The sequence below is a fragment of the Benincasa hispida genome, chromosome 12 (genome assembly GCF_027475165.1).
Source record: "Benincasa hispida cultivar pf3 chromosome 12, pf3_genome.v1.1, whole genome shotgun sequence".
Classification (NCBI taxonomy): domain Eukaryota; kingdom Viridiplantae; phylum Streptophyta; class Magnoliopsida; order Cucurbitales; family Cucurbitaceae; genus Benincasa; species Benincasa hispida.
Genome location: NC_143489.1, coordinates 84535634 through 84596581, shown reverse-complemented (window position 1 = coordinate 84596581; position 60948 = coordinate 84535634). Strand labels below are relative to the sequence as shown.

Genomic DNA, 60948 nt, shown 5'->3' with positions numbered 1-60948 from the left:
ATGTGTGCAGGATGTTATTTGATATTTTTTAATAAATTTGGATCATTTGACATTTTTTATTCAATTTTTGGGTCATTTATACCTTTTTTTTAAAAAAGAAATATAGAAAAATTAATGGGGTTGCTTGGTAGTTGCTTGCTAATTTTTTCTCTCTCTCTTTGAAATTGCTTTTCCAAACAAAATTTGGATAAACATTTAATAATGATGGAAAATTGCTATTCGTTATCTCATTATTTTGAAGGTCAATGCAATATATTAATAGGTTAAATAATAAATTTAATTGTTAAACTCGTTCAGTGGCATTTGATATGCACTTCTTCTTTTGGTTGTACTAAAAAAATAAATAAATGTAATTTAAAAATAGGTCAAATAGCAAATGTAATTTGATAATAGTTAAATTATAAAATAAGTCTATGATCTTTCAACTTTTTGTCCAATATATTGTTGAATGAGTTTTTAAATTTTAAATTTTATATCTAATAAATTTATGATTTTGCATTTCATTTATGTCTAATATGTTTATGACTTATTCAACAAATTTTAGAATTATAGACACCAAATTTATTTCCAAGTATAATATATTCCATTAACTTGAAAAGAATATTGAATATGTTCAAAGAGACCTTTTGGACAAAATTAAACATTTAGAACACAAAGGAAGTTTCAAATAAAAAAGAATATTATGGTTCTTGGATTATGAAATAACATGCCTGACCTTTTTTGAAGTTGGAGTTTCAAGTATTCACATTTCAATTTATTGTACTGGAAAAATATTCTCAAATAGATGCTAAGATATAAGATATAATAACAGTAGAAATAATTATAAACAATTTTATTAGAAAGAAAGCATTTATAACACCACCCATTCTCAATCGATATTACAAGGCTCGTTAGACGAATTGATTTTAAAGGTAAGTTTATATTTTTAAAATTAGTTTTTGAGATTATGATTGGAGAATTTATAAGTGTTAGTGTTAGCATGTTAGATTATAAACAAAAATACATATATATATATATATATATGTATGTATATATGTATGTATATATATGTATGTATATATGTATGTATGTATGTATATATATTTAACAAAATAGTTTCTTAAACTTTTTTTTAAACTATGTGTAGGGTGAGATATTGTATTTCAAATCTTGAGATTGATAATACATGTTTATGTCGATTGAACTACACTCGTGATGGCAGCTAAAAAGTATATGATATATATAGAAGCAACATATGATGAACCACTTATCAAGAATAACAGGAGAACCATACCAAGGACTCAATTCATCATGAGATCCAATAGGGGAATGATAGACTCCATCAAAGCTAAGTCAGTCAAACTCAAACATTACCCTTTTTTTAGTTCCAACAGCGTATAAGTGGAGATTTGAACCTCTAACTTTTGATCGATATCATAATATATCTTAACAAATCAAGCTATGCTCAAGTTTACCCACATTAAATATATTCTTATTCATAATCCATCTGATTTTTGTTGTTAAAATTTGAAGCACGTTTTATTTATTTTTAAGAACTCACTTTTGTCTCTTTTTCACACTCATGAGTAACCCTCTCTCTAATACTTTTTTCCATCCTTTTCTAATCTTTGTGATTCGCTGTCGAACTTATTCCTTCAAATTCAACGTACATTCTCAACATTGTACCTCAAAGAGGACTCGAATCTTCATGCTCTTTTGCATGATATTTTAAGTCTATCACATATCTACCATTCCACCACCAAGACATCGTCGAAAGTAAATCATATTCTATTCATATGATTATTGATCTCATGTGATGTATGTAATATAATTTATCACTAAACTTTCAGAAGTACCAATTTAGTCCATATATTTTATAAATTTTAAAAATTTGGTCCTTATTATGAATAACATTATAAGATTTTACGAAGTTTTTTTTTACATATGTAGATCAATTACCAATAGTAAACAATCTTTTTTCTATACACTATAAAGACTAAAGATTATTCCAAGACTAAGTAGTTATGTAATAAAAGTTGACACTTAATTTCAATGAGATTTTTCATGATGAAGATTAAATGGTTACAAATTTCATAGTATAGATACTAAATTATTACTTATTAAAGTTTAAGGATTAAATTATTATAAATTTGAAAGAACAAAACCTAGATTATTACTTCCATAAAAATTTGGGGATTAAAAGTATTTTTTTAACTTTATTTATTGAGTTTAATAACAACTAAAGTGAGCTATATTTAGGTTAGCTTTACTATTCGTATTCAGTTATTCAAATTTATTTATTTTTACTGATATTTTTTTGATTAGTTACATAAATAGAATTTAAGCTCAAAATAATACAATATGTAGGATAAAATAATTGCATATATAGAACAAAAAATGGTAAACGAACCATTTTGCTCGTTTCTTCCCATTTTTCTCAAATCGAAAGCTCTCACTGATAGCCACTGATAGCTGCTATCACTAATAATAGTTACTATCATTGTTAGCTTTTAATTTGAGGAATATTAATACAATCTTGAAATATTAGCTTCTAATTTTCTATCAGTTATCAGCGGCTATCATTGATACACTTTCATCAATTGAAATCAACCTTGAAATATTAACAGTTAAGGCTATCCGTGACTATCAATAATAGAGTTTTATAAGTAGTTATCAACATTGAAAGAAAACAACAACTTTGAAAGATCGAGTTATACCATTGATGGAAAAGTATTAGTGGCTATCATTGATAAACTTTCATAAATGACTATTAACTTTGAAAGATTAACATAGTAGCTATCACTAATAATCTTTTATCGTGACTATCATTAATAGCAACTATCAGTCACTATTAGTGATAGACTTTTATAAATTACAATTAACTTTGAAATATTAACACTAAAGGCTAGCAATGATAGATTTCTATAACTAGTTATGAACTTTCAAAGAAACTCGATATATAGATTTCAACTTGTATTACCGATATCACTAATATCACTCATATTGTGATTATCAATGATAGCTTCTTTCACTGATAACATCACTGATAAGATGCTATTAATGATCTCACTGATATCATGCTATCAATGGTCTCACTGATATCATGCTATCAGTGTTAGCTCTCTATCATCGATAACATGCTATCAGTAGTAGCTTATATCATTAGAAACATACTATTAGTGGTAGCTTCTATCATCGATAACGTGCTATTATGGTTAGCTTCTATCACCGATAATATGCTATCAGTGGTAGTTTCTATCAATGATAGCTACGAATCACCTTATTTCCCTCGTCTTTTCCAAACATTTATACGGTCCCTTTCTTTTTGATACCTTTCAAGGGCACTTCTGTAAAAATAACGAACAACCAAACCAAACCGTGCTTCTTCGTTTGATTTTGTAAACAAATATTACGGTACACTACATAAATATTTCAATTTGTGCCATTCATTTTGGACCATTTATGCCATTTTTTCAAGTTTATTTAGACATCATACTCTTAAAGTCCTATAAAAAGAAAAAGACTATTGGCCATTCACATTTATCATTTTTTGAGAAATAAACTGTTTAATAACTATCATCGTTTTTTATTTCAAACTTTTAAAAATTGTTTATAAAAATGATGGAAATTTTTGGACTAAAAAGAATAATTTCTTTCAAATTCTTTTTCATCTACTATTTATATTTAATGTTTCGTTCTAATAATCAAACTTGATGATTGTCTTGTTGGTGTTAAGTTACTTATGAATAGGGTACTTTCAATCTTGGGTGTGAAACTCAACCTTATAATTGTTATGGAAAAAAAAGGAAGAAGAAAAAACTGGATAACGAAAAGGAAAAAAAAAAAAGAGATGAAACAAAAATTTGAGAAAGAAAAGAAAATAGTACAACATGACAAGACAAGAGAGGGCGAAATTGAAAATTATAAAAAATTCAAAAATTGATTAGTCAACATTTTCATATTTACAAATATTTTAAAGAGGTGATATATTTTTAGATATTTTAAATAGTGGATATATTTTTAGATTTTTTCCCTTAGTTTACTATATATTGCAAATATCCTAAATTTTAGGATTAAAGAAAAGTTGTTGGTTCTTTTATCCTGGGTTTTTTTTGAAAAATTTACCCTTAAATGTATTAGAAATGCTCAATTAGGTGACTTTACAACTAGATGTTCACGAGGCGGGGCGGGGCTGGGCTGGGATACCATTCCCCATTTCATTTTCCATCCCCGTAAAATTCCCCACAAAATCGGGGCGGGGATCTCCACGGGAATTCGCGGGAATTGGGTTCCCGCGGGGAATTTTTCCCCGTTATTTTTTTTGGTAAAAAGTCAATTAATGTAAATCAATAATGTGAGAAAGTTTTAATTAAATAATTAACTTTATCACTAAGTTGTTATTATGGTTAGTTTTGAATGACAATTTGCATTTAAATATAAATTACTCAAAGTTTGACCTAAAAAGGCCAATTAATTTTTTTAATAGAACGAAATAAATATAAATCAAATTATTCACATATATAATCTAAATTTAGACATTTAATTTAAACATTCAATTTAAACATATTCATTATCTTTCTCAATAAATAATCAATTTTGAAATTTAAATGTAATATTTATATAATAGTAATAATAACATAAAATTAGATAACTATACTAAATAAATATGTAAAAACTAATCGGGGCGGGGATGGAGAATTTTTTTCTTCCACTCGTGGAAAAATTAGACACCTCTATTTACAACAAATTTTGTCAATAGAAAAATTAATAAAACAATAAATTGATTAACATATTTATACATGTGAATAAGTCACTCAAATTGTACTATGAAACTTATTTCATCAACCTCTTTAGTTTCTGTTTTCTTTCCTATTCTTAAATAATTCCGTGGATAATGTCGTAAATTTATATTTATATTGGATTTCATCTTAGACATAAATGTAAATTCTATAAAATCTTTGATAGTTAAAATTAGGTAATCGCAATGGATAACATTTTTAGAATCAATAGTTAAGTGTATAGCAATATTTTTAAAAAATTATAAATATAGTAAAATCTTCTTGTGATGGACTCAATCATTGATAAATTATTATTATTGATATGATCTATCATTGATAGACTCTCACCCAACTTTGTTATATTTGTAATATTTGTAGATCTTTTTTGCATTAGGTTATATTTGATAATATTTTGATCTGTAGTAATTCTCGAAGTTGGGCCAGTCCACAGTCCAACCAAAGGCGGCCCATTTCTATTGGGCGGCCAATTCCGTCAGCTCATTCTGCGCTCGAGTTTCCATTTCTTCAACCTCGATCGAGCATAGGCGGCGAAAACCCCTGCACTCACCGTCGTCTTTCTCGGAGCAAAATGGCCTCAGGTCGCAATGGCACCAGGTTCTTCAGAGGTTGCAGAACCCTCTTTGATTCTCTCAAATCCACCACTCAAGCTTACTCTTCTACTCCTGCGGTCTCTGCCAAGGGGAAGCTAAAAGCCTCAAATACCGCCGTTTCGGGCCAAAAATCGGTAGCCGGACCAAAGAAAGTGGTGAATCGTTCGACGGGAATTTTTAAGTCCTTCCCAGTTTCTCCGGCTCTCGCTGGCTTCCTTGGCATGTCCGAGACTTCGCGTTCCGAAGCCGTCAAACAAATATGGGCCTACATCAAGCTGAATAACCTCCAGGTTACTTTGATTTCTCTATTGTTCTTACTTATATAGCCTTTGTTTTTTTTAGTATCGTTGTTCTAGTTCCTTGTTTCCTGCCATCTCTTCGTTTGCCTAGTTAATGTCTTCTTGATTGTAAGTTAGCTTAGTGCTTGAGATTTTGGGTGTTGTGTTCGTTTCGTAAAGTATTAAATGTTAGTCCTCTGTGAGCCGATTCTCTCTTTCAGTCTTCATTTGCTGAATCAAAGGTCTCTGAAATGGGAGTTCTGAATTTGAAAATTAGGTGAAATTATAGGTGAACCCTCACCATGTTATAGTCCATGAATCAAATTATCTTTAGACTAGAGGGATTAAATCCATACCTGTTCCCAAGTTTCAATTGCCTCGAGTAATCAGCCGACTATTCTGGCCATGAATGGATTTATTCAGCAATGTCGTTTAAAGGATTGAATGCTACTGTGTGACATTTTCTTTTCACGTGGATTTGGGTTTGATCTCTGCTCTGAAAAAGTTAGCTACTACATAGAGCTGGGAACACCTACCAAAATCCCCCTGATGTCCAATTTTTGGGTATATATACTTTCATTGAAGTTCATGAAAGGCTAAACCAGGATATGCCGTCTCTTACCAAATGAAATGGGAATGTTGGCCATGCGTTTCTGAAGGGTGTGTGGTGAATTTTCAGATGCACAGATCATCTAGCAAAAGAAGCTTCAGCTTCTCTCACCTTGCCCTATCATGTGATGTTTCTTTTGAAACACCCTAGAAGTGAACTACTTTAGCTTGTCATTGCTCATCAATTGAAATTGTGGTTGAATGGGAATGAAAATGATAGTAAATGTGTCACTATATTGTTGATGTTGAGTAGTTGGAACTGTAGTTGTCTCATGTTCTGCCACACCCAAACCAATCCAGTCAGAATTTATCTAATGGGGCATGTCATGCTACTATCCTATTAATGGTGTTAACTGTAAAGATCAAGTGTTAATCCTCATTGTATATGAGCTGAAACTAGAATTTAACATAGTATTACTTTTCTTTTGGGAGTTTGGAAGATTTTGCTGATTGATACATATATATATACATACACATTTTGGTGTGCAGAGCCCAGCTGACAAGAGGCAGATCAATTGTGATGAAAAGCTGAAGGCTATATTTGATGGAAGAGAGAAGGTGGGATTCTTAGAGATTGGAAAATTGCTAACCCCTCATTTTGTGAAATCTAGTTAACCTTAAACTTCCAGTGCATGCACTGGCTTAGTTGTTCTAACTGTTCTTTCTCAACCTGTCTTCCAAATCCTTGATGTTGTTTTCTTATGTTGTGTTTTTTTTGGTTAATCCTATGACTTCACCTTTACTCTTTTGTTTGTAAAGGGGGTATGCTATTCCAAACAAACTTTGGATAAGGAAATAGAAGTAGTGATGCTTGTGTGCTTAAAATTGCTATTCCTAGTCTCATTATTTCAAAGGTAAATGCATATTTATCAATAGGTTAAATGGTAAATGTAATTGCCAAATTGAGGCTGGAGGCTTGATTCACATTCCTGCAATTGTTTGTACCAAACAATGGTAAACCTAATATAATAATAGGTTAAATGTCAAATGTAATTTAATGATAGTTAAATTATAAATTTAGTCTCCGTGTTTCAATTTTTTTGTCCAATAGATTGATGAATGAGTTGTTAAGAGTTTGTTTGGTAGACAATTTGGAAATAATGAATTTAATAAAAATGAAGTTGTATTTCATGTTTTCAGATATGTATTTGGCAATAGATTTAGAACTTAAATTTCAATTTAAATAAAATTTCGGAATGTGTTTGATAAAATATCTATAAATCATAAGACTAATTATAGTTGCCTATTAAATATTAGGTGGCAATATTATTATTTTGTAATATCATATAATGTAAAATGTATAATATGTTAAATATTTTAATTTAACAAAAATAATTGAATTTATAGCTTGAAATATTTATTTGATAATGTTATTATCTTTTTTAGTATAATTTTGCATTTTAAAATTTTGAATCCAAATTTGAATACAAAACATAAAAATGTTGTTTTTAGAACTTGCACTATTTGGATCATAAAATCTGAAAAATAATTTTTCAAAACTGAATTCAGACAATTGTACTTAGTAATCTAAAAACATAAAACATAATATGAGTTGCCTACCAAATAGGACTTTAATTTTTTTTTTCCAATCATATGTTTAATAAGTTTATGATCATTTTATTTTATTTGTGTCTAATATGTTTTTGATCTATTCGATGTTTTTTAGTCCTAGAAACCAAATTTAATTAGTCTAATATTTTTGTTAACATGAAAAGAATATTGAATATGTAAGAGACCTTATGAACAAAATTAAACATTTAGAACACAACATGAAAGTTCATAAAACTATGAAATATTTTCTAGGGCAAATCATATCCTGAACTCTGAGATTGTACCAATTTAAATCCTAACTAGTTATTCTAAATTAAACTCTAAACTTTAGAGGTAGTATCAATTTAAACCCCAAATTAATAATTGTGTCAATTTAAACCTTAAAGTTTCACAAGCATATCAATTTAAACCCTAAACTTTCCTAAGTGTATCCAGATAAAACATAATGGAGGATTTAAATTGATACACTTATAAGATTTAAATTGATACATTTATGAAAGTTCAAGGTTTAAATTGATATAATTATTATTTTGGGGTTTAAATTAATACACTTAAATTGAAACAATTATTAGTTTAGGGTTTAAATTGATACAACCTCTAAGATTTAGGGGTATAAATTGACATTTACTTATTTTTTTAACGTTTGGATATCCATTGGATATAAACATGATTTTTTTTAGAATAGGTGATATTATTATACAACAACAAGGGGATCCCACAGCTCGGGATCAAGGCATCAAAGCAATAAAACACAAGCAAAAACAGAACAACAATTTCACAAACAAAAGCAATAAGATAAGACTAGAATATAACCAAAACATAAACGCATAAACCCCAAAACCACCAAGGGGAAAGCCAGAGAAAAGAAACCAAAACCTCACAGCTAGGGACAACAACAAAACAAAAAGCAACGACAAGTTAAAAAGATGAAAAACATCCGTAAAGACATTAGATAAGACCAAGAAGATCAACTCGCTAGGAAGCAATTCGAACACGAACCGTAGAGACCATAAGGTGAAATAGAGCAGACACCAACCTCTATGCAGCCGTCGATTACGTTCTTGCCAGATGTAGTAGATGGAAGCACACCAGAATACCTGGAACAACTTACTACGTACCGCCTTACCCGACCTCACTCGGTACAACCAACTTAACTCGACATCCCAACCCGTCACTCGATGCGACGAACCTAACTGACGCAACACACTAGACCACTCCTCTCTCCCAAACCCATACTAAAAAAATAAATGATCTTGTGACTCCACATCTCCCCCACACAGAAGACACCCCCTTTCTGACAACACACTCCAGCTCCTTAACCAATCCCGTGTACCCAACCTGTCCCTCACAACTAAACATGCACAGAAGGAATGACGTGGAATACCATCCCCCACCCAAAAAATACCAGCCCAAGACACCTTAGGACGTACACTTTCCCACGCACTATCGATAGAAAACCAACCACTAGCACCCGACACCCAAACCCAATAGTCATCCCCCCTCACCCTAGGCCCCACTACTTGGATAAGACCCCATATCTCAAGCAACTCCCAAGATGCTGTAGGCCATCTCCAATCTCCTTCACCATCAAAGAACTTCGACAATCGCACCTCTAAAACTACTCCCTGCATCATAAACTACCGTAGGCCCATATGAATCCAAAATCGCACCCCCGGCAGCCAAGGATCTCACCAAACAAAACAAGACCATCCATCGTCGATCATCAAACGAACCAGATGCTTGAAATTATCTCTACAATGCAAGATAGCCCTCAAGCACCAAGACCTGCCAATCTCATTCCGAACAACCCACAAAGACCGCCCACGCAAAAGATACGCCTCTACCACGCTACCCATAATGATCCTGATTTAATTAAGAGAAGCTAGAGCAGCTTCATAATAACAACCTAGTTCCAAGAAGCCACATGTTTCACACCCAATCTCCTTTCTCCCAATGGCAAGCACATCTCATCCCATGCCATCTGTGCACCACCCCGACTCACCGCATTGCCCTTCCATAAATAACTACGTAACAGATGATCAACCTCATGAGTTACACACGCAGGCAACACGAAGATGCTACACCGAAAAATCTGAAAGGACTGTAAAACAGACCTAACAAGTTGCAACCTCTCAGCAAAAAAGAGGGACCGACGCACCCAACTTCTAATACGAGCTGTAATCCTCTGAATCAAAGGCGCACAATCCACAGCCCTCAACCGACCAGCCAATAAAGATAACTCTAGATACCTAACAGGCAACGAACCAAGAGCGAATCTTATAAACGCAGCTAGTTCCTCCGCCTCACCTGACTCCACACCTGCAACAAACATGGAACTCTTCCCAACATTTGCAACTAACCTAGATAGACCCGTAAAATACGCCAGGACCTGCCTCACAGACTCCAAAGAATCTCTTTCAGCTGCATAAAAAATCATCAAATCGTCTGCAAAAACCAAATGAATCAGGCTTACACCCTCACACCGATCGTGGAATTTAAACCACATAGGAGGTTTATTCAACAATCGGGACAAGACCTCTATCACCATCACAAATAAAAAAGGAGACAACGGATCCCCTTGCCTCAACCCCTTCCTACCAGGAAAACCCCCTCAAGGGAACCATTAATCATCACAAAGAATGTAGGCGAAGTAACACAAGCCCTCATCCAACTAACAAACTGAAGGGGCGTACCTATCGCCAACAACACACCAAACAGAAAATCTCAATTGACTGAATCGTACGCCTTCTGAAGGTCCACCTTCAACACGCAACGTAGCTTCCCTCCTTATATCCCCCCACAAGCTCCGACACAATGAAATGTTATCGAAAATCGACCTACCAAGAACAAACGCAGATTGGTTACCACTAATGAAAGAAGGCAACCACAACCGTAATTTCTTAGCTAAAATCCTTGAGATATAATTATACACAACATTGTAAAGCCCTCATGCCTTTCAACTATTTCCCCAGCTCCCCTTGCACCAGTTCACTCAGCCTCAGCCCACTCCCAACAGGCTCGCTCACCCCAGCTCCAACCCAACACCCCTCACAACCCGGTTTTCTTCCGGGCCCTCAACACTCTCAAGGCTCCTAGACACACCCCTCACCACTTGATCCCCAACACCTCTCGAGCCCACACTCCCTTGCCCATCAACTAACCCTAAACCCATCCCACCCAGTCCAACTTCCGAATCTAGGTTAGACTATAGGGGCTTCTTCAACCCTTTAAACGCCGCTGGTTCACCCGCCGTCAACCTCCCCAACCCAACACTGGCAACACTCCTCGTACCAGACCCTTCACCCTCATTAGAACGACTGTCAGACTTCCCAAAATCCTTCACCTCCGAAGAACGAGAACCCAAACCCGATTCTATCTCTGATCTAAGCAGACAAAAGGGTTGCTGAGCAACTCGACCTCCATTCTTCTCTTTCAGTCTTAAAGGCGACCTCTTACGCACCATCGTCACTAGCTCTCCCCGTGGTTAAACCCACACCACAATACTCCAAACATCAGTCGGCTACAAATCTCGTCACCTCGATCACCGATTTTTCTCCTTTAGTCTACTACAAGCTTCGGCACGAAACCTCAGTCTACAACATGAACTGAAACCCATGAACTACACCTATCACGAATAGCACGAACAACAATGGCCTACCCATGAAACCCCCGGTGAAGATGACCTATCACGAACAACACGAAAATGGCCTATCATGAACAATCCAAACATAAACCCCCTAACACGAACAACAGACGCCTTAGCTTAGCAAAACCTGCACGAATGACGTCTACCCACGATAGAGACGAAACGGCGTGCGAAGCTTGCAAGCGACGGCCCACAGTGAAGACTGAACTTTTAAAGAATTTTATTAATGGCGTGTTTATTAAAGAATTTTAACCAAATCTAAAAGAAGAAAATTGTGGGTCGTCGCTTGCAAGCTTCACACGCTGTTTCGTCTCCACTGTGGGTAGGCGTCGTTCGTGCAGGTTTTACTAGGCTGAGGCGTTTGCTATTCGTGCTGGGGGGGCTTATGTTTGGACTGTTCGTGATAGGCCGTCTTCATGCTGTTCGTGATAGGTCGTCTTCACCGGGGGTTTCGTGGGTAGGCCGATGCTGTTCGTGATAGGTGCAGTTCATGGGTTTCGATTCGTGTTGTAGACTGAGGTTTCATGCTAGGGGGTTTCGTGTCGAGGCTTGTAGCAGATTGAAGGAGAAGAGCTGGTGACCAAGGTGACGAGATTTGTAGCAGACTGAGGTTTGGAGTATTGTGGTGTGGGTTTAACCACGGGGAGAGCTGGTGACGATGGTGCGTAAGAGGTCGCCTTTAAGACTAAAGGAGAAGAATGGAGGTCGAGTTGCTCGACAACCCTTTTGTCTGTTTAGAACGGAGATAGAATCGGGTTTGGGTGCTCGTTCTTCGGAGATGAAAGATTTTGGGAAGTCTGATAGTCGTTCTGAGGAGGGTGAAGGGTCTGGTACGAGGAGTGTTGCCAGTGTTGAGCTGGGGAGGTTGACGGCGGGTGATCCAGCGGCGCTCGAAGGGTTGAAAAAACCCATATCGTCTAACCTAGATTCGGAAGTTGGACTGGGTGGGATGGGTTTAGGGTTAGTTGATGGGCAAGGGAGTGTGGGCTCAAGAGAAGTTGAGGATTAGGTGGTGAGGGGTGTGTCTGGGAGCCTTGAGGGTGTTGGGGGCCTGGAAGAAAACTGGGTTGTGAGGGGTGTTGGGTTGGGCCTTGAGGGAGCTAGGGTGAGCGGGCCTGTTGGGAGTGGGTTGAGTCTGAGTGAAGGGAGTGGACTGGTGCAGGGGGAGCTGGGGAAAGAGTTGAAAGGCGTGGGGGCTTTGTTGGGTGGGCCGGAGATGGAAGGCTCGGGGAGGGGGGGGGGCACAGAAGTTAAGCCGTGAGGAAGTTTCACGGGCTGGGCCTATTAGAAGTGAGGGATGTTCGGTGGACGCATGGGTTTTTCGTGAGCGGGAGGAGTCGGTTTTCAAAATTGGTTTAGCTAAAGAGTTTGGTCCAAAGTCAGAACGGTTGGAGGAGCGGTGTGGTTCTGATGGTTCCAACTCTGGCGTGAAAGGGGAAAATTCATGGACGACCCTTTTTGGGACCAATTTGAGAGAAAATTTAGAGTTTATTCCCCCATTGATTGAAAATGATAAAGTTATTGTTGAACCTTGTGAGGAGATTATTGATGCCGATGTTTGTTTGTGGGAGAAATCTTTGGTCGGTTAGTTTGTGGATGCCAAACTTCCGTATTTTGTTATTTGTCGACTTATTCAGAGAATTTGGGGTCGTGTGGAGATGTCAACTATTACCTTGCTGGAGAACAGTTTGATTTCTTTAAATTTCAGAAGGCAGAGTCTTAGGATTGGGTGATGGAGAATGGTCCATGGCACTTGGGTGGCAAGCCCATCTTATTACAACAGTGGTCTCTAGGTATTGTTCCACATGAACACAAACCCTCGCATACGATAACCGCCGTCGCTCTCTTGTTGCAACATCAAAAGAGACAGGCTTACCCATGGCACTAGCTAACACTGCTAAACCCCTATCCGTCCACAACTCCAGGGGAACACGCTCCAGTTTGATCCAGATGGGAACAAAATAAAAAACAAAGGTTTCAGGAACAATACCTAGAGATCACTGTCGTAGGTGTGCGTGTTGTGGTTTTTTTGGGCATATTGGGGCTGTGTGTGAGAAAAAAAAGAGTGGCAAAGGGTCAGAAGTTGTGTATTGTGGCAGTTAATGAGGGTGTTTGGGAGAGAATGGGGGTCTTGAAAGTGTGAGGAAGGGGAAAGATTTGGGTGTTGGCGGGAGAGGAGTTAGCCGAGTGGTTGGGATTAGGGGTGTGGGGAGTTATGACGAGTTTACTATGGTTAATCGTAGTCGACGTGATAGAGGAGGTGTAGGGCACAGGGGTGGCAGTGGGTCACCGGGTTTGGCACCTTTGAGAAGTAGAGTAGTTTATGGGTCCCCTGGAATTATAGGCTTTGTAAAGCATGTTGATGAACGTAATCAGTTTGACGTTTTGTGTGATGAGGGGGGAGAATCGTTGGCTCTAGCATTAGTGCAGGCAAGTCCTGATCCGTTGTCTGTTATGGATGAAATGTTCGGGAGTTCGGGAAAAATCCCAGTGGGAGATGGTAGGTGTGATGTCTTGCAAGGTTCATGATTTGGTGTTCTTGGAATATTAGGGGGTTGAATGACCCTGTCAAGTGTAGGGTGATGACAGAATTTTTGGCTTCCTACTCTGTTACTTTCTACTGTTTGCTTGAGACGATGGTTCGTCGCGAGAGAACTTTGGTATGATGGTGGGTAGGTTCGGTGATGTCTGGAGGCGTGTGTGTAACTATAACGTGAGGGGAGTTGGGAGGATCTGAGTGATGTGGCGGAAAAATGTCTATGACTTTTTTTTATAGATGTTAATGGGGATTAGTTCATTTCTGGAACCTTGATGGATATCGTATCTAGGGCTAGGGTACATATTGGTGTTGTGTATGCCTCAAATCATGTGAGCGAGAGGAGGAACTTGTGGTCTCAGTTGATTGATGTGCGTGCCTCGTGGCAGCTTCTTGGAGTTGTTTTAGGGGATTTTAATGTTATTTGTAGTAGTTTAGAGGATTTTGGTGGTTGCCCTAGCTTGAGGGAGATGGAGGAGTTTGATGGGGGCGTTATTAGGGGCGAATCTGGTGGAGTTGGGTGTGACAGGTAACTGGTTTACTTGGACTAATAAACTTCAGGGAAAGGGTATCCTGCGTCGGTTGGATCGCTGCTTGTCTAATGAGGCGTAGAAGGTAGCGTTTCTGTATTCGGAGGTTAGGGTTGGTTAGTGGGGGATTTCTGATCACAGCCCTTTTCTGGTTTCTACAGGGGAGACGAGGAGTAAGCCCCTCCTACGTTTCACTATTTTTCTCATTGGGCGGAGGCTGATGGGTTTATTGATACCATCAGGATAGTATGGAGAAGGTCTGAAGATGTGTCTCCTATGGTTAGCTTTGTACGAAATTTAAAGACAGTGAAACGGATTTTACGTACTTGGTTTGGTAGGCATATCTCTGTGTTATCTAATGAGGCGCGGGTGGCTAGATAGATTATGGAGGTTGCTCAGGTTGGGGTAGAGAGAGTTCCTGATTTAGAGTCTAGTGTGTTCTAGTTATGGAGACTTCTCGAGCCACTGAGGTGTTCTGGTTAGTGGCTAGATTGGAGGAGGCGTCGCTTCGACAGAAGACCAAGGTGAGGTGGCTGGAGTTAGGTGATATGAACACAACGTTTTTTCATTGCTGTGTTCGCTCTCGTCGCAGTTGCAGTGGTTTATTTTCGGTTATGGATGCTAGGGGGACTTGTCAGTCGGTGCATAATAGGGTGGCGGAGGTGGCAGTAGAGTTTTTTCGAGGTAGTTTAGAGTCTCAGTCTGTGAGGTATAGGGATCTTACTGCCTGGATTGGAGATATTGTGCAGTTCAGTTGGTCTAAGGAGGGGGTGGAGGCGCTTGGTCGCCCTGTGAGTCGGGATGAGATTTAGAAGGTTTTATTCTTGATGAAATCTAGGAAGGCTCCTGGGCCTGATGGATTTTCGGTGGATTTTTTCAGAGCTGCTTGGAGTGTGGTTGGGAATGATTTCTGTGATGCTGTTCTAAAATTTTTTGAGTCCTGTTCCCTGCCTGGTGGGGTTAATTCTACTGCTATTACTCTTATTTCAAAGAGGCGGGGAACTGATTGTATAGAGGAGTTTTGTCCTATTTCTTGTTGCATTGTTGTGTATAAGTGTATCTCGAGGATTTTAGCTGAGAGATTACGGTTATGGTTGCCTTCTTTCATCAGTGGTAACCAGTTTGCGTTTGTTCCTGGTAGGTCGATTTTCAATAACATTTTATTGTGTCAGGAGCTTGTGGGGGGCTATAAGGAGTGTAAAGGGAAGTCGCGTTGCATGTTGAAGGTGGACCTTCAGAAGGCGTACGATCCGGTCAATTAGGATGTTCTGTTTGGTGTGTTGTTGGCAATAGGTACGCCATTTCAGTTTGTTAGTTGGGTGAGGGCTTGTGTTACTTCGCCTACGTTCTCTGTGATGATTAATGGTTCCCTTGAGGGGTTTTTTCCTAGTAGGAAGGGGTTGAGGCAAGGGGATCCATTGTCTCCTTTTTTGTTTGTGATGGTGATGGAGGTCTTGTCCCGATTGTTGAATAAACCTCTTGTGTGGTTTAGATTCCACGATCGGTGTGAGCGTGTGGGCCTGACTCATTTAGATTTTGCAAATGATTTGATGATTTTTTGTGCAGCTGAGAGAGATTCTTGTGAGTTTGTGAGGCAGGTCCTGATGGATTTTGCAGGTTTGTCTGGGTTAGTTGCAAATGTTGGGAAGAGTTCCATGTTTGTTGTGGGTGTGGAGTCAGGTGAGGCGGAGGAACTAGCTGCGTTTATGAGATTCGCTCTTAGTTCGCTGTCTGTTAGGTATCTGGGGTTAACTTTATTGGCTGGTCGGTTGAAGGCTGTGGATTGTGCGCCTTTGATTCAGAGGATTACAACTCGTATTAGAAGCTGGGCAGCGCGGTCCCTCTCTTTTACTGGGAGGTTGCAACTTGTTAGGTCTGTTTTACAGTCCTTTCAGGTTTTTTGGTGTAGCATCTTCGTGTTGCCTGCGTGTGTAACTAATGAGGTTGATCGTCTGTTACGTAGTTATTTATGGAAGGACAGTGCGGTGAGTCGGGGTGGTGCACGGGTGGCATGGGATGAAGTGTGCTTGCCGTTGGGAGAGGAGGGGTTGGATGTGAAACATAAGGCTTCTTGGAACCAGCCTGTTATTATGAAGCTGCTCTGACTTCTCTTAATTAAATCAGAATCATTATGGGTGGCATAGGTGGAGGCGTATGTTTTGCGTGGGCGATCTTTGTGGGCTGTTCGGAGTGAGGTTGACAGGTCTTGGTGCCTGAGGGCTATCTTGCGTTGTAGAGATAGTTTCAAACATCTGGTTTGTTTGATGATCGGTAATGGACGGTCTTGTTTTGTTTGGTGGGATCCTTAACTGCCGGGGGGTGCGATTTTGGATTCATATGGGTCTACGGTGGTTTATGATGCAAGGAGTAGTTTGAAGGCACAATTTTCGGAGTTCTTGGATGGTGAGGGAGGTTGGAGATGGCCTACAGCGTCTTGGGAGTTGCTTTAGATCTGGGGTTTTATTCAGGTAGTAGGGCCTAGGGTGAGAGGGGAGGATTATTGGGTTTGGGTGCTGGGTGCTAATGGTCGGTTTTCTATCGATAGTGCATAGGAAAGTATACGTCCTCGTCGTCCTAGGGTGTCTTGAGCTGGTACTTTGTGGGCAAGGGGTGGTATTCCGCGTCATTCCTTCTGTGCGTGGTTAGCTATGAGGGACGAGTTGGGTACACGAGATTGGTCAAAGAGCTGAGATGTGTTGTCAGGGGGGAGGGGTGTCTTCTGTGTGGGGGAGGTGTGGAGTCGCGAGATCATTTATTTTTTGAGTGTGGGTTTGGGAGAGGGGTGTGGTCTGGTGTGCTACGTCAGTTGAGTTCGTCGCATCAGGTGGCGGGTTGGGATGTCGAGTTAAGTTGGTTGTACCGAGTGGGGTCGGATAAGGGGGTGCATAGTAAGTTGTTTCGGGTATTCTGGTATACTTCCATCTACTACATTTGGCAGAAGCGTAATCGGCGGCTGCATGGAGGTCGACCGAGGTTGGTGTCTGCTCTGTTTCACCTTATGGTCTCTACGGTTCGTACTCGAGCTGCTTCCTGGCGGGTTGATCTTCTTGGTCTTATCTAGTGTCTTTACGGATGTTTTTCTTCTTTTTGAACTTGCCGTTGCCTTTTGTTTTGCTGTTGTCCCTAGCTGTAGGGTTTTGATCTCTTTTCTCTAGCTTTCTCCTTGGTGGTTTGGGGGTTTATGCATTTATGTTTTGGTTATGTTCAGGTCTTATCTTGCTGCCTTTGTTTGTGAAATTGTTGTCCTGTTTTTGCTTGTGCTTTGTTGCTTTGATGTCTTGATCCCGGGCTGTGGGATCCCCCTTGTTGTATAATAATATCACCTAAAAAAAGAGAAGGAAATTATGGTTCCAAATTAATTACAAATGTTATGTATTTTTTTTGAAGTCAGAGGTTCAAATCTTCATATCTCTTGGACTAAATGAATGCTAAAATATAAGATAGAATAACAATAGAAAGAATTAGGTTTAAATCTTCTTTTAGTCCCTCAATTTTGAATAATATTCTATTTTGATCCCTAAACTTTTAAAAATGTTCACTTTAGTCCTTAAACTTTGCATATTGTTTTACTTTGATCTCTAAACTTTTAAAATTGTTCATACTAGTCCCTAAACTTTGAATATTGTTTTACTTTGATCCTTAAATTTTTAAAAATGTTCGTTTTAGTCCCTGAACTTGTAAAAAAATGCTTACTTTGATCCTTGATATATTAAGATTTTGTTAACTTTGTAACAAAATGGCATGATGACTTGTATTTTTGGATAACTATGCTACCAAATAAGTTAGCTACGCTAAAAAATCTAGAGTTGCAATTTTGAAGGTGACAAAACAGGAGAATTTAAAAGGTATTTTTTGTTCAAAATTTTGGTCGTTCAATATTTAGGCGTGTTGGTTGTTGCCATTTTAACTTCACCTTCATCTTGCTTAATACATCTAGAACCTACTCATCCAAAAATACAAGCTCCTTTACATTTCTTTTGAAGAGTTAACATAATCTTAATAGTAGAGGCTAGAATAAATTCTTTTCGAAAGTTTAGAGACTAAAACAGATATTTTTTAAAGTTTAAGGACCAAAATAGAATAAGATTCAAAATTTAAGGACAAAATAAGATTTAAACCAAAAAATGGTTTTATCAAGTAGAAAATAGATATAACACCACCCATTCTCAACCAGTATTTCATGGCTTGTTAGACAAACTAATTTTAAAGGCAAGTTTATATTTTCAAAATTAGTTTCCGAGATTATGATCAAAGAATTTATAGAGGTTAGTGTTAGCCTGTTAGATCATAAACAAAAACACACACAAAGAAAACGATCCATAATTTTTTTTTTAAGGTAAACTCTTTAAACAATTTTTTTTTTAACCATGTGCGGGGTGAGAGGTCGAACCTCCGAATTTGAGGTTGATAGCATGAGTTAAATGCCAGTTGAACTTTACTCGTGGTTGCAGCCAAAACATACATAGTAACGTGACAAGGATGAATAGAAAGAAAAAATTGAATATTATTAATTTGAAAGTGAGTAAGAGAAACAACATTATTAATGGAGAAGATGATGAACCCATTGATCAAGAATAGCAGGGGAACCATACCAAGGTCTCAATTCATCATCAGATCCAACAGGGGAGTGATAGACTCCATCAAAGCTAATGTTGATAGCTCCTTCCAAATGAGCTGACACTTCTGGAACCACCCCATCTCCCCATACCTCACTCTCTCCACACACCTGATCCAAGCGAATCATGCACAAAGATTAATTTTTCTTTCTATTTGGTGAGTGGAGATTCGAATCTCTAACCTTTTGATTGATGATATGATATTTTAACAAGTCAAGCTATGCTATGTTCAAGTTCACGCATTCAAAATGAATGTTTCAATTTAATTACCTGCTTGTATCCTTGCCCGACAAAGCGAGCACGCAATGTCATCATGGTTGTGTCTGTTGAGCTACTTGTGTCGTTTGTGATGGCTAACTCAGGAGATGGTTGGTTGTTGGAGATGGAAGCGGCTGCAAGAATGGTGTTTGCATCTGAGTTACCAAACAAGCGAGCCCCTTGAATGTACCTGCATTTAGCAGTCCCCGGTTGACACACAGTTCACAATTCAAAGTACATTTTTCATGAGTTAACACAAGGAGTAAAGTCTGAAGTTTAACATAGTTATTCTTACTCATAATCCATCTGATTTTTGTTATTAAAATTTGAAGCACGTTTTATTTATTTTTAAGAACTCATTTTTGTCTCTCCTTCACACTCACGATTAACCCCCTCTCTAATACTTTTTTCCCCCCCTAACATTTCCCTCTCTGAACATATTCTCTCTCCAATTTATGTTCCATCTCAAACTCCTGTTTCTCTTTCTCTTGGATCTCTCTCTCTCTGACATATCTACCTCCAAAATTTCTCTAACTTTTCTCTCTCTACATAATTCCCTCTACAACTTCTCTTTTCGAGCTAGCATCTTTCCTTTTTCACTCTATCTTTTCCTAACTTTTTTTTAATAAAAAAGTCAAAAATATAAAATATGTTCAAGCTAAATTTTAAATACAAAAATTAAAAGTAATTGTCACACATGCTATATTTTCATTTCCAAAGAAGGAAACCAAAAACCAAGAGATTATATGTGTGAATATATATAAAGCTTATCATTTTCTCAATAATTTTGCTCTATAATTTTTTTAAATGAGGATAAAGTACTTGTACAAAACCGTATAATTTTTCTTTCTAAGTTTGTTTTTAGACTCAATCTTTTCTTATAAATTTGATAAGGGAGGTATGAATTTGATAAATAAAGAATAAAGGCTACACTGTCATCTAAAGACAAAACAAATCGAATTCTTCAGCAAAGAAAACAGAAAATGAGATCTCGCAGTTTCCATTTACCTTCCTGCTATACATACATATTTCAATTCGGGATTGTAACCAGCTTTTGAGCAATTTTTGTCCACATAATTCAGAAGCCCCCTCGTCTGATCAATCACTCCTGGCACACCTTTTGGAGGCGGCCTAAGAAAGATCCATCATTTATTTTGCTGCTATTTAAACGTGAAAATTTGAACAAAGCTCAAGATAATAGGAAACAACAGAACATTCATTCAAATACATGATCCATCGTTCTAATGAAAAAGGTCGATTTATATGATAAAGATAAATTTAAATTTCATGTCATTCATCTATTAAACGACAACATAACATCAAAGAGTAAAATAATTACGTTTATGGAAGCTTAGAGTATAATATAAAAACTTTAAAAGTTCATCAACCTACATGAAATAATCCTGAAAGTTTGGATTCTAAAAAGAAACTTCAAGAAGAAGCTTGGTAAGGATGAGACAAATATTAACTTACAGGTGAGGGGTTCCAAGAGTCAGCAACATGGAAATATGAGATATACCAAATTCTTCCATGTAGACTCGTGCAAGCCATCCGCCCGCTGAGTGCCCGATCAAGGACAAAGTCCCACCTAAAGATTGAGATAATTCCATCTTAAGGAACTGCTGTACACTATGATTGTTGTGAATTTGTAAATGAGACCACAAACTCATGAAGTATAGCAAAAAAGGAATAAGAAGAGGAAAAAAACTTTAATTAAGCATTGACATAAAAATTATGTCGTATCACTTTCCTATCTTTTCCTAGTTTCAAATTTCTACTTACTATTTACTTTCCGCTTCCAAGATCTGTCCTGGAGTGGCAAGCCATGGGTTTTAACATTATGAATAATTGGGCGATGATATACTACATGATACAACTGCTATGAACTATACTGAAAAATATTGTCATGGCTATTAGTTAATGTTCTGGCAAGTATTATCAAGTCATTAGCATTCAATGGCATTCTTTTTACCATTTGAGTTCAGCAAGCGAATGTCTGGTCCTTTGACATAGTTCAACTGCAGAGGTGCAAATTGGAACTGTTTATGTTGAGGCTGAGAAGCTTGTATAATTTGTAAAGTTTTATTATGGATTATGTATTAAAATGTGTAATAGAGTCCGACTGTTATTAAGTTTTCAATCAAGGATCTAAAACCAGAATCCAAAAGGTGAGTTTAGTAGCCTAAAAATGCAAACTCAACTTCCCAACTCAATGGCATATAAACCCAAAATGTTTCTCAAAGATTTTACCAGACTAATACAAAATGGTGAAAAAAAAGTAATTTATACGCTTGAACTTTATAGATTATATCAATTACAACTCTAAATTTACAATTGAATCAAACTTTCACAAGTGAATCAAATTAGATCAATTATAATGATTTCCACTTGATTCTACTTAAAATCAGCTCAAAAACACCTAAATAAAACTATTCATATTCCAAAATCCCACCAAAGTATTAAGAAAAATCAGAAAAACAAGATGGAAAAGGGCATATAATAATGAAAATTTGTTGCACTCTATTTGATTCCACCATTTTTCTCTAATTTACATTAATCTATACATATTAATTGTTTTAAAACAAAATTCTAATGGAGTCTAAATTGATCCATTAAATACAAAAAGGCAAAGCGAGTAAAGCAAAAATGAGATAAACACCTTGAGCGAACTCCTTGGCTTCTTGGATTGCCTCATCTGTTTTCTTCAGATACCTGCTCACCAGCTTAAGAATGAAACAGTTAATCTTAATCCAACAGTTTCCAAGCCAAAAAATCCCCAACTCATACCAAAACGACAGTGGAAAGTGGAAGTACCAATCGAGGACAGGGCGAGGACGAAGAGTGCCGCGCCAGTAATTAGGATCAAGCAATCCAGCAGCATTCCTCAGCCAGTCAATTCTCGACACCTTAACAACCACAGCGGGAACACCGTAGCGCTCTTTCAAAAGCAGCCTCAATTTATCATAGTCCCCGGAGTTGTTCCCCAAACCCTAAAACAAAATTGAAATCAACTCTATCATTGTAATCCGAAAATGGTAACTGAAACAGGGAAAGAAAGAGAGTAGTGTTTACAGGAAGGATGACGGCAGGGCGGAGGGAGCAGGAAATCTGGGAATGAAGAGAAGAGCAGAACGAGGGCTTGAAATGCAGAGGTGAAAACGAAACCGCCATTGCCATGCTTGCTTGCTTGCTCCGTGCAGAACTCAAGTGAATGTTATTCCATTAGAGAGAAAGAGAGAACGCCCTATCTAGTGGGAAATTTGAGAGAGGTGTCAGTGTTTTCACCTCAAATCCACAATATTTTTGTATTTACAAGTTTTAATTTTTAATTCGATTTTTATTAGGTCTTTAAACTTTAAAAATTTTTAGATTAAAATATTATTTTAATTCTTACTCCAGAGTTTATTTACTTTTTAGTTTATGTATTTTCAAAGGTTTCATTTTAATATTTTCAATAATTTTGAAGTTTAGTAATTTAGAGTTTATTTTTATAAAAATTAGATAAATGACGATAACACTTTTCATGTAATGAAATGTAATATGTGAATATATTTTCAAAATTTGTAGTGAGATTGTTAATTGATAATAAAAAAATTTGAAAAAAAAATCCATAATAAACTAATGAGATTTATTGGAAGTACATGGACTATATTAGAAAATACATAAACTAAATTTGACCAAAGTCTAAATTAGAAGACCAAAATTATATTTTAATTAATATTTAAACTTCTAATTTTTCATTAGATACATATTTGACATGTTTGAAATTTTTTGAAAATAATTGTTTCATTGATATAAAATTGAATTTTATAACTAATGCACCCCTAAAATTTTAATTTATTATAACTTATTGTTATTTAAAAAGTATTGAATTATTAAATACACAATAAAAAATTAAAAGATTTATTGGACACATACTTGAAAAATTTTAAGTCATATTTGACATATTTTAGAGTTTGAAGATCTAGTTTTAAATTTTTTGCGATAAAATAGACACAAACAAGTTCGGACAAATTTGAAAAAATTGTAAATTTACTAGGGAGTCAATTTAATTTTTATGACACGGAGAAAACTAATATAAAATATTGTGCAACAAACATGAAACATGTCTTCACCCTAAATTCTAGTTTAGTTTGCGAACAAGAAGAATAATAATTTAAGTTCTCCTAGGTAATTATTTAGGTTCTATTTGATGATCATTTAGGTTCGATTTAATAATCATTTTAGTTTTTGTTTTTGTTTTTTAAAATTAAGCCTATGAACATTAATCCTACTTCCAAATTTCTTCTTTAATTATCTATTTTCAACCAATGATTTAAAATCCAAGCCAAAATTTGTGAACTAAAACAAGTAGCTTTCAAAAAGTTTTTGTTTTAGAATTTGACTAAGAATTCAACCAATATACTTAAGACAGATGTAAATCATGATAAGAAATATAGATGATATAGACTTAGTTTTAAAAAACAAAAACAAAAAACAAAATGGTTACCAAACAGGACCCTAGTTTTTGGTTTTTTATTTTAAAAAAATAAGCCTGTATACACTACTTCTATCTTCAAATCTCTTTCTTTGTTATCTACTTTTTACCAATGATTTAAAAAAAAGCCAAAATTTTAAAACTAAAAAAAGTAATTTTTAAACACTTGTTTTTGTTATTGGAATTTGGTTAATAAATCAACTAGGAGTGTTAAAAAAATCCGATTGGGCTATCGTGATGCTGATTGGGCAGGTAGCTCATATGATAGAAAGAGTATATCCAGATGTTGCTTCTTCTTAAGGAACAACTTGATTTCGTGGTTTAGCAAGAATCATAATTGTGTTTTCTTGTCTACGGCTGAAGCAGAATATATTGCTGTAAGGAGTAGTTGTACTCAATTACTTTGGATAAAGTAGATGTTAATGGAGTATGATGTCTTACTAGATGTCATGACTCTCTTCTCTGACAATATGAGTGCGATTAATATATCCAAAAACCCAATTCAACACAATTGTACTAAGCATATTGACATCAGACACCATTTTATTCATGATCTTGTTGAAAGTAAACAGACTGTGTTAGAGCAAGTTAACACAAAAAATCAAATAGTTGACATTTTTACCGACACTCTTGATGCTGATCGTTTTGAGTCCTTAAGGACAGCCTTAGGCCTTTGTGTCTTTAAGACATAGCAATTAAAATCACGAGTCATTTAGCAAAGAATCTCAGCACATCAGGCATGGAAGCCCATAAAGTAGATCACACAATTAACTGATTTAACTATGGGTGTTGAGAACTCAAATTTTAACTGGGTTTTATCTTCAGAGTTTTGTTTGAATTCAAATTACAGGAGGTTTAATCATGATAGGTTTCCTTGTTGTATTGTGGGTTTCTTTTTCTCTCAACTGCCTCTGTTCAAAATTTGTGTTCTTGATTATCTCATTTAGTCATCTATAATGGTGAGTGTACTTGTCTAGGGACTCACATTTCAAATAGAAAATGGTAAAATACAAAGAAAAAGCCAAGCACAAGATATATGCTGTAGAAGAAGTTCCACTGCCCTTTACAAACAAATATGGTGTTTATGTGTGGGGTTTTCCTTTTGAAATTAAGGAAGTTGGAGTTCCATCTTCCTCAACAAAAAGAAAACGTTCTGGAGCTAGTTAGCCATCTAAAACTAAAGAGAAAGAAAAGGTAAGTTTATCATCCTTAACGATGGTTGATTTAATTGGAGCTGGTGTTGAAAATGTTAAGTCTTCTAGTGGGGTTGGTGTTGAAAGTCCAAACAAAATTCCTTCTAGTAGTGAGCCTGATCACATGCATGAACATATCGTTTTGTCTAGAAACCCTAAAGAGATTGTTGAACCTTCTACTAAAGCTCATGTAGATGCTAGGGTTTCCGAAGGTAGTTTAGTCGATGATGTTAATCTTAAATCTAGTTCTGGTTTTGCTGATCCAACTGTTTATACTTCTACCACTGAGTTGTGTTCTAATGTTGTTATTTTGGATTGTCATGAATCTGCAAATTTGTTTGTTCCTACTTCAACGGTAATGTTGGTACGTTATAATGTTGAAATTAATGTTGAGTTAGAAGAAACTGAAGGTGTAAATGCTTCTGAAAAAGAAGCTATAGGCTCTGTTCGGGTCATTAAGGCCACGACTTAGAATAAAAGAAAACAAGAGTGTGCTGATCTTATGTTGTTAAACGTAATATTGTGGATGACAAAGAATTATCTGATTGTACTCAAGAGTGAGCTTATATGATAGATCTCAAAAAGAGCTATATTTCCTTGCTTAATTTCGGTTTGTTAGTAGATTTTATATGTTAATTATCTTATTTTGTAGGTGTCGAGCAATCAAGAGATAAAATCGAGCATTTGAAGCTAAACGAGGTTAATTTGAAGCAAATTAGAGTTGATTTGAGCATCCGGGCTTCAAAAGGAGTAAAATGACTAAAGTGCCCCTGAACAACATCACAACGCTCATCCCATAATAGCCCCAATGCTCGCCCATCTCTTAAAGACAAAACGCTGATGTGTAGGGCAGCGTTGTTATGCTGCCAACAGTGTTGCAACGCTTTGGATCCTTTGACGCTAATCCAACAGCGTTATAATGCTGCGATTAATTCTAAAAATTCCTCTCTTCGTGTTTAGGTCAATATTTGGGTGTTGAAATTCATGGAGGTCGATGAGAGGCCGAGTTTTCTTCTTTTTCTTGATGTTTTCAGTATCTTTAGGTTAGTTTTAGTCTAATTTTAGATTGTGAGCACAGACTGGATTGTATCTCATGGGTTCGCCTATGAATCGATGAGGTAATTTTCTATCTATTTCTTAGATCAAAGATTCGATGTCAATTTCATAAGTTTTTTTTTATTTCAATTGATGATTACAACTCCGAATTATGTGTTTTTTTTTTTTTTTTGAATCGGTTTAAATTCCCAAGCATGATTATTGAGGTTGACTTTCACGCTTTATTGTGCATGCTAATGATTCTTAGTCTTGCTAAGGTCCTAAGTAGCAATAGTAAATAAGGCATTTGATGACTATTCCTAGAATGTGCTAATTGTTAGGTTCAAAGATAAAATTGGTTAATTGAATATGGTTTTTCCTGATAGTTAATCAACATAATCGAATCTTGAATCTTAATGCATGTGTCTTTAGTTCTATGGCCGCTATCGAACCCAATAGAATTTAGAAGCATGTAGATTAGTTAGGGTATTGGCTTTCTGATCTTAGTTAATAATTAGGACGTATTCTCGATTAGATTCATGCTAGTTGTCTGCCATTGTAGAAGCTAGTTAGATCGAATTAAGCAAGTAGTTATGAATGCATAATTCGATAGCATAATTATCGGCTGAAAACGATGATTGAAATTACATTGAATGTGTAACTTGATCTGAGAAATAGATAAACCAATTCTTGTTTAGATTTATCCTTTGCAATTTATTTTTCTGCATGTTTTCTATCAGTCAAAATCAAAACCCATTTTTACTACTTTCACAGTCAAAATTAGCTTAAGAGGGAATTAATTCTGTGCCTCCCTGTGTTTCGATCCCGTACTTACCATTGTTGCTACGTTTTTGTAGTAATAGGAGTAGTTCGGTAGTATAAAATTTCTTTTGATTCGTGGATCTTTTTGGGAATTAAAAAAGGATGATTTCATTATGGAGTTGATTCAAACAATTGGTCTTGGAAGAACTATTTTGAACTTGTGGCTCTACTATCCTCAGCTGGTACATGAATTCATTGTGAATCTTCCCTCAGAATTTGCAAATTCAGCTAGTCCAGATTTTCAGAGGGTACACATTAGGCGACATGCATTTGTCTTCTTTGTGTTTGTGACCAACCAATTTCTTTGTCTTAATGTACCTAAAAATGTGAAAGAACAATAACCTCTCTAAGAGATTTGGTGTTTGAGTTGACTGAAATAGGCTAGTTTCTCTAAAAATGTTGGATAAAACAAAAAAAACATGCTACGAAAATTGTGAATAAATCTATCTTTTTCTTGGTTTATTAGAAAAAACAAGTACACTACATATTCAATAGCTTGAGCCTAAAACTCTTCTAGCATCTTCTCACTCTTCAACATATTTCAAACCATATTAAGTAGCTCTCTATTCTTCCTCTCTACGAAGCCATTTTGTTGAGTAGTCCAATGGAATTGTCATAGGTCAATGAATTCCATTTTCTCCTCCACATCCGATCTCAAGGCTTTTACTTTTACTTCTTTTATTTTATTTTACCTCGTAGCTGGCACGAGTAAAAAAAAAAAAATATATTGCAACCTAGCTATTGATCTATAGACATATTTGTGAGAAAGTTGTTGGGATAGAAAGATGGATTAAATTGGCAGAGGGTCTATAAGCATTAAGGTAACAAAATGTTTGGTTTCTCCGTCAGCAAATGTGTAGCCATCAATCTCCTTATAAAATAAATCCGATGCTTGACCAATATTCAAGATGCGGTCACAAATCACCTTTGGAAATAATTGGGAGCATTCCTTATATTCTTCTATCAAATCTTTCCATGCTTTTACCACTTCCATTTTCAGCTCAGCTATAGCTTCTTCTTCTGATACTCCATATTGTTTCATGTAACATTCAATTGCAGAAGCTACATGACCTCAACTACAAATGAAATATGACAGATCTAAAATGTGTTAATGAAAAATACTTGTAAGTTCTTTCACTCATCTGTCATTAAAGGATTCATTTTTTTTTTAAATTTATGTACCTTGTGGGAAACAATGTCATCGAGGAGCCTATCAATTACTCCAGCTGCTTCAATAAGCATTGGGTCAGTTTGAGCTCATTCAAAAATCTCTTTTGAAGCAACATTTCCCAAAGCAATGAAGGAAATTGAAGCAAAAACATAGTAGGATGAAGAAATAATGGCAACTTTCATGTATTCTTCCATTGTTGGTATATACTTTTGGTTGAACCATTTAGCTTCCATTACATAAACTCTGCATAGCCTTTTCATCTGTGCCCAATAACTCCAAATCAAATTAAGAAAGGGATATTCTTTTCATGCAACATAATCATATTACAATAGAATTTAATTACCTCTTCTTTTGCATAATCAAATCCAAATGGAATATTGTTATCCTTGCAATTATCTTGCTCAATCTCTTGATAAACTTCAAGTATACTTTCATAAAGAGCTTTCATGTAATTTGGGAGCATCTCAATACAATTAACATCCCACCTGAAATTTAATCAACACTTCAAAATGTTAGATTGGAGTCAAAGATAGATAATTATTTAATCTGATATCGAAAATTAAGAAGATTTTGATTATATAATATATTTTCTTCCTAGGGTTTTGCCTAGGAAGAAAAAATATTTTTTGAAAGAATTTTAGTATAAAAGGAGTAGTTGAAGAACTAAACCTTTCAATTGAATTGGTGAATAGTTGAAGTTCTGGCATAGACATCATAAGTATCATCAATAACTGATATAAAAGCAATAATTTTGGCTAATATTGTTCCACCATTGGAGTATTTTGGTTCATAGAATATTCCCAATGCCCAAACATAGCACTCCACCCCTCTATCTCTTGCAAAAGGTAATTGCATCCTCAACTTCAGATCCTTCCACCACCTATAATATATATTTAAATCAATAATTAGAATATTTTTTTAGTTAAAAAAAAAAAAAAAAAAAAAAAACTAGTAGGAAAGTTAGTGAAAAATCTTCAACTTGAAAATTCTCCCAATTCTTTCTGGTAAAGTTTTTGGAGAGAATTGAAGTCCAACTTTGCAAATTTGAGCAAAACATTATTATTCTTCAATGGATTGTTTTGATAGAGAGAGATATAGTGCCTATGCATGAACCTTGGCATAGCTTCTTCTGAGAATGGAGAGTTGAATCCATGGCCATTTCTTCAAGTTGAGTAGTTGTGAAAGCTAATGCTTCTTCCAATATATTTTCTCCCTTCATTCTCAAGTGGGATGCTTCATACAAACTTAATAAACCAGCTTCATCCGTCATAATTGATTCTTTGAAATGTCCCCTTTCATCAGTAAATTTATTGAATATATCTGATGGAAAGTTAGAATGAGTTAAGTTATAAGTTCGGTCTTATAATAGATATTTAAACTTTAATTGATGTATCTAATAGTTCCTTCTCTTAAGTTAGAAGTTTGATTTTCCATCCTATCGTTGTTGTACTACAAAACCTTTTTTAGAAAACATTGGAATCTTTTATAGGACATTATCTTCACAAGCACACTGAGAATCTCATTTTCGAAAAAGGGAGACTTCACAATCTTATAAGATACATGGGTTCTATTCGTCTTTTTGTCAATTGATTTTGAGATAGAATCTCTTATAGATCTAGAATTAGAATTTGATCTATAAATAGCAAGCCTTTAGACATCATCTCATGTTGAGGAATATGAGAAACATGTTGGCCACTTCAAAAGGCTGTGTTGGAAAATTAGAGATGTCTCACAACAAATGTCTATATAGTATCCTCATGGAAACTCTATTAAAGAATATGACAAAAGTCTACGGACTTATTAGATCATTTTTGAGCTTCAAACTAACTAAAAGTTCTCGATTTATTTTAAGCAAAAATATAATTATGAAATAATTGGCTTGAGAGAGAGATTTACCAGAAGAAACAAAGAAACCTTGTTGTCGAAGTAATCGAAATCTAAGTGCCATAACATAAAGATCCCATCTTCTTTGTCAACATTAGCATGATTTTGGATGTGGTCAAGAATTTCATTAATCTCATCTTCAAAGTGATATGACAAACCTAAGCGTTGGATTGAATCAATCAAAATTAACTTTTTTGAACACTTTTCAGCGGCTCCAAACATTCTTCTCACTCCTTCTTTGTGTTCTTGAACTTGTTTCATGACCATCTCCTCTTCTTCCTCCTTATTTTTCATAATTTTTGTCCAACAAAATAAAACATATCATATGTTTTTGCCTTTAGGTAGACAACTTAAAGAAAACATAACGAATAGGGAAACACAGTTTTTTTAAAAAAATATATTCGTACATTTGTACATCTAGAAAAAAATGACGACCTTCTCACACGATATTTATCCAACCATAACATGGTGGAGGGTATAAATTTATACATTTATAAAAGTTTAAAGTTTAAATTAATGCAGTTATACAAATTGATATACACATTTTCTCTAATAGTTTTTTCCTGTCATTTTCATGGATTATAAATATATTACGAGTTTGGCAAATGACAAACTAATAAGAAAGAATACTAGCTAGTAATTATCTAATAATCTAGACGTTTAGATAAGAAATTAGACCGTCCAAATATTAGAGAAAAACGTATAAAGCTATTATATGGGAACATCAAACTATGTAGGTCCTTTTTTTTTAACAAATTATTTAAGCTCCATTTGATAACCATTTTGGTTTTTTGGTTTTTTTGTTTTTGAAAATTAAGTTTATTTTCTCTCATTTTCTTGTCATGGTTTTATCAATCTTAAGTAGAAGAGTTGAATTCTTAGCAAATTCCAAAAACAAAACCACTTTTTTCTTTTAATTTTAAAAAAAGTTAGGTTTTTTAAATTATAGGTAAAAGTAAATATCAAAACAAGAAATTTAGAGATGAAATGAGTGTGCTTATAGGCTTAATTTACAAAAACCAAAAATGAAAAGTCAAATTGTTATCAAAGATCTTATAATTTACTCGAAATTACTGGTTGATATATTTTAAAGAACAAAAGTTATTTAATTGATACTAGCTTTTAGATTTAGTTTCCCTACAAATTGATACCTTTTCTAGCGATTTACCTTATTTCAAATTTATCATACTAATTTACTTTCTCACATCTCTATTCTCAAAATTTAATTTCTTATACAATAATTTCTTTTAAAAAATACCAAACAATTTAAATTAAACAAAATTAATTGCATTTCCAATCATATAAATGTTAAAATAATTATAACTTAAATATCAATAAATAAAATAATAATATACTTTGATTCATATAACTAAACTATATCAATTTACTTGTAAGTGGCAGAGTACGATAGATTCAGCCCTTCATCGCTCCGATTCGTCCAAAAAAATATTGTAACTAATTTTCTTATTTGAAATTAAAATTTTTAAACATTATTTTACCCTCATTCATGAGATGATTTTTCTAAAAGTATAACTACAAACAATTATTTAAAAAGCTACGATAATTTCAATTCAAAAGCACATATTTAGCTGAAAAATTAAACAATATGAAACAAAAACATTTCATGATCAAGTAAAACAACAAAAATCAAAGACGAAAGACAACACAAATTTGAAAAATCAGATATGATGTCTACCGAAGTTTGAGTATGACAGGAAAGGAAGTAATCTCCCCAAGTACTTGGTTGAAAGTTTGCATAGCTACGTAGAATACCATCATTGAAAGATGCCATTATTTGATACAAAAAACATATCATTCAAATATCACACTCCTATTTATATTAAAAAAAATGACGTATATTTTTCTTTTTCTTTTTTCCTTTGAAGGAAGAAATGTAGAATGATTCTTTCACAAGGCTATACTTACCGCAGTTGTGTTTATTATTTTGATGAAATTTATAAGAAAAAATTAAAGCTTGTTGCTATTTTGATGTTCTTTCTATGTCCCACCATGGGACACCAAATTAAATGCACTGAATCTTGATTTACATTTACTCTTCCTTTTTAACGAGGTAGGTGAAAAAATATATATAAATTTACGTTTGTATGGATATTAAATATATAGATTTTAAATATCTGAGATAATTAATACATGTGTTTGGATGAAAGATAATTAATGTCTTAAAGTTAACTATATGTATCTGATTAACTAATTTTATACATAAAAAACAAAATTAAACAATTAAGAGAATGAGTAATGTAGTCATTAATTAAACTTTAACATTATGTAATATATTGTGAAATTTGTTTAATCATTTACATACAAATAATTGAATTTTTTAGTTAAACATTAATTAAATTAAAATTACTTAATTTAATTATTAAAAAGTTGAATAAATATAAATAAGTTAGAATATTAATAATTAATAATAAAATTTTATATTGAATAGTTAAGTTAACATAAAATATCATTGATAAATGTTTAGTTGAAAAAAATGAATAAATATTTAAGTAGGAGTGGTTATCGATGATATCAATGAGTTGCGACTATTTAAGTGGAAGTGGCTATGTATCGAACTAGTGAAGTCTTATTTTAAAGGTAAAATACATTTATGAATAAAAAAGTTAGATGTAGAATAAATAAGAATTGTGTTTTCGAATTCTTTCTAAATTTGTAAGTGAATTTATAAACTATATTTTATAAAATGTTAAAAGAAAAAAATTATAGGAAAGAATAAATATTTTGGAGAAAAAAATATTTTTAAAAGTTTTAAAGACAGTGGAGGGACAAAAGTTTTAAAAAAGAAGAAAAGTTCTAGAAAGAACAAATACAGATAATTAAAGAAACGTTTTTGACAAAAATACATGAAAAATTGAAGAATCTAGAGAAAAGTAAGAGAGAGAAAAAAAAACATGAACTTGAGACAAATATATTTAGGCTTGTAGTAACTTCTAAACTAATTGTTTTAAGCTTTGCTTTTTGAAAAATCAGGTGTGGAAGGAAATTAAACATCGTTTGGTAAATTTTATTTTTAAATTCTAAAAACTTGTTATGTTGTTAGACAAATTAATATTGTGTATTTTAATTATATGAACCAAAATAGATTTATTATTTTAATTATTTTCATATCGACAATTAATTTGTATATATATATAATTTCATATGATTGAAATTTCAACTAATTTTGTTTAAATCTAAATTATTTTATACAAATTTAAGAAAAATAATTGTCATAGAAAAATCGAATCAATTAAAAATTGAAAATATATGTAAAAAAATATATTAATATGAAATAATATTATTATAATATATTTATTTAAATGGTTAAGAAATTAGTAGATTTTTAAAAAGCTAAATCTAAAAGCTACTATTATCAGCTTTCACACGTTAGTTAGAATTTAAGAAGTGATCATGTTAGATTATTTAATAATTTGATTTACCAAACAATAAAGACGGTTAAGATTTTTCCAAATCACTCCCTCATATTACAAACGTGATCCCAAACGGAGCCTAATGTCACGCCCCATAAACATAGTTCATTAAATCACGCCAACATTAAGCCAAAGACCCCAAAAGCATGGCCAAGAAGGGATATGGCTACCCCTGACAACCCCTCGTGGCCATCGAGAGTAGGCCACAAGTGTGCCCAAACATGAGCTGCGTACGCCCAAAGCGCACACAGAACGTCCATGTGCGGCATTCCCCTGCATGTCCAAGCGCGACATTCACAATATCACAATTGCACTCTCGAAAGCTTCACTAAACGATTGTGTGACACTTGTTCTCGCTCACGGACAAGTCAACCTAATCGAATTCAGATTGCCAATGACACACTAGATACCTCTTAGAACCTCCACCCCTCGTTTTGTAGAAAACGATTTTAGAAAACGGGTTTGAAGAAAAATATTTTCGCAAACATTTGAAAGAATATATAGCGAGAAGAAAGTTAGTTATAAGGCTATAAGAAATAAAGGACAACAATGACTTAATATCTTATAACTCTTGGATATGAAGATATGATGATAAGTCTTACCCCCATATAGTACATTTTGAACAAAAAGATGTCTGCCACATTGCATATTGAAAAGGGCGAGCAGTCATACATAAGGAAAAGTACATAGAAAGTAAACAAACTAGCAAAATGAAATACATAGGATGAAAGCATGGTAAATAGAGGTGGAGGCTAACATGCGGCCATGGACAATATGCCCTAGACAATCATGACCATGACATTCTCCCTCACTCAATTGGTTGACGTCCTCGTCAACTGACTCTGCTCGAACTCAACAATTTGGTGAGCAGTTGCCTTGAGGTCTTTTGCACGCTCCCAACTGACTTCTATATCTTAGAGGCTTTTCCATCTCTCCAGGAACTCTTCTAGGCCTTGTCCTGGTCTTCTAACTCAGTTGTTTCTTCCAACAAGTCTCTTATCGGCTTCTTCTTCTATCATTCTCTTCTTCGTGGCAGGCGGATATGTTACAACACTACATCGCCCATCAGCATGGTCGGGGTGATAGAGCTTCAAATTACTTATATGGATGACAGGATGAATCTTCACTCATGAAGGTAATTGCACCTGATAAGTGGCTTTTCCGACCTTATGATGACTTCCACTAGTTCTTCATAGAACCTCACAAGGCGTCCTTCTCTTTGGCCTAGCAATCGAAAGTGTTTTAGACACAATCTTACCTAAACTTTGTCCCCTGGTAGGAACTCTCGACGTCTATACTCCCTTTTCCTCTATATGTTCGTGTGCTTTAATGCGTTCCCTACGTAAAAATGAGCTACGTTGGAAGACTATATCTGTCTTCTAGTAAAGTTGTGAGCTCGAGGACTTTTATTCGCACAATGGCTATCTACAATGTGTGACATGAATGATTGTCTACCATGTATAATCTTATGATCAATCCTCCTCTGTGGAGGTAGGGACTTGGGTAAGCTGTCTAGCTCGATATCGCGAATTTTTTCCAAGACATATAGAATGTCTTGAGGGGCTTTCTCTTCTATGGTTTCAACTGACTCATGGGTAAGGTTCCTTTTGAACTGAAGGGCTATTCGACTATTTGATCCCGGTATGCACAATGGTGGGCGTAACCCTGTGATCACTAAGCATTCGGCGAGGGGTATCAATATTACCTTATGTTCAAGAAAGAAATTCATCCACAACATAACGCCAAATAGGGGTGTTCAAATAACCCGATAACCCGAACAATCCGGACTATCCAATCTAAATTGTAAGGGTTGGGGTTTGATGATATTTTTGGGTTGGGTTGGGTTCAGGTTACAATTTTTAAAATTTGGGTTGACCCAACCCAACCCAACCCAAATTTCTAGTATTATTAAAAAATATATATTATAGTTTATAAATATTAGAAGTCATATATATTTTTATGATGTTTGTTTGAAGTTTGTATTAGATATCTTGGATTTTGATATTTAACATTTGAGTTTTAGGAAATTTTAGTTACTAATATGTGATGACACAAATTTAAGTATTTTAAGTTAATAAAAATGTAATTAAAAAAGAAATGAATAAATAACCTGACAACCTAACCCAAATTTTAAGGTTTGGGTTAGGTTGGAGACTTTATTCGAGTTATTTGGGTAAGCAACCTGACCAACCTGAATTTTTGGGTTGGTCCAAAAATTCCTCCCAACCCATGTACACCTCTAACGTCAAAGTCGTCCATTTTAACGATCACAAAATCGGCAAGGCCGCTCTAATCTCCCAACTTTAGGACTATTCTTTTTACCATTCTTGTAATAGGTAGGGCTTCAGAGTTCACTGCTTTCATTTTTCTTGTGCCTCATTCCCAACGGAGATTCAACCGTCTAGCTTCTATTTAGACATAGAGTTATGGGTGGCTCCAGACTCGACCATGGTACTTTTAGTCAATCTATGATTAACCCAAGTACCTACATAAATTAATCTGCCTTTTTGGGGTTCCTTTGTTTCTCCCATATTCTTTTTTAAGGCAGCTAAAAATCTTAGGGCCTCAACTCGTGGGGTTTCATCTTCCTTTACTTGCATATTCTCGTCCTCTGTATGAATAGCTTTGCCTTTCGAGTCTAAAGCTAATGAGGCTTGAAAGGCATTAAAGGCTGCCTGATAACTTGTAGAAATACAAGTAATTATTCTCTCAAAATTGGAATAATTAGGAATATATGTGATGTAAATGCACTCAAATCAAAGGGAAATGCATGAAATTCTATATATGTAGTAAACTCTTACAAAAACATCCTTTTAAGTAAAAAGATGCTTCACTAACGCACTTTAATGTAGGAATTAGAAAAATCTACTAAGTGTTGTAGACAAGGCCAACACAAGGGGTATTCATCCAAGACTACTCAACACATGAAGGATACATTTGGCTTGTGCATTTCATGTCAAATCACAACTTGTAGGCATGGGCATCTGACTGACGGTGTTTGATCGATTCAGAGTGGCAGGCGACTGTCCTAAAATATGGAATTTAATGAAATCACATCACAAAGTGGCTAAGTGATTGCATATATAAGAGGAAACCACCTGCAAGAGAAAGATTTAGAAAAGTAGACAACATACAGTAGTAGTTAGAATTCTTCATCTCTGCTGTTTGCAAGCAAGGGATAGGAGGAACGACCACCATTTTTCCACTGTTGATAAAGAGGTGCTTCCGGGGAGAAGCTCAAGAGAGACATCTTCTTCAACTCCTCCACCAAGTTGGCCATAGCAAACATTAAACATAAGCCAAAAAAAGACAAGAGATTGAACTCTACGGCTTGACTTCTTCCTTTTTACTTTGCATTTCCATTTATCATTCCATTCGATTGAACTAAGATTGTTTGTATAACACTTATTATCATTAATTCAATCTCATTCTCACCATTCTCCGCATCTCAATATGTTTACTTTCTAAATTGTTTGTGTTTGTGAACTTTCTGAATTAATGATTGCATGAAATATGTTGCTTAAGTCATCATGATCAGTTGATTAAAGTGAAAAAGTAGTTAAGTCACTCGAGAGAGTAGTTTAACTACTGAACACATCAAGTTATGGCGTGAAGTAATTTTACAGATAAAATTGTTCATGTATTTTTCTGTTCTTTGTACTATCGCATGCACTCTAGAAATAGGACTAAGAATGACATCCACATTGAGAGATGTTGAACATAGCATAAACTAAAGAACAGATTTCCAATGCATCACACATACACATAGATTTAAACAAACATCTACACCATCGTCATTTCATTATCATTTTACTCATATAGGCTTGTTGTTCCTATTAGGAAATGAACGCATACCATTTACACTTAAGCCATTCATTCACGAAACCTTTTTCCCTATATGAACTCCTATTTTCTTCTTGCATGTGTGCCAGTAATCTAATGTAAATAATCAACGTCTATCAACTAATTATAAAACCTCTGCATTAGATACAAGAACCAACCATGCGTTAGTGCACTCTAGAGTCTATGTGTTCAACCCTGGGCTTACCAGGACACTTAGATTAGATTTATACTTGGATCTAGCTTAAGAAAACTTGTATGCATTAACTAGGTATGCACACACATAATCTATCATCAGTCCAACACACAGCTTTATCTTCATACCAAGAGATAGATTATACATCCTCATCATTCATCTTCACATATTTTCCATCACCATTCATCTTCATCATCATAATCACGATCAAGAGCTAAAATTAGGTGAACAAGTTTTTGGCATCAGTACGAGGATTCTAGCAACGTAACTAATCGAAATTTAGATTTTGTATCTTTTTGCAAAAACTTTCAATTGAAGGTGTATTACAAGTTGAGCCTGGACTTGTAAATGCTTTATGAGCATAGGGAGCAATCCTGAACTCAGATACGACCTTGAAATTGAAAGGACCTTCAGCTGAAGAAATAGATCAAATTGACGTCAAATGTTAAGTCAACAACAACAACAACAACAAATGGCAGACGACCAAATTAAGACCAAATTAATTAGAAATTGGCTCAATAGCTAGCTAATTCTGATCCTCATGGCAAACAATAGCAAGCGTCCAATGCGTGAATATGCATCTCTAGTGTTATATGACTTCTCATCGGGATCATCTATCCAATTCCTGACGGGACCAGTTCGAAATGAAATCTATCATGCTCTAAATGCTACAAATAGTTGGAACGTCTGGAGGTTCCCATGGCGAAGATCCCCATGCTCACATGAAACGCTTCTTAGAAACCTACAATTCATTCGTGATTCTTGGAATCACACCATAAACAATCAGATTATCCTTGTTTCCTTATTCACTCCGTGATGATTCCAAGAAATGGGCAAGCTCCTTTGAGCCAATAAAATAAGAACATAGGACAAGTTAGTGGAGAAGTTCATGCAGAAATATTTCCCTGTCACAATTAACGCAATGAGGCGTTGAGAGATTATGAATTCTGAACAAGGAGAATTTGAAATAGTCACTGCCGCATGGGAGAAATTTAAAGGGTTGATAAAAAAACTGTCCTAACCATGAACTGCCTTTATTGTACAAATGGAGACCTTTTATGGAGGATTAAATAAACCATCCCAAATGGCAACAGATGCAACCGACATATGCGGTATTATGGATAAATCTTCAACATGGAATAGGTTGACGATGCTTACGTGGAATAGGTTGACGATGCTTACGTCTTTAGAATAGACAGTAAAAGGTGACCACAGAATGGCTATGTTTACCTAATGCATCACAACTCTGAAGCCCTTGAAAAATTTAAGGAGTTTAAGGCAGAGGTTGAGAACCAGTTAGGTAAAACAATTAAACACTTCGATCAGATTGAGGTGGAGAGTATATGGACTTGAAATTTTAGAACTATTTGATAGAACATGGAATCCTCAGCTCTCAGCATTCAGTACGCCTCAATAGAATGGTGTATCAGAAAGGAGAAATAGAACTTTGTTAGACATGGGTCATTCAATGGTGAGTATTGCTCAATTGCCTGATTCGTTTTGGAGATATGCAGTAGAAACTGCTGTATACATTTTTAACATAGTTCCTTCAAAAGCTGTTTATGAAACACCATATGAGTTGTGGAGAGGGTATAAATGTAGTTTACGTCACTTTAGAATTTAGGGATGCCCTGCACATGTGTTGGTGTGAAACCTAAAGAAATTGGAATGTGTTCAAAATTATGCCTATTCGTAGAATATACCAAAGAGACAAAAGGTGGTCTATTTTATGATCCTAACAAAGTTTTTGTGTCGACAAACACTACATTCTTAGAGTAAGACCACATGAGAGATCATCAACCTCGCAGTAGACTAGTATTAAGTGAAATTTCCAAAGAAGCTACAGATAATCAAACAAGAGTTATTAATCAAGCTGGTCCTTCAATAAGAGTTGTTGATGAAGCTGGTAATTCTAGTCAATCACATCCTTCTCAAGAGTTGAGAATGCCTCGACGTATTGAGAGGGTTGTCCATCAGCCTGACCGAAAATTTAGGTTGTCATACCTGGTGATGGAATTGAGGATCCATTGACCTATGAGTGATTGAGACCAGTGGATCAAAGCCATGGACCTTGAAATGGAGTGTAGCACTTCAATTCGGTTTGGGAACTTGTAAATCAATCCGTTGGAGTAAAACCTATTGGTTGTAAATAGATCTACAAGAGGAAATGAGACCAAGCTGGTAAGGTACAAACCTTTAAGGCTCCCCTATTGCCATGCTAAAGTTGATTATAACACTCTTGTCCGTTGCCATATTTTATGATTATGAAAATTGGCAAATGGATGTCTAGACAACCTTTCTGAATAGCAATCTTGAAGAGAGTATCTATATGGCTCAACTAGAAGGGTTCATTGAACAAGGTAAAGAGCAAAACGTTTGCAAGCTTAAATGATCAATTTATGGGTTAAAACAAGCATCTAAATCCTGGAACATAACATTTGATACTGCGATCAAATCCTATGGCTTTGAACAAAATATTGACAAACCTTGTGTCTACAAGAAAATTTTCAAAACCACTGTAGCCTTCCTAGTGTTGTATGTCGATGACATCCTACTCATTGGGAATGATGTAGGATTCTTGACTAACGATAAGCAATCGCTAGCAACCCAATCAAAATGAAAGATTTGGGAGAGGGTCAGTATGTTTTTAGAATCCAAATCATTCGAAATTGCAAGAATAGAACGTTAGCCCTGTCTCAAGCATTGTATATAGATAAGATGTTGTCTAGATATAAGATGCAGAATTCCAAGAGGGGTTTATTACCTTTTAGGCATGCAGTTAATCTGTCGAAGGAACAATGTCTTAAGATACCTCAAGAAGCTGAGGATATGAGACGTATTTCCTATGCATCAGTAATTGGTAGTCTGATGTATGCCATATCATGTACACGACCTGACATATGTTATGCAGTGGAAATTGTCAGTAGGTATCAGTCCAATCCAGAATATGATCATTGAACTGCTGTAAAAAAAATCCTCAAATATCTTAGGAGAACGAGGAGCTACGTGTTCATGTATGGTGCTAAAGATCTGATCCTTACAGGATACATTGACTCTGTTTTTCAGACCGATAAAGATTCAAGGAAATCTACATCGGGAGCAGTAGTTTGACGGAGTATAAAGCAAGGTTGTATTATTGCCTCTGTTGAGGTTGATGCCCTAAATCTCCTAGGGTCCTATAGTTTGTAAACCTTGCATGAACAAATATTTCAATGATTAATAATATTTGATATTTTATTCACTTTGTCTATGAAATATATGATATTTTAGTTACATTAACCACAAACCAATAAACTAACATCCAAGGTTATCATTGTAACATAAACATGTATGTGAAGACATACAGCTGAATCATGTTTAAATGATAACCTAAATGGTCTGTAGTATATGGATAAGGCTAGGTACCTTATCCTAGTAACACTACGAGTATGGCCCGTTTTGTAGGTGTTACAAATATTGTAAAGTTCTACAAATGATCTGATCCTGAGGGCGATCCTTTGATTTTTATGAGTAAAAGTGGCCAGATCGCCGACTCAACAAGCCTACCATTTTGGGGATTCGTCTGATTGGGGAGCTAGGAACTCAACTACACAAGATGGAATTCACTCCGTCCCAGAAGTAGGGGTAAGTAGATAAATCGCTCCCTTAAGGGCTGATTTCGGGTCTTGAACAATGTGATGCCACACCCTCTCTTGGCCCGAGAGGGGTTTAGTCATAGTGGGACTATGATTATTGTTCATTAGAGTGATCGATGGTACTTGAGGAATTAGATATAACTAGAGGGGCAAAACGGTAATTTGGCCCAACTGTACTTACGAGCAATTTGTGAAGGGTCATCGTACTATTGATTGGTTATATCCAATGGACACATAAATATATCTGTAGTGCGAAAAGTGCAGTTGTCGGTCTTTAGTAGAGTGCTCGACAGTTAACAGATGGTGGATAATTTGATTAAATAATTTAATCAATTATTCACGTACCGTTGGAGCTTCAAGCTACAGGTCCATAAGGTCCTCTTGGTAGCTCGAAGGAGTTAGTTGAGAAGTAGTTTTTGGGTTAATTTGAAATGTTTCAATTAATAAGAGGGAATTTAATTATATATGATATAATTTAATTAATTCAATTATATATGATATAATTGACATAATGTATTTGATACATTATTGTTTAATTGGAGGAATAAATATTTGAATATGATTCAAATATATTTTCTATGAATAAGATTCATAGTTGTCAAATTTAATATAGATATGATTTATATTAAATGCCATAAAATAGAAAAAAAGAACTATGGTTTATATATTGTATAACATGAAGAAATACAAGTTATTTTGCCTCTTTTATAAAAAATAATAAGGAAAAAGCTCTGAAAATGCGACAATTTGCTAAGAAAATTCATAGAAATAATTGCAACATGCAATGCAATACCTAATCTGCCTATTTTAAAGCTAAAATCACTTATTTTAAGTGCAGGGTGTCTACTGATGCAATTGAATGAAAATTCTCAATGCTTACACATGATCGCATAGCTGGCCAAGTCGGTGACTCCCGACGATGAGACATGACATGACACGTGGGCGGTGGAGGTCAAATCAAAGATTGAGTTGGTGGCTGATAAGAAAGCTTCGCTGCAAAGCCAATGCACTTCTAACGCGTAGTAAGTGGTGCACCAGTGTATGAAATTTAATGCACCTTATCAGCACAATCATGAGCGAGAGAAGAAAAGCTATCCTCAGACGTCTATAAATAACCATGAAATTGCCATGCAAAACACGGACTTTCTTAGAAGAAACAAAATAAAACTTTGTCAAAAATTCTTCTCTTACATCCATTAAAAAAAAACCTTAGTGAGAGCTTCAGTTACCCGTGGAAGTAGAAGAGGAACTCCATCTTTCAATACTTGCATTGAAGCAGACATCAAGGAAGTTGGAGGAAACAAGGAATTGTACACCTTGGGTTAACTCTCTATCCCTATTCCTTACCTTACGTATATTTGCATTGTTTAAACATTGAAAAGACTAATTTCATCAATATGAATACATACTCATTTCATCTTTTATCTATCTTCTCCATATTTATTATGAGCAGCTAAAATAATTATGGGTTGAGAAGCATTTAGCTAACATGAACAAAGCAATATTTAAACCATGTATTTTACTTCTTTTATGTATGCCTGATGAAATACTTGGATAACTCGAAAGATTAGTCTAAGTAGATTAAATCTCGGTTTGAAAGAACTATAGATTTAGAACTCATAAAACAAGAAGAGAGATTCCTTAGAAATAAGTAACATCTTTTGCATTATACACCCATCCCATATATCCTGGAGATAGGATAGTATGGCTATGTACACTGAGAAGTGTAAGTTATAATTTAGAGTGTACTGCTTGTACACATGGTTCATATATTTACTTAGGGATTGTTAGTGAATATTCTTCTCAAACCTATCATCACATATCTACATGTCACAACCATCACATATACTATTTCTCTCAAAGTATAAACCCCATCACACATATCTTAGCTTTAGAGTAGTACCAAAATCAATCATCTAATTACTATTCAATCGCGTCAAGATCAAAGCGTTAGTTTTCAGCGCATACTTGTAAAGCAATCCCTGAGTTCGACCCTAGACTTACCAAGACTCTAGTTGAACTTGCACTTGGATTCGACTAGATAAAACAGTGCTATAACCTCACAATTAATATTCATTTCATCGTATGTTATGATTGCATCATTTATCCTATTTTTTGTGCATTAGTTCACTACTTGCATAGTGATCACACGCTTCCACGAGAATCTGATTTTCTTCAATTGGTATCAGAGTTCAATTCTTGCAATTTTGATTTTCGGTTTTTAGAGATAAAAATCAAGATTGGTGAGTTGTTTTTAAAATATGTGCATGAGATGTATATGATTTTAATTATGGTTTGTGGGTTGATTGTTTAGGTTTTTGGAATTTAGATTTTCTGTTTTAATTGATGAGATCAATGTAAAACTCTATGTTTATGGGTATTTTTTTTTACAGTAAATCGTGTCGGTAAATCTGTGTCTTTCGTGGCAAAAAGTTACTATGAAAATAACTCGAAAAAATAAAGGTGAAACAAGAAAAAACAGATAGAAACAATGCAGTGCAGTTCATTTTTCAGGGATAGTTTTCACAAATTTGCCAATTTCTAGAATTCTAACCGTTGGATCGTGCTAAAATCTAGTTTGTCCGTCATTGCTGTCGAATAGAAGTAGTTTTTTATTTTTCTCTTTTCTTTTAGGATTTTTTAAAATATAGGGTTTTAGATTTTATTTGATTTTCTATGAATGCAATTAGTTGGTCAACTTTACTATTTTATTTTATTATGCATAAGATTGATTTAAATTAAAATTTTGAATGTTGCATAAAGTATGCTATTTAGATTAAAATCGCACATTAGGAGATTTAAATTAAAATTTTGAATGTTTCATAAAATATGCCATTTAGATTAAAATCCCACAGTAGGATAAACATATTTCATGCATCATTTTTAATATTCATGTTATATTATATGGTTGCATGATTAATTAAGCATGCTCATGCATCATACTAGAATATAATTATTATATAGTATGATAGGATGTGAATTATTTTCATTAGTAATAATGTAATTGTTATATTGTTTGATGAAAATGAATATATATGTTTATTTCCATGGATGATAATTATAAGTGTTATTATTATTTGATGAAAATAAACTTTGCATTGAGCACGACATTACTTAGATAAATATAATTGTTATATTTGATCAATATCATTAGATGCAAATTATAGGTTTTAATAATTTCATTATTTTATAATGGTTGTAAGTTTAATGAACTAGATTAAAATTTATAATCAAGAGTTGCATGAAAACGTAGATCTAAATTCATTTTAAATGGTTTAAAATTGATTCACCTAAATTTATGTTTAAGGTATCTCTAATATGATTAGAAATATGTTAATATTTTAATTTATTTTAATAGGATTAAAATGAATTCCGTAAAAGGCTATAATTTACAAAACAATTGTCTAAAGGGACCTTTGTCCAAGAAACACTCTATTTAGGCTGGGGTATTTAAGCTGACGGAAACGGAACACTCCCTACTTGGGAACCGACTTGGAAGGTGAATTAGGCAAATATTTTATAAGCATGCAATAAATTATTGAATTTATTAAAGAGTTTAATAAATGAAATTACATATTGTTAAAATATTCAATATAAACATGATATTGAGCAAATTAACAATGATTTAATTAAATTAATTAGTGGGGGTTTTCTAAGTTAATAAACCCATTTTTTTCAAGACACTTAGTGGGAGGGAAAACATGTATGTGATATGTCGTTTTTCTACCCATGTTCTCTTTAAAAGTTCACAATGTGAAATTCATGTTCGGCCTCGTGGTGCCCTTGGCACACCCTCCCTTAGGAAGGTATTTTCATAGGTCAATATCAAGGTGAATGAAGAAAGTGTTTATAATAAGTGGGAGAAGGACATGTGTCAGCACATCTTGTGGTTTCTTCATTAGTTTGAAATGTTATTTCCATGCTCGGCCTCGTGGTGCCTTGCGAGTGTCCCCCTTAGAAAGGTGTTTGCTTGGGAAAGGGACATAACAAACTTCAAAAATGTATAAGATTGCTATAATAAATTGCACCAATTACGTTCTACCCTAAGGTAGACTGGTTGAGGCAGGATTATAGGGTTGAAAATGAAGGTTTATACTTACAAGAAAATATTAAGGTAGTTAATGATTTCTAGACCAAATCATTGGTAATTTAAATATTATAGGAACAAGAGTTATTCTGGTATAATATTTTATTAAGAATATCTCAGTTCAATGAAGGAGTGACTGTTTGTCCCGAAGTGACATTTATTCTAAATCACTGAAATATCATTGCAAAATAAAATGGTGTTGGAGTTCATTATTTCTTTTGCTAAACTAACTAGATTAAAATGAATTTTTGCATAAGTGTCTAATATAAGTAATTTGTTTGTATAAGAAAAAATGACTAGCGCTACATTGAACCTTCTTAAAATTGGAAAATTAACCAAAGAAAATTATATAACTTGGAAGAATACGATAGATACTGTCATGGTCATAGACGACCACTTTATGACAGAAGAATGTCCTCTGATCCCTGGGCTCAATGCGTCACGAAATGTTTGTGATGCTTATGAGAGGTAGATCAAGGCTAACGATAAGGTTAAAGTCTATATTTTGGTAGGATTAACTGAAGTCCTGCACGTGAGATCATAGAATCACTGCATGACATGTTTGGAAAACCTTCCTCACAAGCCTTGCATGATGCACTAAAGTTCATCTTCAATGCATGGATGCCCGAAGGATCATCTGTTAGGGAACATGTCCTTAACATGATGGTTCATTTCAATATCGTCGAGATGAATTGAAGTCTCAGAAATTAGCCCAATCAAGTGAGCTTTATTCTAGAATCTCTACAAGACAGTTTCCTACAATTCCATAGCAATTTTGTTATGAACAAAAATTGACTACAACCTTACCACCCTTCTGAACGAGTGTAGATTTTTTAGTCTTTAATGAAAGTCAAAAAGACTAGTGGGGAGGCAAATATTGCCTTCTTCAACAAGAAGTTCCACAAAGGTTCAACCTCTAGAACTAAGTCTGTACCTCCTTCCTCTTTCAGTTTCAAGAAGTGAAATACGAAAAAGGATGGAAAGAGGAATAAAGCCATCACTGCTACTACTGTCCAAAAGGGAAAAAAGGTCAAAACTGCAAAAGGAACCTGCTTTCATTACAACTAAGATGGGCACTGGAAAAGAAATTGCCCTAAGTATTTTGTTGAAAAGAATAAGGAAAAAGAATGTAAATATGATTTACTGGTTCTAGAAGCATGTTTAGTGAAAAATACTAATAATATCTAGATACTTTATTCAAGAGCCACTAACCATGTTAATACTTCTTTATAGGAAAATAGTTACTGAAAGCAACTTGAGGCTAGAGAGATGACTCTAAGGGTTAGAATAGGGCAGGTTATCTTGGCGGTTGCAGTTGGGAGCTTAAAGTTTTGTTTTCAATTCAAAGTTTATATTGTTGGATAATGTTACTATGTTCCTAATTTTAAGATGAACTTGATTTCAATTTCATGTTTGTTAGAACACTCTTATAATGTATCCTTTAATTGTGATAAAGCATTTGTCTCGAAAAATGGTGTTGATACATGTTCTGTAACAAATGAAAGTAGCTTATATGTATTAAGCCCATTAGTATCTAAAATGCTCCATAATGTTGAAATGTTCAACATTAAAACCACACAAAATCGGGAAAAAAAAAAAAAAGGTTTCTCCAAAAGAAAATTCTCATATTTGGCATCTAAAACTAGGTCATATTTGTCTCAATTAGAATAAGGAGTATAAGCATGAAGTTGAGAATTTATGGGTAAAAAGATAACACTTTGACCAGATCGAGGTGAAGAGTACATGGATATAGGATTCCAGAACTATATGATAGAACATGGAATATATCTCAACTCTCAGCATCTGGTACACCTCAACAAAATGGTGTATCAGAAAGGAGAAACAAAACCTTGTTAGGCATGGTTTAATCCATGATGAGTTATGTTTCTCTACATATCTCATTTTAGGGTTATGTAGTGGAGACTACAGTATACATTTTGAACCAAGTTCCGTCAAGGAGTGCTTTTGAAACGCCTTTGAATTATGGAGAGGCCGTAAAAGTAGTTTATGGCATCTCAAGATTTAGGGGGTTTCCAGCACATGTGCTTGTGGTAAACCCAAAAAAATTGGAACTTACGAAAGAAACTATTGAAACTTCAAGAAGGAAGCACTTCAACAAGAGTTGTTGATATTGCTTGGTCTAGTCAAACACATCCTACTCAAGAATTGAGGGAGCCTCGACATAGTGGGAGGATTGTAACCCAACTAACTCACTATTTGGGCTTAATAGAAACTCAAGATGTTATAAAAGATGAAGATGTTTAGGATCCATTTACCTACCAGCAGGTAATGGTTGGTGTGGACATGAGTGGACTAAAACCACGAATCTAGAAATAAAGTCTATGTACTTCAATATTGTCTGCCAACTTGTAGACAAACCTAATGGGGTGAAACCTACGATTGCAAGTAAATCTATAAGAGAAAAATAGGTGTAGATGGAAAGGTGAAAACCTTTAAGGTGATAGAGTAAACACGCATAAAACAGAAGCTAACAGTATCATTAAGCATTTTAATTATACTTAATTTGAGTGATAAGCATGCTATAAAAACAACTTTATACAAAGAGGGTTTTAGAAGTACAACCTTTGTAGATTTTCTTTAAATCCTTGCTAATCTCTACGAATTTGACCTTCAAATCTTCAGTAGACCACCAAGAAAATCTTCTAAGCCTTGGATTTAAGTGGCGAAACTCTGAATTGAAAGGGGATTGAGGATAATTTGGAGAGGATTTGAGAGCAACTCAAGAAATCTGCAAAATTTTCTTAAAATTTTGAATCCATCCCATAAATGAAAAAAAGAAGCTTTTAACTACTTCATTCATGCAACCGCTCAGTCTTTCAGCAACTTAACACATCAAATTGCATTAGCTAAGTGACCTAATTCTTGAATGAAGGAATAACCATCTTAAAATTACAAAAGTTGGATAATTCCACTATCAAATTAATTTCCAATTTTAATTACATTTAAATTAAAATTTAATTAAATATAATTTAAATTCAATTTCTAAAAAATTAAATTTCTTTCAAAATTGAAATTAATTAAATTAATTAATTAATTAAACAAATTTAATTATTTAAATAAGAATAATTTAATATCAAATATTAAATTATAAAACACTTAATTCATTTAAATATTTTGAACTCTCCAAATCTAATGTACTTAGTAAAGGCAATCACAAACAAGAAAACGGTTAGTCCTTATGCAACACAACTTAAATTCAAATGTTAATTATATCGAATATAATCATCAAAACCCTAAATTGAATTTGAACATTTCAAATTCACTCAATATTCTAATCCAAGGTTTAATCTTTTACGAGCTAGTAGAGGGACCTCATGGACCTACAGATCATGAGCTCTAATGATTTGAGATTAATTGGTTAAACTCTTTAATTTGAATTAATCGATATTCGTTAACTACCAAGACATACCACTATAGCTCGATAATTGCACTCTCTTCATTGTAGATATATTTATGTCCACTTGATTTAACCATGATCAGTCAGTCGATCCTTCACAGGTCTTTCGTATTTATAGCTAGGTCAAAATTACCGTTTTACTCTTATAAATACATCTTGCTCCTTAAGTCGCCATTAATCCTCTATTGAACAATTGGGTTATAGTCCAACTCATAAATTGTGTCCCTCTCTATCATTAGAGAATAGGGCCCCTTTGTTCAAGACTAGGAATCAGTACTTAAGAGAACAACCTATTTTCTAACCCTAAATAGGGTAGGAGCGAATTCCATCTTGCAGGACTATGTCCCTAGCTATCTATCCAATTTTATCCCCAAAATGGGAGGCTTATAAAGCAATATTGTTGAACTACTCTCACTTATGTAGATCAAAGGATAATCTTGAATAAATAGGAGTTCATAGTTAGCTCAAGATTAGGATCAAATTACCATAGGTCATCGAATTGAAATAGTCAGTTTTAACAGTAAACGGTTGTTATAAAGAAAAGTGACAATTTCGTGGTCCGGTCTTATGCAAACGTATTTTGCATAAGATACCCTCACTCGCATGTCTCCACATGAATGATTTTGGGATCACATCGTTTGTATTAGTATACAAAGTGGGTCACATCCATAGTGTCCCCAGGATGTGGCACCCAATCTCATCCATATATTTATAAACCTTTTAGGCTAAGTACTATAACTTGATCCTCTTTTATGTCTCTACATAAAGTTAAAGCATTCATACTATAGCCATCGGTTCGTTTATTGGATTTTATAACAGAAATACAATTTCAATAATACTTTTATTGAATGAAATCTCAACAATTTATTGCAAAATAGAATATATTTCATATATTACGAACTGCGAATTTTAGGACATTCCCAACACAAGGCTAGATTAGTAGAAAAGGGTTATACCTAGGTTAGGGGAGTGAACTATGAGGAAACTTTCTCGTATGTTTCTATCCTAAAATCTATCTGGATTCTCTTGTCCATTGCCACATATTATGACTATGAAATATGGCAAATGGATGTCAAGACTACCTTTTTGAATTGTAATCTCGATGAGATAATCTACATGTCTCATCCAGAAGGATTCATTAAACAAGGTCAAGAGCAAAAGATTTGTCAGCTAAATCGGTCTATTTATGGATTGAAACAAGCATCTCAATCTTGGAATATGAGGTTTGACGCTTGATAGAGTTAGAAAACACAGAGCGGAAGAAAAATGGATCATTAAGCATTCTAATTCATTAATTTTGCCTTTAAATTAAGCATGCTCATAAACTAATAAGAGGGCTTCATGTGATACCTTTGACGAAACATTTGGTTCTTAAATCTCAGCTGCAATCTCCTTGAAATCAGTTCGTGAACCACCTCAAGGCCTTCCCTACTATCCTCTTGGTGATTTGGATTGAATTGTATGACTCAAAATAAGCTCGGATTAAGGGAGTTTGGAGATGAGGTTACTGCATCACCAGGTTGAAGACCTTCTTCAACCTCAAACTTTTATAGCAAAAAACAATTAGTTGCATGCCCGATTCTAACTTCAATCTTCTTTATTTATTGCAGACTTTCATGCAAAAAGAATTGTTGCATGAATCGCAGCTCATGCTTTGAAGATTGACTCAATTTAGAAATGGAAAATGAGAATGAGTGTTCTACTTACTTAGAAAGTAGAAAAATCCCACTTTTGGGATTTTTCATTTTCATTTTTTATTCCCAAATTAATTTTCCTCTCAAAAATGAAATTTTTATTAATTTTACAAAATTAATTCAATTATTAATTTTCTAATAAAATTAATAATAAATAATTAGTTAAACAATTTAATTAATTCTATTTAATTCAATATAAAATATTAAATTAATTTAACTCTAATTCCACCATCATGAATCTCTATTCATGAATTTAATACTTAAATCAAATTTAAATATTAATTAATTATCCAATTTTGTTTGATTCCAAAAATTAACCACGTAATTATATCACATATAATTACTAATTCCCTTAATTCTAATTTGAACGTTTCAAATTAACTTATTACGCTACTCCAAGGCTAATCCATTTGTGAGCTAGTAGGGGGATCTGTGGACCTAAAGATCATGGGCTCCAACGATCCGAGATTAATTGGCTAAACTCTTTACACCGAATTAACTTCCATTGGTTAATTACTGGGTCACTCCACTAATGCCCAGAGTTGCACTCCCCTCACTGTAGATATATTATGTCCACTTGGTATTATCATGATTAGTAAATTAACCCTTCACAGGTTGTTCGTAATAACGGTTCGGTCAAATGGCTATTTCACCCCCGAGATTACCTCTTTTTCCTTAAGTCCCACTGATCCTCTAATGAACAATTGGTTTGTGATCTGATCAATAAACCGAGTCCCTCTCAAGCCAATGAGAGGGTGGAGCCCCTAATTCAAGACCTGGAGTCAGCACTTAAGGGAACAACCTCTTTACTATCCCCGAAAATGGTTTGGAGTGAATTCCATCTTGCACCCTATGTCCCCATCTATCTACCCGGTCTTACCCCTGAAATAATAAAAGTTTATTGAGTCAACCCTCACCTATGCAAATCTAAGGATAATCTCGAATAAACATGAGTTCATAATTAGATTAGGATTAAGGTAAGTTACCTAGGTCATCGTTTTGAAATAGTTAGTCTTAAACAATAAACATCATTATAAAGTAAGAGTGACTTATTTCATGGTTTGATCTTGTACAAATTCATTGCACAGGACGCCCCCACTCCTCATGTCATGACATGTACGAATTAGGATCACTTCGTCTATAGCACTTTACAACTCCTTGAAATAACTATAGAATGGGCCCATTCGATAGTGTTACCAGAATAAGGCACCTAACCTTATTCATATACTATAGACCATTTTGACTATTTACTCAAACCTGATCCACTTTTATCCACATAAATTTCAAGTACTCATGTAATAGTCATGGATCTTTTAGTTTATTGGATTTATTTCTAAAACGAAATAAGCAATTCATATATTCAATAATAACTTATTGAATTTTCAGAATAAGTTTTATTGTTTACAAACCACCAGTTTTAGGATATAAAACCCAACAAACTTTCACTTGGACTAAAACTCCAGTGGTAAGAAATAATACTGAGTTTTTGAGTTTTTTTAAAAAATACAATAAACTAGGACATCACATACCCATGTTTTTTTTTCTCCCACTTGCCCTAGGTTATTAACCTCGTAATCCTAGTCTTACTAGGAGATTCTCAAACACTTTAGCCAAGAGAATCGTTGTAAACATGTTAGTATACAATAAACTTCTTTTTAAACTATAGGGGGATGCATCTTATTTTCACAAAACTTGTTTCTCAATAATGGCTAGGAAGTCATACATTTCTCCCACTACATCGAGGTATTCTCAACTCTTTAAGTAAGATGCATCTAACCTATCTAAACAACCTTTTGTTTATAGTGTCAATTTTGAATAATAACTCTTTATTGATATATGCGAGCTTTTATGAAAACAAATAATACATGGTGAACAATACTCCAACACTCAAGGGTTTGACATTAACACTTATATCGATCTTTCAGATTTGTGAAGTATGTAAACAACGTTTACATATCATAAACAACTTTTATGAGTTCTTCCATATCTCGTCTGGATTTTTAGAAATACCTTAAAATTGAAATGATGTTGAGAAACAATTAAGGCAACTAGGTGTAGAAAGTTTTCACTGGATTTCATGTTCTATTAAATAGTCTTAGAAAACCTCAAACTTTCTATAACTTTGATCCAATCGAAGTATTTCAGTTTTATTTTACCTAACAAGTTTTGTACACTCTGAACTTTTCAAGTGTTCTAAACTTATCACTTAGGTTAAATTGCTATTTTTGATTTCTAACCGTTTTAAATATCTAAATATTTGCAAAAAGATTTTAACTAGGTTGGTTCTAACAGAAGTTACTTTGTAATAGAACAAACGTAACTTTTGTTAATGAACATTTCATTCACAACAAAAATTTTATACAATTTGTTCTTTATAACAAGACAAAAATAACTTTCATTACAATAACAAAAGTAGATAAGATCATCTTCTGACAGCAACATCTTGAAGGAACTCTTATTCAAGAGTACCTACGAACAGAAGCGGATCTTTCCAATTCATTTTGACAGAGTTTCCACATTACATTCAAACATACTAATATGCATTCATAATGCTAAATTATTGAAATGCTCAAAAGAACAATAAATATGGAGTGAGAATCTAAAGGGCAGACTTTGTTCGGATTTGGTAGAGGGAAAGAGGAAGAGAGATCGTATACAACGATCAAGAAAGTGGGAGATGGGCTCGTCTATCGTATAGACAAAATGCTTGATCGTTTAGGTGAAGTATACGATTATGTAGAAAAAAGGTAAGCGATCGTCTAAACGATCTTGTAGGAAAAGGTAAGCGATCATCTAAACGACCGTGTAGAAAAAGGTAAGTGATCGTCTAAACAATCGTGTAGAAAAAAACTAGCGATCATCTATGCGATCATTTAGTAAATACCGGGAGATAAACGATCGTTTAGTAAATAGCATGCGTGGGTGTAATCGTTAAGCGATCGCTTAGCAATATCATATAGATAAGCGATCGTGCAGGCACTATCGTATAGGCACTGATTTTCTAAGCGATGACACACTTTTTAACACAATGTCCGCACATCTCATGCTTAACACACCATGAGTTATTTATGCATATCAAAGTGATCTTTCAACTCACTCATTTGTTATTAAAACAGAAGAGGCGCCGTCCCATTTCCCTTTTAACCGTCCAATGAATGTGATCACATTATATTCATAACATATAAATTAATATCATATATTAATTATAGTATTTTTCCTCCACTAGATATAAATCATATTTATATCCAATTTCCTCCAAATTAATGTATTTCATACATAAAGTTAATTATATCATATATAATTAACTAGTTCAATTATATCATATATAATCGAACACCCTCTTGTCAATTTGAACATTTCAAACTGACCCAAAAACTGACTCTAACTTATATCCAAGCTACCAAGGGGACCTTATGGACCTAAGGCTCGAAGTTCCAACGGTATGTGAATAGCTGACTAAACTCTTTAGTCACGATATCCCCCATCCGTTAACTGTCAGACATTCCACTAAAGACCGACAGTTGAACTCTTCTTGCCATAGATATATTTTTACGTCCATTGGATATAACCAATCATCAATACGATGACCCTTCATAGATGCTCGTAATTACAGCAGGCCAATTTACCATTTTACCCCTATAATTACATCTTCCTCCTTAAGTATCAAAGATCCCTCTAATGAACAACACAACATAGTCCTACTATGTGTGAACACCTCTCAGGCAATGAGAAGGTGCGTGGTGCCACACGTTCAAGCCGTGGGATCAGCCCTTAAGAGAGAAATCTATCTTCTTGCCCTCGCTTCAGGGAAGGAGTGAACACCATCTTGTGAAGTTAAGTTCCTAGCTCCCAAATCAGACAAATCCCCAAAGTGGTAGGTTTGAGTCAGCGTTCTGGCCACTCGCACCCATGTAAATCAAAGAACCGCCCTCAATGGCAGAAGTTCCCAACTTCCTCAGGATTTAGGTCATGTAATTTATGGTCATCCTAGTAAATTGAAGTTTCAGTCATGAACGGAGTAATATGATGAGACATTAACACTTCGAGTACAGGTCTTATACAAACTCTTTGTATAGGACGCCCTCACTCGTATGTCCACAACACGAATGATCAGGATCAGACGATCTGTGACGAGTCACAACACTTGTAACAATTCCACAAAGCAGGTCGAGTCTGTAGTGTTACTAGGATAAGGTTTCCTTTCTATATCCATATACTACAGACTATTTTGTTTGTCACTTAAGACATGATCCACTTGTATGTCACTACATACATGTTTAAGTTACATAAAGAAAACCAGGGATATTAAGTTTATTGGTTTGTGGTAAAATTAAAACATCTAAATGTGCAAAGTCAAGAAGTGGGGTAAATATCATATATATTATACATCACAAATGTTCTTACAAAGTTGTTTACAAACTATAGGACACGAGACTTTAGGGCACAAACCCTAACACATACCAGTTGAAGACTTATTCTTCACAACAAATCTCGCTTTTGCTGAGACGCTCAACAAAACCCAATCGTCTACCTTGAACAGTATACACATGAACAGAAGGAAACGAGGATGATACCACCACTCAGAGTTCTTAGTATTCTTGGAGTGAGAATCCAAAGGGTGGGCTTCGTTCAGATTCGGTAGTGAGAAGGAGGAAGGGAGATCGTATACAACGAACAAGCAAGTGGGAGATAGGCTCATCTATAGTATAGACAAAATGATTGATCGTTTAGATGAAGTACACGATCGTGTAGGAAAAGGTAAGCAGTCGTCTAAACGATTGTGTAGGAAAAGCTAACCGATCGTCTATACGATCGTTTAGTAAATATCGGCCATTAAATGATCGCTTAGGAAAAGGTAAATGATCGTTTAGTAAATAGCACGCACGGGTGTAATCGTTAAGCAATCGCTCAGTACTATCGTATAGGCACAAGTTTAGCTAAGCGATGACACTCTTCAACACAATGTCCGTGCCTCCCATGCTTAACACACTGTGAGCTATTTAAGCATCTCAAAGTGATTTTTCAATTTACTCATCCATTATGAAAATAGAAGAGACGTCGTCGTATTACCCCTTTAACCGTCCAATTAATAGACAATGAATATCATCACATCATATTCATAACCTATGAATTAATATCATATATTAATCATAGTATTTTTCCTCCACTAGATATCAATCATATTTATATCCAAATTTCTCCAAATTAACGTATCTCATACATAAAGTTAATTATCTTCTATATAATTAACTAGTTCAATTATAACATATATAATCGAACTTCCTCTTGTCAATTTGAACATTTCAAACTAACCCAAAAACTAACTTTTGGCTTGTATCCAAGCTACCAAGGGGACCTTATGGACCTATGGCTCGAAGCTTCAATGGTACGTGAATAGCTGACTAAACTTTTTAGCCATGATATCCACAATCCGTTAACTGCAGGCATTCCACTAAAGACCGACAGTTGAACTCTTCTTACCATAGATATATTTCTATGTCCATTGGATATAACCAATCATTAGTACGCTGACCCTTCACAGATGCTCGTAAGTACAGCTGGCCAATTTACTGTTTTTCCCTTGTAGTTATATCTTGCTTCTTAAGTACCACTGATCTCTCTAATGAACAATACAACATAGTCCTACTATGTGTGAACACCTCTTGGGCCATGAAAAGGTGTGTGGTGCCACATTGTTCAAGCCCTGGGATCAGCCCTTAAGAAATAAATCTATCTATTTACCCCTACTTCGGGGAATGAGTGAACTCCATCTTGTGAAGCTGATTTCCCAACTCCCAAATCAGACGAATCCCCAAAGTGGTAGGTTTGAGTCGGCGCTCTGGTCACTCACACCCATGCAAATCAAAGGACCGCCCTCAATGGTAGGAGTTCCCAACTCACTCAGGATTGAGGTCATGTTACCTATGGTCATCCTAGTGAAATGAAGTCTCAATCATGAACGGAGTTATATGACGAGATGTTAAAACTTCGAGGTCAGGTCTTATACAAACTCTTTGTATAGGACGCCCCCGTTCGCATGTCCCCTACACGAATGATCAGGATCAGATCATCTATGACAAGTCACAATACTTGTAATTATTCCACAAAGCGGGTCGCGTCCGTAGTGTTACCAGGATAAGGTTTCCCTCATATATTCATATACTACAGGCCATTTTGGTTGTCACTTAAGACATGATCATCTAGTATGTCACTACATACATGCTTAAGTTACATAAAGACAACCAGGGATATTAAGTTTATTGGTTTGTGGTAATATAAAAAACAACTAAATGTACAAAGTCAAGAAGTGAGGTAAATATCTTATACATTATACATCACAAATATTCTTACAAAGTTGTTTACAAACTATAGGACACAAGACTTTAGGGCACAAACCCTTATGCATACCAGTTGAAGACTTATTCTTAACAGCAAATCTCACTTTCGCTGAGACAATAAGCTATTGCTCAACAAAACCCAAACACTGTAGTCGTGAGAGCCTTCGTAAACGGATCAGCAACGTTTTGCTCCGACGCGATCTTTGTGACGATCACGTCTCCTTGATGCACTATCTCGCGGATCAGATGATACTGCGGATCAGATGACACTTTCGCTCTATGTGTTTGTCGCGTTGTGACTTCTGGGCTCCTTGGAGTTCGCCATAGCACCACTATTGTCACAATAGAGGGTAATGAGCCTAGACATATCTGGAACAACTTCCAACTCTGTCAAGAACTTCCTGAGCCAGACAACCTCTTGAGCAGCTTCACAAGCCGCCATGTACTCGGTTTCCATCGTGGAGTCGGCGATTCACCCCTACTTAGTGCTCCACCACACTACAGCTCATCCGTAAGAGTAAATAATGACTCTGAAGTGGACTTTCGAGAGTCCTTATCAGTCTGAAGTTAGAATTTGTTTATCCCGTAAGAATCAAATCCCTAGACCCATACACAAGCATGTAGTCCCTCGTTTTCCAAATATACTTGAGGATATTCTTAACTGCGGTCCAATGACCCTGGCCTGGGTTAGATTGATACTTATTGACTATTCCCACAGCATAGTAGATGTCTAGCCTAGTGCAGAGCATCGCAAACATTAAACTGCCAAAGGAAAATGCATATGGGACTCGTCTCATTTTCTCAACTTCTTGAAGCGTCTTAGGATACATGTCCTTAGATAAAGTGACTCCATGCCTGAATGGTAATAGGCCCCTTTTAAAGTCTTGCATCAAGTACTTGAGCAAGATTTTGTCAATATACGATACCTGAGATAGTGCTAGCATTTTGTTCTTATGATCCCAAAAAATTTGTATACCTAGAATAAACTGAGTCTCTCCCAAATCTTTCATTTGGAATTGGGTCGCTAGCCAGTTCTTAATTACAATCAGTAGACCTACATCATTTCCAATGAGTAGTATATCGTCTACATACAATACTAAGAATGTTACTGAACTATTGACTATATTCTTATAAACACAAGGTTCATCAACGTTTTGGTCAAAGTCATACGATTTGATCGTAACATCAAACCGAATATTCCAAGAATGAGACACCTACTTCAGGCCATAAATAGATTGATTCAATTTGCAAACTTTTTGCTCTTGACCTTGGGCAATGAATCCTGCGGGTTGCACCATGTAAATGGTCTCCTCAAGATTTCCATTCAGAAAAGCCGTCTTGACGTCCATTTGCCAGATCTCATAATTATAATAAGCGGCAATGGACAGGAGGATGCAAATCAACTTTAACATGGAAACAGGTGAAAAAGTCTCCTCATAGTCGACTCCCTCCACCTGGGTATAACCCTTTGCCACAAGTCGAGCCTTCAAGGTTTGCACCTTCCCATCAGCACCCCGTTTGCGCTTGTAGATCCATTTATAACCTATAGTCTTACCCCATCAGGCTGATCTACAAGATCCCATATCGAGTTGAAGTACATCGACTCCATTTCAAGATTCATGGCTTTGACCCATTCATCCCAATCAACATCCTTCATTGCCTTTTGATAGGACAACGGATCCTCAACATAGCCATCTGCCACCATAGCTAGGATTTCCATGAAACCCAGATAGCGATTAGGCGGGTTTGTAACCCTCCCAATGCATCGAGGTTCCCTCAACTCTTGAGGTGGAACCGACCTACCAGATGAACTATCATCAACAACTTTGGTTAATGAAACAGGTCCTTCAACAATTGTTAAAGTTTTAGTAGTTACTTTGGAAAGCTCACTTAACACGACTTTACTACGTGGATTATGCTATCTGATATGATCCTCCTCCAGGAAAGTAGCGTTCATGGAAACAAACACCTTGTTTTCGGACGGATCATGTACGTTTGGGGTAGCCTACAAAGAGGCACAACCTCGATCGTGATTCCAACTTCTTGGGATTTACCTCAAGCACATGTGCTGGGCAACCCCATATGCGAAAGTGACGTAAACTAGCTTTACGCTGTTCCACAACTCCAAAGGTGTTCTCGCAACACTCTTAGAAGGAACACAGTTGAGAATATATACCGCAATCTCTACTGCAAAACCCCAAAATGAGTTCGGTAAGGAAGCATAACTCATCATCGAACGAACCATGTCCAACAAGGTTCTATTTCTCCTCTCCACTACACCATTTTGCTGAGGTGTACCCGATACCGAGAGTTGAGAAACGATTCTAGTTCTAATAAATAGTCCTGGAACTCGAAATCCAAAAACTCTCCACCTCAATCTGATCGAAGTGTTTTAATTCGTTTATCCAAATCATTCTCAACTTCAGCCTTAAATGATTTGAACTTTTCAAAAGATTCAGACTTTTGTTGCATCAGATAAACATACCCATATCTCGAGTAATCATCAGTAAAACTGATAAAGTACTCATAGCCTCCTCAAGCTCGCACATTCATAGGACTGCAAAGGTCAGAATGTACTAATTCTAGAGGCTCTTTGGCTCGATAACCTTTTCCAGTAAAAAGTCTTTTATTCATCTTACCCTCAAGGCAAGATTCGCACACTGGTAAAGAATTTTCTTCTAACTCGCTTAGAAGGTCATTCTTCACCAATCTTCAATCTTATTGAGATTGATGTGCCCTAATCGAGGGTGTCAAAGTTGAGCATTTTCTTTAGGAGAAACTCGTTGCCATTTAGATTGAGTTACGACAGATTTAAACATCTCTATGTTATGGATGGAACTTAAGGCTAACAGTCTTAGCACATACCAGTTATTTTCCAGATTAGCTGTACAAATTTCAACACCATCCTTATGGATAAACACTTTATTCAATTTAAAAGAAAGAGTGTAATTGCATTGTAATAGACACTTTACAGAAATAAGGTTCCTTTTTAGTTTAGGAACTACAAAGACATCTTTTAATACAAGAAAACTATTCTGTAAAGTCAACTGGATGCCTCCCACTACCACAGCTGAGACGACGTGTCCGGTGCCTACTCACAATGTCATCTCACCAGCCTCCAGCTGTCACTAGGATCTAATCCCCCTGAAAAAGTAGAACAAACATGTATTAGTCGCACCCGAATCAATTATCCTAGTGGAATCATCATTCTCCACTAAACAAGTTTCTAATACAAGTAAATCACATTTACCTTTGTCTGCCTTGGCTTTAGCCTTGGTTGCCTTCTTTTCCTTCAGATTACAAGGACAATTCCTCTTCCAGTGTCCGTCCTGATTACAGTGGAAACATTTTCCTTTTCAACCGGGGTGGACGCTTCTTCTGGGCGACAGGTGGCGGGTTAGCAGGCACATTCCCTTTCCTTTTACCACCCTTCATCTTCTTCCCCTTTCCAGAGTTAAAAGTTGAAGGTGCAGACTTTGTTCCTGAGGTCAAACCTCGATGGAACCTTTTAGAAGACAAGACAACATTTGCCTCACCTCCCTTTTCCTCCTTACTTTTTAGGAAGGATTGGTAAGTTTGCAACTCGTTGAGGAGAGTAGTAAGGGAATAGTCCACTTTGTTAAGAATCATATTGCCAACAAAATGGAGGAAGCTCTTTGGCAATGAATGCAGAATAATGCTAACCTGGCTGCCCTCATCGATTTTAGACCCATTCATCTCCGCCACGTTAAAGTGGACCATCATATTCAGCACGAGTTCACGAACAGAGGTGCCTTCCTCCATTTTAAAGCTGAAGATGTGTTTCAGAGCCTCATGTTTGAGTTGTCCAGACGGCTGTCCGAATATTCCACACAGGGACTCCATGATCTCACGTGTTGAGACCATGAACTCATGGTTCTTGGCCAACACGTCACTAAGACTGGCCAAGATATAGGCTCCGGCCTTCTCGTTTGCCTGTGTCCAACGCTCGTACGCCGCCTGAACATTTCAAGTAGTGTCCAGAGGTGTAATAGAAGGACAGTACTCCGTAAGGACAAACTTCAGATCCTCGATGATGAGTATCGTCATGAGGATATGTTTCCAACTCAAATAGTTTTAGCCATTCATTTTTTCGGCACTAAGTAAACTGATAGTGGTTACTTTTATAAGACTTTGCAAAAACCACGTTTTTAACCAATTAGTTTTAGCAAAACAGATTCCAAGTACGCTAAGTGATAACACTTCTATTTTGTAATGATGCCCCAGCGAGGCAGGACAAACGTCACTGATGGGGTGATCAGATGTCCCTTCACTAAGATGAGACATTCTCAACTATTAGGTAGAACCAACTCTTGG

At 35.2% G+C, this 60948-nt stretch overlaps 3 protein-coding genes and 1 pseudogene across 3 annotated transcripts; 1 reads left to right on the top strand and 3 right to left on the bottom strand.

The window, feature by feature from the left end:
• Positions 1–5191: 5191 nt before the first annotated feature.
• Positions 5192–7080, top strand: LOC120092757 (upstream activation factor subunit UAF30-like). Its single transcript, XM_039050945.2, has 2 exons — positions 5192–5658; positions 6745–7080. The coding sequence occupies exons 1-2, from the start codon at positions 5347–5349 to the stop codon at positions 6868–6870; spliced, it is 438 nt and encodes a 145-aa protein (XP_038906873.1). The 5' UTR covers positions 5192–5346; the 3' UTR covers positions 6871–7080.
• A 1961-nt stretch (positions 7081–9041) lies between these two features.
• Positions 9042–10978, bottom strand: LOC150032253 (uncharacterized). The gene is made up of 6 exons (XM_090308457.1): positions 10833–10978; positions 10500–10643; positions 9921–10400; positions 9771–9830; positions 9540–9669; positions 9042–9431 (listed from the first exon to the last, which is right to left on the bottom strand). Exons 1-6 carry the CDS (start codon positions 10976–10978, stop codon positions 9042–9044), a joined length of 1350 nt encoding a protein of 449 aa, XP_090164583.1.
• Positions 10979–19002: 8024 nt separating this feature from the next.
• LOC120092752 (alpha/beta-Hydrolases superfamily protein) lies at positions 19003–22705 on the bottom strand. The gene is made up of 7 exons (XM_039050937.2): positions 22465–22705; positions 22207–22382; positions 22052–22104; positions 20866–20980; positions 20401–20523; positions 19405–19582; positions 19003–19244 (listed from the first exon to the last, which is right to left on the bottom strand). The coding sequence occupies exons 1-7, from the start codon at positions 22567–22569 to the stop codon at positions 19059–19061; spliced, it is 936 nt and encodes a 311-aa protein (XP_038906865.1). The 5' UTR covers positions 22570–22705; the 3' UTR covers positions 19003–19058.
• Positions 22706–27709: 5004 nt separating this feature from the next.
• LOC120067671 ((-)-germacrene D synthase-like) lies at positions 27710–31766 on the bottom strand (annotated as a pseudogene).
• Between the last annotated feature and the right edge of the window lie 29182 nt (positions 31767–60948).

What these genes read in the sequence shown, in the direction of transcription:
- LOC120092757 (XM_039050945.2), top strand. Translation starts at nt 5,347, where the DNA reads ATGGCCTCAGGTCGCAATGGCACCAGGTTCTTCAGAGGTTGCAGAACC. An exon ending in TCAAGCTGAATAACCTCCAG is followed by an intron (nt 5,659 to 6,744) that starts GTTACTTTGATT and finishes TTTGGTGTGCAG; the next exon opens with AGCCCAGCTGACAAGAGGCA.
- LOC120092752 (XM_039050937.2), bottom strand. Translation starts at nt 22,569, where the DNA reads ATGGCAATGGCGGTTTCGTTTTCACCTCTGCATTTCAAGCCCTCGTTC. An exon ending in ACTCTTGGAACCCCTCACCT is followed by an intron (nt 20,524 to 20,865) that starts GTAAGTTAATAT and finishes GATCTTTCTTAG; the next exon opens with GCCGCCTCCAAAAGGTGTGC. An exon ending in TCGGGCAAGGATACAAGCAG is followed by an intron (nt 19,245 to 19,404) that starts GTAATTAAATTG and finishes CGCTTGGATCAG; the next exon opens with GTGTGTGGAGAGAGTGAGGT.
- LOC150032253 (XM_090308457.1), bottom strand. Translation starts at nt 10,978, where the DNA reads ATGGGTTTAGGGTTAGTTGATGGGCAAGGGAGTGTGGGCTCGAGAGGT. An exon ending in TGGTGTGTTGTTGGCGATAG is followed by an intron (nt 10,401 to 10,499) that starts GTACGCCCCTTC and finishes TTTTCCTGGTAG; the next exon opens with GAAGGGGTTGAGGCAAGGGG. An exon ending in CAGATGGCATGGGATGAGAT is followed by an intron (nt 9,670 to 9,770) that starts GTGCTTGCCATT and finishes TAATTAAATCAG; the next exon opens with GATCATTATGGGTAGCGTGG.